General features: G+C 37.4%; 1 protein-coding gene and 2 long non-coding RNA genes across 4 annotated transcripts; 2 read left to right on the top strand and 1 right to left on the bottom strand.

Annotated features, from left to right (window-relative positions):
• The first annotated feature begins 39,851 nt into the window (after positions 1 to 39,851).
• LOC114273236 (uncharacterized) lies at positions 39,852 to 45,785 on the top strand. 2 transcript variants are annotated; one of them, XR_014335340.1, is made up of 3 exons: positions 39,852 to 43,744; positions 43,886 to 43,957; positions 44,199 to 45,785. It is a non-coding gene; the product is annotated as an uncharacterized LOC114273236 (long non-coding RNA). The 2 variants fall into 2 exon arrangements; XR_003632982.2 differs by having other exon boundaries at positions 43,886 to 45,325; positions 45,590 to 45,785.
• A 2,617-nt stretch (positions 45,786 to 48,402) lies between these two features.
• On the top strand, positions 48,403 to 49,510 carry LOC114273273 (uncharacterized). Its single transcript, XR_003632988.2, has 2 exons — positions 48,403 to 49,186; positions 49,282 to 49,510. It is a non-coding gene; the product is annotated as an uncharacterized LOC114273273 (long non-coding RNA).
• Positions 49,511 to 51,539: 2,029 nt separating this feature from the next.
• Positions 51,540 to 64,017, bottom strand: LOC114273237 (uncharacterized). The gene is made up of 18 exons (XM_082877968.1): positions 63,968 to 64,017; positions 62,529 to 62,636; positions 61,715 to 62,250; positions 61,498 to 61,569; positions 61,276 to 61,347; positions 61,103 to 61,174; positions 60,938 to 61,009; positions 60,729 to 60,798; positions 60,303 to 60,627; positions 57,883 to 58,138; positions 57,517 to 57,656; positions 57,085 to 57,327; positions 55,908 to 55,995; positions 55,745 to 55,805; positions 53,425 to 53,574; positions 53,173 to 53,308; positions 52,678 to 52,743; positions 51,540 to 51,936 (listed from the first exon to the last, which is right to left on the bottom strand). Exons 4-7 carry the CDS (start codon positions 61,563 to 61,565, stop codon positions 60,958 to 60,960), a joined length of 264 nt encoding a protein of 87 aa, XP_082734094.1. The 5' UTR covers positions 61,566 to 61,569; positions 61,715 to 62,250; positions 62,529 to 62,636; positions 63,968 to 64,017; the 3' UTR covers positions 51,540 to 51,936; positions 52,678 to 52,743; positions 53,173 to 53,308; positions 53,425 to 53,574; positions 55,745 to 55,805; positions 55,908 to 55,995; positions 57,085 to 57,327; positions 57,517 to 57,656; positions 57,883 to 58,138; positions 60,303 to 60,627; positions 60,729 to 60,798; positions 60,938 to 60,957.
• Positions 64,018 to 72,089: the final 8,072 nt, after the last annotated feature.

Below are 72,089 nucleotides of genomic sequence, written 5' to 3'. Positions count from 1 at the left end.
ACTGGAACACAAGACAAGAGTGTCTTGAAAAGTGCGAAGCCCAAAGAGCTAGACAATAGCTAATCATCGAAGTGTGTTTTTGGATGCAGTGCAAGACCATAATGGAGAACAAACAAATTGAAGCGGTGATTTCATTCAAAGTTGTAATCAACGAAATTCTTGAGAAATTGTTGAGAGAGAAAGATTGAGCAAAACCAAAGATGTAAAGTGAAAAGTCGGAAGGAGAGAAAGTATTTTTGTTAAAACACGAAAAGGCGACAAAGCCACAATGAATGTGCCTTGGACGACGTGCCTGTCAGGCGGCGCGCACAGAAGCGATGCGACCTGATGGCGTGTGTCAGGTACGGATCAATGAGAAAAGGACGCATGGATAAAACAGTTGAGAAAACTATGAGTGATAACTCATACGCAGGTAAAACTCTTGGAGTTCTTGATTTAATGAAGTAAGGACCTTGGCTAGGGGAACGGTCCTGGTTACGGAACTTGGAGAACTTGGTTCTTGGTTCTTGGTCATTAAAAAAGTAAACTGCAGAGTCTTGGTCATGTGAAGCCGACGTGTGATGATCTCGGTCATGAAGGATAGAGTAAGTCCTAGCCGATGTGCTATGTGGACAAACGGTATAGGTTCCATCACCTCGGGATGCCGAGATAATAGAACCTAAGGGGTAGTTGTGGGGGCATATTTTGTGAATAACAGCACGTGGCCAAGGTGACACCGAAGTGTCAGCCGAGATGCCACGTGTCTTGGTCATGGCGCCGAGGTTATCTGTGGGGATACCGAAATCCAAGATAAACGGAATAGGGACAAGAGTCCTAGAATGAGGGAGGACCTCAGTCTGGGTAAAGATAGAGCTCTTAGGGAGTTTATCTCTATCTATTTGGAAGTCCCAGATAAGCATTGAGCCAGAGTCCATTGAAGCTGGGCTTCTACAAGGATCAGGTTAGTGCCGGCTATAAAAGTAAAACGCCCTCGTGGGTCTAAAGTATGCTTTTTGTATTCAGACTTGTGAGTTAAGTCCTATTTGCTATCTTTGAGAGATAATTGAGTATTGACTTGATCATCTGAGTGCCCCCGGGTGGACAAACCACCACCAGAGTCTTATCTTTCTATGACTGGTTGTTCGGGTGTAATCTATTCTGCCTGTGCTCTCCTGCTGAGTTCCCGTTTGGCAGTGTGGTCGGAAATCAGCACCCACAGGATCTCTAGTATTTTTCTAATTTTTTGTTTTGCTTGCATAAGAATTTGAAAGGTTTTTTAAATGATGATGATGTGGAGATCGCTAAGTTAAGAGCATCTTCAATTTTTCACTATTGTTAAGAAAATTACTAGATATTTTTAAAATACCACATGTAAATACTCATTCATCAATCACTATGTTTCTTTATATTTCTCAATCACCTAACACAAAATTATAATATCCTATCTTTTCCACCAATCATAATGTCATAGACACCATGTGGCTGTGTTCCCCGAGTATCCATTAATCACCTCTAATGTTATTTTAAATTTAAATAATGGCCTTACTAACAAGTGTCCCTAAGGCACAATTAAAAAACAAAATATTAGCAAAACACAATGCATTTTTCAATAGCTTCAATACATTTTTATTGACCTCGATACACTTTTCAATATTTTTACATGTTTTGAAGACACTTTTTACATATTTTCCCACATTAAACAATGCCTATGGGGCACTTGTTAGTATTTGCCTTTAAGTAAAATGTTTGATTTTATATGAGTTATTTTAATTATTTTATTAAATTTTTATCAATTTTTTTAAATAAAAAATCATCTCTTATTTCAAAATTTTCTTTTTATCAAATTTAATGGGAAAAAAATCATATTTAATTTGATGAATGATTTTTTTATTAAATTTTAATTTGATGAAAAAATGATTTTTTTTTTATAATTTGATGAATATTTGACTTAAATTTTTTAACACTTTTTTTTTTATCAAAATTAAAAGTTATGACAGATTGGAAACGCTCTATTGAAAATGAGGGAAGTAGGTAGAGTAGGTGATGAATTGAAAAAGAAAGAGTTGAAAAAAAAAATTAAACTGAAATTATTATTATTATTATTATTTTTATTATTATTATTATTATTATTATTATTTATTTTGTCAATTTGAAATTTCAGACCTTTAACCAGAGATCTGCCACCCCAATAAAAAACAATCCCAAATAGCCATGTCCCGTATGTTTTTCCCAATAATCAAAGACTCGTGAATAGAATATGGAGAAGAGTATTGCTAGTAGTACTTCATAAATTATTTTGAATCTTTTAATTTTTAATTTTTTTTATTATAATAATAACCTCAAATAAAATTATTAAAAAGGATATTATTAATTTTGGAAAACTCTATCTCACAATTAAACCTACACACCCATTACATCATGAATTAGGGTTTATGAGAGCACCCACCTCCATCACCACTCATCCATCTTTCCCAAATTCTACCTTCAAAACCTACCCAACCTCAAAACCTTGAATACCCTTTGGCAGTAATATTCTAGCGGTAATAATGATAGCCATTTGACTACCTACATTTCTCTGGCAATGACAGCGAGTGGAAGTTTTTCTGGTAACCACAACTCCATAAGACGAGAGAAGTACAACAATAAAAGCTTAGACTAGGTTCATAACGTTGATGTTGTTATGAGCTCAGTGAAGATTGGCCTTGTAAGGATAACTTTCTTGAAAAAAAATGACAAACTAATAAAATTTGTTTGTATAGTTTGTCATTTTTTTGAGACTCAACTCTCAAACATATGACTAAAATTCAGGAACACAGGCCCGAACGTTGTTTATTTGTTTAGGAAGGCATTCTCGAACAAATAAGTAATGTTCAGGAATGCAAGTCCGAACATGGAAATTTCTTAACACATTGAATGGTCAAAATTGTTAACACTTACAGAAGTTTTCATTTTTTCAAGTTTGGGAATACAGGCCCGAACATTACTTATTTGTTTAGGAAGGCTTTCTCGAACAAATAAGTAATTTTCAAGAATGCAGGTCCGAATATGGAAATTTCTTAACATATTGAACGGTCAAAATTGTTAATGCTTGCAAAAGTTTTCATTTTTTCAAGTTTGGAAATACAGGCCCAAACATGGAAATTTCTTAGCACATTGAATGGTAAAAAATTTTAACACTTGCAGAAGTTATCGAAAGTGGCCCAAATCCATTATTGTTAGAAATTTCCTAAAAGTTTCAAAACTTTATTTGTATTTTATTTGATATTATTTTTATTTGTATTTATTTATTTATTTATATATTTCTTTTAACATCTTATTTGTTTGAATTATAAATAAGTATTTGGTTTCAAAACAAAGGGCGTGCCTGTTCCAAACAGACACCAAAGAGCCTATTTAAATAGGACTCTTACTCAGGAAAGAGATACACCGTACTATGTTTCTCTCTCTCTCTCTCTCTCTCTCTCTCTCTCTCTCTCTCTCTCCTTCTTCCCTTTACAGTATTTTTATATTTCATATTTGTAAAGACCCCAAAATGCGTATAAGAAATCATTTGTCTTTAACTATGAGATGAGGTGTTTTAATTTAATTATATCTTTTGGAATTGAAGCATTATCTATTGAGTTACGGATTTAAAATTGAAATTACCGACCTATATGGGTTCAGAAATCAAAATTGAGTACTTGGATATGTTAATGGGAACTTTTGGAACTATTTGGAAAAATTAATTGGAAATCTAATTTGTCTGATTCGTTAATGCACGTTTGGGTGGTTAACTTTATACTGCAAATTGAAGGCATTAGAGGCTTCAGAAACCAGAACAGGGGACATATTTATGATCCACATAATTTTTAGAGTTATCTGGGAAGTTTAGTTGAAATTTGATTTCGTACGAATCGTAAGGCCACGTTTGGCTCTCTCTATTGTGTTATGTTGGTGTGTATGTGTATACTTATATAATGGGTGCCTTATGAGTGGATGGACTCATCTCTTAGAATCATAAATATCTAGAGGAAAGGGGGAGCCACGTGAGAGAGGGAGAGATAGAGAACTCAAGGAGAAGAAGGAAGGAAGAGTTTGAGAATGAAGAGGAAAGATGGGGAAATTGATGGAATTACTTCAAGAGATTGGCTCTAGGTATGTGAAATCAACTTAACCCCTTAAGATTGATCTATTACTAGTTTAAATTCATGATCTCAAATGAAGAGATACCACCCAATTGAGTTGGGGTTGATAGATATGAGTTTAGATGAACTCTTTTCATGAATTGAACCTTGATTCCTTAAAAGTTGGTTAATTGAAGAATTAAATTCCTTATATTGGTTTATCTTGAGGTTGATTGTGGAAGTGAGCTTGAATCCCAAAGCATGGTTATTTTATGCTTTTGGTTCTCTAATTCTTACTCTTGTTTTGTGCTTGGGAATTGGGTAGTATTTTGAAATTATGATGCTTAATGGAAGCTAAAAATGTAAAATTTATCATGTTATAGAGGGTTTTAAGCTTTGAATTACATGAAATTGAAGTTTGGTTTTTGTGAGGGTAATTTGTATGGAAAATTGGGCCGAGCTGGGTAAATGGGCCGTTTTGGACTGCAATACGAAGGGTTGAGTAAAAGGGCCATGTAAGTCACTCCGGTTGTATGGATATTTGGAAGTTAGTCCGGTCCTAAAGCCGTGAATCTAGTCCGGTCCGACAGAAGATCGAAGTTAGATCGGTCTAACATTACTGCGAAGTTAGACCGGTCTTGGAGTTACACCGGTCATGACTTGTTAGTTCGGTCTAACCACGCCATGTGTTGTGCATGAGAAGCCGACGTAAGAGCAGTAAAAAGAAGAGCTAGTTCGTCTTATTCTGCAGTTGTGCATAGTCATGTTTACTTCGGTCGTATTGGAGTTCGGCCGTGATAAAACCATCTCACTTGGTTTAAGCAGTGAGGGGGGTGTTGAAGGATAAGCATTATCTTTCAGGAATATGAATCCTAGGGGGACTCTGCGTGAAGGAGTAGAAGTCCTACTAGGATTGTGCCACACGAAACCTATAAAAGCTCACAAACATCACCTTTGGAGAGGTAACACACAACTTTGCTTTCTGAATACGCAGAGCTTTTGTCTATTTGTCAAGCTTGCTGACTTAGGCATCGAAGAGGTTTCCGGCACACACCCGCCGGCTAGCTCACATTTGTATTTTCAGGTGATAAAGCGACGACGTACAGAGGAGCGTAGACTTGATCAACAGGATTAGACGAGAAAGTTTATTTCTTTCCCGTACAATTGGCGCCATCTGTGGGAATTGAGACAAGAACAAAACCTCTTGATTAAGCTTCTCCTCTTTAGAAACAATGGCGCACAATGAAGATTTACCGCAGTCCGCCATCGAGGGGCAAACACCAGATGGGGGTGCAAGGCGTGAAGGACTACCTTCTATCCCTCCCATGGCAGATTTGGAGCCCCAACGACATAATCCCAGGAGGGATACAAGGGAAAGGAGGCGGACTAACAGCCCCTGTCACTCTTGTTCGCAAAGTCCTGACAGGCAAAGGCGGAGGATTGATCCTCAAGCTTTGGAAGACCGTGTGAAGGAGCAAGATGAATTAATAAGGAAGATGGCGGCGGACATGGAGGCCTTGATGCACCAGATAAAGAGAAAAGAAGTGGCGACAGGAGAAGGGCGCAAAAACAGGACGCCCCCTCGCCACTCAGAAAATCGTAGTAGGAATACCACACCCTCACAAGGAGAGAGCAGAAGCCTTAGGACAGGCGATACTCAATCCAGGTCTTCCAGAACTCGTCACTCCAGGTCTGAGAGGACGAGATCTGAAAGATCATACACTGAAGGAAGCACGTATTGGCCCTCACATTCGCACCAAACCAGATCTAGACAGACGAAGTTACCCAGGTCATCCGACTTACGAACCGTGCTCGAAGAAAAGGCACGATGCAAGGAGGATGCCAGGGCACGGGATCCACACAGAGTTTCTGCCTTACAGCGGTTGGCTCCTCGGACGCATGGAAGCGTCGAGGTTGGAATGCCAATACCGCGCCCTGCCTACGAACCAACGGACAAAGCATTAGCAAGGCTGCAAACTTCGCCGTTTGTTCCGGCGATTGAAAACGCGCCCCTACCATCAGGCTTCCTTCAACCCAAATTCACTACATATGAAGGGAAGACAGACCCTTACTCACACTTGAGCCACTTTCGCTAGGTCATGGCTGTATACAGGCGAAACGAGGCCTTAATGTGCATACTCTTCCCATCTAGCCTTGGCGACCTAGGCTTGACTTGGTTCGAAAAACTTCCAGAGGGAAGCATAGCCTCTTGGGCGCAATTGGCAAAGGCGTTCGTAACAAGGTTCCGAACAAACACTAAAACCCCGGTAGATCGACCAGCTACTCTCCATCAACATGGGCGATAAAGAGACCCTAAGATTCTACAATAGTCACTACTGGGAGACATTCAATCAGATTGGGGACTGCCCCACCAATCTCACCATTGCGCAGTATAAAAGAGGCCTTCCAGTCGGGAACAGACTAAGGGACTCGATCACCATGACGCCACCCCTCACCATGGAAGCCTTGATGGAAAGAGTGCATCAGCACATCAGGATAGAAGAGGATGGCGCACGTGCCAAAGCAAAACCTGGGGCGACCACAGTACCAGAAAGGAAGACCTCAGCGAAAGTTAATACGGTAGATCGACCGAACAGAAACGAACGTGGCAGACGAGATAACGGAGAAGACCCGGATAAAAGATGGTTGAGAATTCGCACTGCCATAACCACGGTGTTCAAGAAACCGATATATCGGATTCTAAGCGAAATAAGAGATGAGCCTTTCGTCAAGTGGCCAGCCAAGCTGGGAGAAGCACAGAAAGACTACGACGAAAGATCGCGATGCACCTTCCATAAAGAAAAAGGGCACCGCACTGAGAATTGCACATCATTGAGACAGCACCTGGAGGAGTTGGTGGCGGCAGGTCACTTGGATAAATACATTGAAGGAGGGACGCAGCCAGCCCCCCAGGACCATAATAACCCCAATGGGATGCCAATTGACGCCCCGCCTCAAGGCATTATCAATGTGATACATGGAGTTTTTGAACCTGAGCATGTATGCGAGCTCAGGGGATCAATCAAAAAGGCTGAACACTTTAGAGAGGTGCTAAGTGCCCAACCTGCCATCAAGAAGGGAAAAACAGAGGCAACAAACGTCATGTCTTTTTCGGATAAAGACTTGGAACGAATATACTGCCCTTACAATGATGCCCTGGTCGTCACTCTCCGAGTCAAGGATTTTGACGTCAAGCTGATTCTGATTGACCAGGGTAGTTCATGTGAAATCATGTACTACGAAACATTTAAACAATTGAAGTTGCAAGACAAAGACTTGGCGCCTACCGTATCTCCCCTAATTGGATTCAACTCCATGCCAGAATGGCCCGTCGGTAAAATAATTCTTCCAGTTAGAGCAGGAAGCGTGACGAAACAAGTGGAGTTTTGCGTATTGAAGGTCCCCTCCACTTACAACATCATCTTGGGCAAAACATAGCTGCATGCCATGCGATCAGTGGCGTCATCCTACCACCAAGTAATGCGGTTCCCCAACGATACCAGGGTAATTGAAGAAGTCTATGGAGATCAGATCATGTCCAAGCAATGCTTCGTCACGGTGAACGACAGTCGCGCTGCCAAAGGATACGTTCATTCGATGGAAGAACCTGAGAGCAATGAGCTATTCGCAGATGTCGGCAAAGCGGCTGATCAGAAAGCAGTGGAGGACTTGGTAGAGGTAAGAATAGATGAAAAGAACTCGGATAAGTTCTTTTTGCTCGGTTCGTCGTTGTCCAGCACTGAGAGACTAGAGATCTTAGAATTCTTGACCTCTAACATCGAAGTGTTTGCCTGGACGCCCTACGACATGCCAGGCATTGATCCAAACTTCATAAGTCACCAACTTAATGTCCACCCATCTGCCAGACCAATCATCCAACGCACACGCAGATCGGCACTCCACCATGCCGAGATAGTGGTGGAAGAAGTAGGTAACCTGCTGGAGGCAGGAGCAATTAGAAAAGTACACTACCCAAGATGGATCTCCAACACAGTCATAGTGCCAAAAAAGAATGGCAAATGGCATGTCTGCGTCGACTATAAAACAGTCAACAAAGCGTGCCCAAAAGACAGCTTTCCTCTACCACGGATAGATCAACCGGTAGATCTAACGGCGGGACACAACCGACTTAGCTTTCTGGATGCATACAGAGGCTACCACCAAATTGTCATGCATGAACCAGACCAGGAGGTCACATCCTTTACAACTCCAAGAGGACTATATTGTTATAAGGTCATGCCCTTTGGCCTAAAGAACGCAGGGGCAACATTCCAACAGATGGTCACCAAGATGTTTGAACCATTGTTAGGCAGAACAATGGAGGCTTACACCGACGACATGGTGGTCAAGAGCAAGGATGAGAATGACCATCTCAAAGACTTAGGAGAAATGTTTGAAATCTTGAAAAAGCACAAGTTGCGCCTCAACGCATCCAATTGTGCATTTAGAGTAGGATCTGGTAAATTCCTGGGCTTCCTTGTGACCAACCGGGGAGTAGAAGCAGACCCCTCCCAGATCAAAGCAATCCAGGATTTGGAGAGACCAAACTCAGTGAAAGAAGTGCAGCATCTCACCGGCATGGCAGCTGCGCTCAATCGGTTCATAAGCCGGTCATCAGACAGACTACGACCATTCTTCCATGCACTAAAAGCCAAGTTCGAATGGGACGAAGAATGCGACCAAGCTCTAGAAAGCCTGAAAGAATACATGTCTTCTCCACCATTGCTGGTCACCCCAGTACCTGGAGAAGAACTCTTCCTGTACCTGGCAGTCTCTCAGCACGCAATTAGCGCAGTGTTGGTCCGTGCGGAAGGAATTCAACATATGCTCATCTATTATGTCAGCAAGACATTGCTAGGAGCCGAAACAAGGTATTTGCCACTGGAAAAGTTAGCATTGGCCTTGATGATGGCCTCCAGGAAATTGGCACACTACTTTCACGCCCACACCATAGTCATCCTCACAATTTTCCCACTAAAAGCTTTGTTCGAGAGGGCGAACTTTTCTGGGCGAATTTTGAAGTGGGCAGTAGAGTTGGGACAATTCGACATCAAGTTCCAACCCAGGACCGCAGTAAAGGCCCAATCTTTGGCAGACTTCGTCGCAGAGTTTACTCCTGGAAGTCATCATATCTGCCCAGTCGACCTAACTGACACAACTGAACTAGGGATGGAAGTTGACGCCGGAATAGCGCAACCCCTAGCAGAAGGTACTCAGTCAGACTCCAAGGCAGACCAGACTAAAGACAGCAAGGAAGAAGCAAACCAAACTACACCAAACCAAGACTCACCAACAAATAAAGACTTGGTACAATCAGACAACGAGGGGCAAACAGCAAGCATGGACCTTGAAGAAAACACCAGCAACGTTTTTTACCCCACGACATCATCTGACCCCTCCACTTGCTGGAAGTTGTTCGTTGGAGAGATGTGGAAGCTCTTTGTGGATGGAGCATCCAACCGGCATGGTGCAGGACTTGGCATAGTCCTCATCTCACCAGACGGCTTGGTTGTGGAGCAAGCAATCAACCTTGGCTTCCCAGCATCAAACAACGAAGCGGAGTACGAAGCACTCCTTGTAGGACTCAAAACAGCATCCTACATGAAGGCCACCGAACTAATGGTCTACAGCAACTCACAACTGGTGGTAAACCAAATTTCTGGCGACTATGAAGCAAAGGATGATAGGATGGCCAAGTACCAAGAATTGGTCAAAACAGAGATCAAGAAATTTGAAGTAGTAAGGATAGAACAGATTGGCAGGGAGCAAAACAGTAGAGCAGATGAACTAGCAGGCTTCGCCTCAATGGCAGATACCTCCATCCCTCATCCACTACTGATCGACTACCTACCTAGACCAAGGATTGAAGACCCCGAAACAGAAGAGGTATGTTGTGCAGAACTAGGCCCCTCTTGGATGGATCCCATCATCCTGTTCTTAAAAGACGGCATCTTACCAGAAGAGAAAAAAGAAGCCAACAGAATAAGAGCGAAGTCGCAGCGATTCTGGCTTTCCCCATCTTTGGCATTATACAAAAAGTCATTCTCAGGACCTTACCTAAAGTGTGTTCATCCCAGCAAAGTGGAAGCATTCTTGTTCGAAATACACGAAGGGGTGTGCGGAAGCCATCAAGGTGTAAAATCGCTAGCTTACAGGGCCATTTCACAAGGATACTGGTGGCCATACATGCAGGCAGACTCGGAGAAATATGTGAAGAAGCGCGAGAAATGCCAAAAATTCACACACCAAATACATCAACCGGCTAGAGAACTCCTACCATTGACTAGCCCATGGCCCTTTGCAAAGTGGGGCTTGGACATCGTAGGACCACTTCCAACAGCACCCAGAAACAGGAAGTTCTTTTTCGCAGCAACAGACTACTTCACAAAGTGGGTGGAAGCAGAGGCATTGGCATCAATCAAGGAAAAAGATGTGAAGAAGTTCGTCTGGCAAAACATCATCACTCGGTTTGGCATACCAAAAGCCCTAATCTCAGACAATGGCACTCAGTTCGACGACAGAATATTCAGAGGCTTTTGTGAAGAATACAAGATAGAGTTCTATAATTCTACACTAGCACATCCCCAAGCAAATGGACAGGCAGAAGCTTCAAACAAGGTAGTCTTGGATGGGCTGAAGAAAAGGTTGGAGAAAGGTAAAGGCAAATGGGCGGAAGAGCTTCCTCATGTTTTATGGGCTTACCGCACCACACCTCGGCTGTCAACAGGAGAAACACCATTCTCCTTAGCCTACGACATGGAAGCAGTAATTCCACTAGAAGTTGGCCTCCCCATAATTCGAAGCGAAAATTTTGATCCAGATTTAAACGGCGAAGCCATAACATTAGAACTCGACCTTGCGGAAGAAACAAGAGAAAGAGCACTGGTTCACATTGCCTCATACCAACAAGAGTTATCCAGGAAATACAACAAAACAATGCATCCAAGGCAATTCAAGATCGGAGATTGGGTACTGCGCAAAGTGATGGGAAATACCTTGATACCGGGAGATGGCAAGTTAGGGCCAAACTGGGCAGGTCCTTACAAAGCGGTTGGGTTAGCAGGCAAAGGGGCATACCACCTAGAAGACAAGGACGGCAAAACAATCCCTAGGCCATGGAACACTGCCAATCTCAAGTTATTTTACTTTTAGCTTTTTTCTTTTCAAACATGTGTAATTTTTTCTATCCTCAATAAAAACAATCGATCCTTTTCAGCATAAGTTGTTCTCTGTAAAAGTTAGCTTTAGTGAAGTCAGGTACATTGCAAACATTCTATTCTAAGTTGGCTGGAAAAACTAACTTAGAGGTTGGCTGGATTAAACCAACGCCCCTCCTAAGCCCAGGATAAGAATCCAGGCTGCAGGACGTTTGGTCAGAATAACCAAACACTCTATTCTAAGTTGACTGGAAAAACCAACTTAGAGGTTGGCTGGATTAAACCAACACCCTTCCTAAGCCCAGGATAAGGATCCAGACTGCAGGACGTTTGGTCGGAATAACCAAACATTCTATTCTAAGTTGGCTGGAAAAAGTAACTTAGAGGTTGGCTGGATTAAACCAACACCCCTCCCAAGCCCAGGATAAGGATCTAGGCTGCAGGACGTTTGGTCGGAACAACCAAACATTTTATTCTAAGTTGGCTGGAAAAACTAACTTAGAGGTTTGCTGGATTGAACCAACACCCCTCCTAAGCCTAGGATAAGGATCCAGGCTGCAGGACGTTTTGGTCAGAATAACCAAACATTTTATTCTAAGTTGGCTGGAAAAACTAACTTAGAGGTTGGCTAGATTAAACCAACCCTTAGTACTCTTTAGCCGAAGTAAGTACATCGGCTAAAGAAAGGTTGGCTGGATTAAACCAACTCTTAGTACTCTTTAGCCGAAGAAAGGACATCGGCTAAAGAGTGGTTAGCTGGATTAGACCAACTCTTAGTACTCTTTAGCCAAAGTAAGGACATTGGCTAAAGAGTGGTTGGCTGGATCAAACCAACCCTTAGTACTCTTTAGCCGAAGTAAGGACATCAGCTAAAGAATGGTTGGCTGGATTAAACCAACTCCTAGTACTCTTTAGCCGAAGAAAGGACATCGGCTAAAGAATGGTTGGCTGGATTAAACCAACCCTTAGTACTCTTTAGCCAAAGAAAGGACATCGGCTAAAGAGTGGTTGGCTGGATTAAACCAACTCTTAGTACTCTTTAGCCGAAGTAATTATATCGGCAAAAGAGTGGTTGGCTAGTAAGGACAGACAGCTCGGTTAAATTAAAGTTAGAAAGAAAGCACAAACTGAAAAGTAAACCGAGGTAACGATTGGAGCAATAGAAGCTATAGCAAAGTCAGTACAGGTACAAGCATACAGAGTAAACCGAAATAGCAATTGGAGTAATAGAAGACATTACAAGTGCAAGCATACAAATCAAAACCGGAATAAGAGTTGAGCACAAAAGAGGATTTTCATTAAAGAGGTACACAAGAGAGACCGCAGCCCGGTTACAAGTCCAAGAAAAAGAAAAATACAAAATTAGTCAAAAAGATCGAGATCGGCTTCAATATCAACACCGACTCCGGTTTCAGAGGGGCGAACAGTCTCAGTTGGAAGCATGGTCTCTGTTGGAAGCACATTTTCGGTCGTCAAGTCTTCGACTACTGGCTCCAACCGAGCTAATTGATCGTTGACAGCCGCGTTGACAACCGGAGTCTCAGTTTGCTCATCTTCTTCTTCATCGTCAGACGCTTCAAGAAATTGTTTCTGGAGGTCGGCAGCATACTCCGCCAGTGAAGCTGGAATGAAATACTACAGAGCATTGTAGACATCGGTGTCAGGCCCACAACCGAGCTGCTCCACAGCACCCCTCCAGCCGCATTTGAAGAACAAGTCCTTCGCAGCTTCACACTGTTGGATGTACGCAGCCTCGCCATCCTTCAAACCCTTCACCTCGGCATCCTCAGCCTTCTTCTTCAGAACTATTATTTCGGCGTCTTTAGCGCCTTCAAGCTATGCCATCTCCCACAAATATTTGTCCTTCACTTCGGTAACAGCTCGCCGTTTATCACTGTCAGCCGAGGCAACTAGTCCGGTTAGACAAGTTACCTCGGCCTCCAGCTCGGCCATCCTTTGTTGAGAACATGTTAGTTCGGCAGTCTTGGCTTCGGCTTCAGCCATTGCCTGTCTCGTTGTTTTCCGGAGCTCCAGCACTTTCCTATGTGCAATGTTGTTCTTCTGAATGGCCTGCAAAATAATAACTCTCTTTAGCCGGACTAACAGTTGGGAAAAAGTTAGACAAAGAAAACAGAGAGCCACCTACCAGGATCATTGATTTTGCTGATGACCGGATGGCCTTCAGCTCGGTGTTTAGTTGCTTGTTGTGGTGCTCCATATCTTTTGGAAGGCAAACACTCTTGGCTAGATTGGAAGCCATCAAGTGATCCTTCTTAGCAACAACCGAGTCAGTTTCCTGGATATCTCGGTTTTGAAAGGTGAGAATTGGAGCCCATTTGGAGGAGTCAGCTCGGTCAGATTGCTCCGGTTGAAGGCTGGGTTGAGGGCTCGGTGGAAGGATGGACTCATCTTCGTCGACTAGGCGTTGCTCGGCTTGGCTAGTCCGGGCACGCTTGTGCGCACGAGATGTTGAGGGCTGTTGAGAGGGAAGAGCCACAACGGTCTGTTGCGTTTGGCTTGGTGATGGTACCTCGGCCCTGTTTGTCTCGGTTAAGAGGGCCCTGACTCTACTCTTTTTGGCCATCTCTTCTTCAGCGGTTAGTGGGATTAGTCTAATTTCTGGCAAGGTTGGATCCGATTCTGGTGCGTCTTCAATAAGGAAATCGGTCACTCTGGCTTTTCGGCGACCGCTGTATCTATAGGTCGGCTCAAAATTTAACAGCTTAGCCCAACTCCTTTCTTCAACCTGTAGTGCGGCACGGAGTGTGTTCAGGTTGGGGTAACTGTACAAGGATGCAAGATGAGCTGAGTCTGCGAAAAGAATACAACTGTTAGATCGGTTATGAAGCCAGAAACCGAAGTAAAACAAAAGCATGCATATAGCCAAAGTAAGTTATACCGGGGATTCCTTTTTTCCAGTTTATACGTCGGCCAGGAATCTGGGCTTGATGATCCTCAAAGTTCCCAGACACCCAGAAAAAATCGTCATCGTTTAAATCTTTGTCCGGTGTATATTTTATTATCTTCTCTTGGCGACGGCGTATTCTTAAATAGTAGACCCACCCATCTTCTTTTGATCCCAAGGAATATTGATGGAATATTTCGGCTAGACCGAGATTAAGACCGGCTTGGCGGTTCAATTCGGCTATTCCCATTATTATACGGTATGAATTGGCGGAAAGTTGGGTTGGGCATAGTCATGTTTGTCTAAGGAATTCACAAATTAATGGCTGGACTAGGAATCTTAGTCCGGTTTCTATTATTGAAAGGAGGGTAAAAGGTACGAAGCCCTCGTTCCCCCATGGTGTGACATCTTTTTTGGCTAAGACAAGTTGTACGTCGTCAGGGATGTTGTAGTCCTTACGGAATTCGGCCAGGCCTCCAGGGGTTTCTACCAAAAACCTATACTTCCCCATTTATTTTTAAATTATAAATTAGTTTGGTCTGAAAACGGTGCTCAGTAGCTCGGTTGAGCGCGCAGAGGAGTGCCTGGGCAACCTAAGTCTGCAAAGTGGAAAACAAAGGTGTTAAGCACAGATCACTGACTGTGCTACAAAATCAAAGTAAAGATAAAGAAGTCCTACTTCGACTGTATGGGATACTACAGGCTCTATCTCAGTTTCTGCAGGGTAGTTGGTAGCTCGGTTTGAGCAGGGTTTTTATTAGCTCGGCCTTTGCAAGCGTCTCGATATCTCGATTGTGAAAATGGTTCTGTTAGACTGGTTGATCGTCTAGGGGCAGCTTTTTGAGTTCAGTCAGAAAAACTAAGAAAGCTGGTTTAGCCCCCAATGGCCTAGATCGGTTGGAATTCAGGTATCTTATGCTAAGTGCAAACTTAGTTCGGTTGGTTACCTCGGCTGAGGTGATACAAGAAGTGGTTTCTTATTAAAACTACTGGTGTAAACATGAAGTGTTAATCCGGTTGTGAACTTACTAGATTTTCACCTAGCATAAACAGTGTCCTAGTTCTGTTACATCATGATTATGGATCAAACTAAGTGTTCTACACACAGCTTCATGAGGTTCATGGGGTTCTCTTAAAGTTTTTCCCAGAAAATGCAAGGTGGAGCAAGAAAATACGTTTTGCAAAAACATAAACAGTATGCCAAGAATGAAAGAAAGCAAATACTAAGACCACAAAAGCAAAACAGGTTTGAAAAACTCACCAGGTGAAGAGAAGGAAATAGAAGTAAGAAATGGCAGCAAGCACGAGCTTCACAGTTGCAGAAGATGGAGAACAATGGAGGCACAGAGAGAGAAATTGCAAAGTATGTCAAAATGAAGGGGCTCGACTTAGGTAAAGGGAAAAAAAGGCGGGACTGTTCAAATTTCACAAAGTACAAAGACGGCATGACAGCCGTCCTCAGCCAATCAGAGCATGCCACATGCCATTAGAATGGGAAGCGTTTCAGTCTGTGATTGAAGAGACGTTACTACCGGACAGCCAGAGTTCGGTGTGAAAGTAGCTCGATTGGAAAGGCTGAAGGCTTTTAAGTCGGTTGGAAAGGCTAAAAATCTTTAGCTCGGTTGTAAAGGCTGAGAGTTTATAGCTCGGCTGGTTGGCAGATAATCCCAATCATGCTAGGCAGGTGGAATTAAGGGGGCAATTGTGAGGGTAATTTGTATGGAAAATTGGGCCGAGCTGGGTAAATGGACCGTTTTGGACTGCAATACGAAGGGCTGAGTAAAAGGGCCATGTAAGTCACTCCGGTCGTATGGATATTTGGAAGTTAGTCCGGTCCTAAAGCCGTGAATCTAGTCCGGTCCGACAGAAGATCGAAGTTAGATCGGTCTAACGTTACTGCTAAGTTAGACCGGTCTTGGAGTTACACCGGTCATGACTTGTTAGTTCGGTCTAACCACGCCATGTGTTGTGCATGAGAAGCCGACGTAAGACCAGTAAAAGGAAGAGCTAGTTCGGCTTATTCTGCGGTTGTGCATAGTCATGTTTACTTTGGTCGTATTGGAGTTCGGCCGTGATAAAACCATCTCACTTGGTTTAAGCAGTGAGGGGGGTGTTGAAGGATAAGCATTATCTTTCAGGAATATGAATCCTAGGGGGACTCTGCATGAAGGAGTAGAAATCCTACTAGGATTGTGCCACACGAAACCTACAAAAGCTCACAAACATCACCTTTGGAGAGGTAACACACAACTTTGCTTTCTGAATACGCAGAGCTTCTGTCTATTTGTCAAGCTTACTGACTTAGGCATCGGAGAGGTTTCCGGCACACACCCGCTGGCTAGCTCACGTTTGTATTTTCAGGTGATAAAGCGACGACGTACAGAGGAGCGCAGACTTGATCAACAGGATTATACGAAAAAGTTTATTTCTTTCCCGTACAGTTTTGATATGAGAGGTTCCAGATCAAAGAGCTATTTTCGGACTAATTTCTTTGCCCAGACCGCACGAGCGGCCACGGGTACCGCACGAGCGAACATGAAGAAGAAAAAAGGGGTTTTCATTCTGCTTTTAGGCGCTCGAGCGGCCGGGTTCTTACGCTCGAGCGGAATTGGGCCGCATGAGTGGCCAAAGTGGGCGCACGAGCGGCCACCCCTGTTTCATCTTATACCTTGTAACTTTGAACAAGCATATCTTTTGCATGCAGACTCCGTTTTGAGTGATTCTTGAGCCTGAAATCAAACCCCGGAAGTCTAGTTTCCAATGGTGGTAGTCTCACTCCCAAATTCTAAGTACAGAAATAGTTATGCCCAAATTAGTGACAACTGTTCACTTTTTATTTACTGGGTTTGTACCGTTTCTTCATTTCAACCTTTCTCCTATCGATTCCTCCTATCTTTTGAGGCATGGGTTATAACCTATGGAGGACTAACGAGTCTGAAACCACCATAGCTATGGAGTAAGGAATGAAAAAGATTGGTTTTATTCTCCTAATCTGTTATGTGCATTGTGTTGTAGGTCAAGACGAGGACATCGCTCCACCGCTATCAGGGACCTACCACTGTGAGTAGTAGTACAAAAATGTACATTTTATTTACCATTGATAATTATTGTCACTAACGCTCTGTTCTTCGTAAGTGTTACATGAATATTTATGACGATTGGAAATCAATGTGAACTTACATGAACGTTGAAAGATTTGCGTACATTAGTATGACTTTGGAATCATTTTGCTCTGTCAATAACAAATGTTAACCCTCTATTATTTATCAGCATAGTACGTAACTTCTTAATGAATAAATGGAATTTATGTTCATCTTTGAACAATGGTATCTGTGTGTATCCAAGATTATTTTATTGTGTTACATATGGACCCGAGGTCATTAAGAACCTACGACATGAATGCAAAGGTTTAACATCATTTTGTGACATGATATAACAAGTATGCTCTATATGGATTCGTCAGTACTATTGGATGTACCATGTATAATCAAGCATGAATTCTGATTCCGTTTATGCTATGCCATGACATGATATGGGTGATTCGGTCTTAAGACCTATGAATTTTCGGTATGGAGCAAAGTGTTGTACGGAACCAAGTGCTGCAATGCGAGTCACCTCTAGAATCCGTACGAGCCAACTCTTGAGTCCATACATAAGTTATGAGGCCTATAGCCATTCTGTGAAAGTTATGAGGCCTATGGCCGTTTTGTGAAAGTTACGAGGCCTATGGCCGTTCTGTGAAAGTTTTGAGGCCTATGGCCATTCTGTGAAAGTTATGAGGCCTGTGGCCGTTTTGTGAAAGTTATGAGGCCTGTGGCCGTTTTGTGAAAGTTATGAGGCCTTTGGCCGTTCTGTGACATTGTGAGGCCTATGGCCGTTCTGTGACATCTATGAGACCTAAGGCCATTCTGTATGATCTGTTAGTATGAAACAAAGTGTTGTACGGAACTAAGTGCTGCAATGCGAGTCACCTCTAGAATCCGTACGAGCCACCTCTTGAGTTCATACAGGCATGAAAAGGGCTTTATGTCGTTTTGTATAAGGGCTTCATGCCACTCCGTTCAAGGGCTTAAAGCCATTATGTTAAAGACTGGGCCTAAGGCTGTTCTGAAATTAATACAGAATTAAATTAACCATATGCCCTCTTTGTTTATACATGCATTGAATGTATTATAAATCAAGTTGAACATTGAATTGTTTATGTACTATTATTCACTGAGCTTCGCTCACTTTGTGTTATGTCTGTCCTGTAGGTAATCACTTTGGAAGTCCGTTCTAACCCTTGTTGCTCGCCCTTCAGTTGTCAACCTCGGTGAGTCCAAGCACCTAGACCAAGCCCATGCATTTCTGTGAAGTTTTGTTAAGATCTTGGCTTGCACTTTAGTTGTCTACCTAAAGTTAAAATGTATGTATATAATCCCTTTCTTTACCACTATTTAGTTATACCCTCAGTAAAGGGGCTGAGTACATGTATGTGCGTACATATGGTTAATGATTCTCATGTATGTGATCCTGGCATGTAGTATTAGCTCAATGGATATGATTCTATATTAGTTTAAGTTATTTTATTATACTAAATGCTTCCGTTCAGGCCCCATATGATATATATATCCGATTTAGTGTTCGTTTCCGAATGGGTCATGCCCAAACTTTTAGGGGCGGGTTTGAGGCGTGACAAGTGGTATCAGAGCACGAGTTGCTATCTCACACACGAATCCATTGGGCTTAGGATGTCTAGAAAAGAGTTAGGTATTATGCATGACATCCTTATTGCATATGAAAGATGGATGGCAACGTTAAGTGTGTCTGTTAACGCTAATGATCATGATCCATGTCTATCGTACATTTTTTGTGCATATAGTAATTGATTGTGATGCAGAACATGGTAAGCATAAGGATGGAAGATCCGGAGAGTTCTACCCCCGCATGGTTAGAAAGAATGAAAAGGAAAATTGTGGGATTAAATTAATAGAGTTGCGCAGCGGAAGCGTAGTGAGGGTTTGAACTCATCGGTAAGATAATTTATATGCCAATGTGTGACATTTGTTGCTATTTTGGGTTGGTAATTACCCATGAGAAATGATGATAACGTGATTGTGCTTCCTAGCATCTGTTTAGACGGAGTGATTAAACTCTAAGTATGGAATCTTTCTAAGACCAAAGAAAGTGATATATGTGATCCTCTAACCCTTATGATATAGTTATGTCTTCCTTGCCAAAAGAATGTTTAGATCTGTGATTTTGAGAGGTTACTGTATTTGAATATTTTGATAAGATGTGGTTTGCGGGATAATTGAAATTATGTTGAGTATGATTGGCTGTAAGAAGAAGTTATGCATATAGTGATTCCCCTTAAAATTGTGAAAGGAGTTAATTGATTGTGAATTTGCTCCTTACTGGAGGCTAAATAGATAAGCTATGCTGAGGAATTGGTTATTGATCTTGAAACAACATGTAAATAATGTAATCTCGTGAACTGAGGAAATTATTGACGATTTCTGATGGGAAACCGAAAGGATTATTGATGATGTCGAATGAGTTCTGTTTATGTGTAAACGGGATTTGTTTATGGAAATCTGTAATCTGTTTTGTTTATGAGTAGTCTGTCATCTGTAATCAGGACATTTTATAAGGAATGGTTAAATGACATGAAGGACCTTATCCAAGTTATGTGTCTGCCCACATGATACTTGTAAAAAAAACAAAAAAACAAAAAAACAAAAAAACAAAAAAACAAAAAAAAAACAAAAAGATGGGTGGTCATTGACTACTTTAAGATCAATTAAATAAATGGGGATCTGATAACTTCCACAAGAACAACAACCCTGCCTGTGGGTATTAACGACTTAAGATTGAGAAGTTATTTCTGTGATATATTTCTGTGTAAATATGCAAATGTTAGATATTGCAAATTGTCAAATTAAGGGTGAAATATTTATATGCGAATTAATTCAAGTCTTGTTCCTTTAATGTGATTTGCAAATGAGTGATCATTGGAATGAAACTTATGTGATCTGTGTTATTTAGAGATGTCGTGCCACCAATTACGTTCAGTACTTCTAACATAGGTGAATAATGTGTGATCCTGTGTGAGTTGACTATAGACCTGAGTAAGTAATGTCTTTGTAAAAGATACTTTTGTATAAAGGATTTTGAAAATGACTATGTTATATGATGTTTATGAAATTTATATTTTGGGTTATGAAATTTATATTTTGGGTTATGAAATGTTCTATATGATGTATTTTCTGAAATGATAAAGAATGCTAAGAACTTCTACCATGTGTATAATATGATAAGCTTTGCGAATAATTTCCCCAAAATGACTAAGTATGTTACGAAACTCCGAATGTTCAGGATGTGATAAGTTTCCTGAAAGAGATATTTTGCTATGCATGAATGAGTTTTCCATTTGATAATTCAGTGTGGCATACTTGATGAATGCTCTATGTTGAACTTGAAGTCATTATGTCTTATCTATTATAAGTTGGATCAAAGATTGTTCTGTCAAAGTTTAAATAAGTTTAATGCTATTGGGAATTATTCCATCATCTAATAATCTTTGAAAGGTCTGATAAGTTTCTGGGTAATGTCTCCGAACAACATATTTTGTGTAATTATGAAAGGTTTGATGAACTTTATGTATTACATATTTTTGGAAATGTTTTGTCCATGATAAGAACATTTTACTAAACATGGAACAAGAATATAATAGCTTTATAGTAAATGTATTATGTGTTTGATGTCATGATGTTGACTTTAAGATCTTCCAAGTAAACATGGATTTTAAATGATTATACCTTACTGTAATTCGGGAATTGTGATCATTAAGGTTGGATACGTATTTGATTTTACCGATAATTTACTCTGAACATGTAATTCCTTGATATGGGATTTGAGTTGTCATTTGGAGTCTGTTAGAAATCTGATTTGAACTGATAAGTCTAATTCTGATAGTAAGCAAGGAGCCACAAAGTCATTGATCTAGAACTTATTTGTTATTCTGGGTTTAATTGTTGTAAGATGCATGTGCCTTTGAAACATGATTATGTAGTAAACGTTTCCTTAACCTTTGAGGGAGTAAGAGTTGGGGTTGTTTGTGAACCTAAAGAGTTTGAACTATGTATGATAGCTCATGAGTCTCATGTAATCGAATACTTGAGTGAATCCATTTCTGAATGTCCTTAAGTTGTTATAGTATTTGGAAGGTATGACCTTTGGATCAACAAATTGAAATGTACCAGGATTGTGAATGATGAGACGATGCTTTGATGTTATTAAGTATTATTCTCAATTGGGTTACCAATTAGTCAGTAAAGATGAATTACGTGTAGTTTGGGGAGCAAACTCCATTGAAATTGACTATATAGGATTGTGAATGGCTAAATAATTGAGAAATATTACATGTCTAGGACAGAACTAGACTTGTGACAAAGTGAATCAAGTTTGGAGGACCAAACTTCTTAAGGTGGGGAGAATGTAAAGACCCCAAAATGCGTATAAGAAATCATTTGTCTTTAACTATGAGATGAGGTGTTTTAATTTAATTATATCTTTTGGAATTGAAGCATTATCTATTGAGTTACGGATTTAAAATTGAAATTACCGACCTATATGGGTTCAAAAATCAAAATTGAGTACTTGGATACGTTAATGGGAATTTTTGGAACTATTTGGAAACATTAATTGGAAATCTAATTTGTCTGATTCGTTAATGCACGTTTGGGTGGTTAACTTTATACTGCAAATTGAAGGCATTAGAGGCTTCAGAAACCAGAACAGGGGACATATTTATGATCCGCATAATTTTTAGAGTTCTTTGAGAAGTTTAATTGAAATTTGATTTCGTACGAATCGTAAGGCCACGTTTGGCTCTCTCTATTGTGTTATGTTGGTGTGTATGTGTATACTTATATAATGGGTGCCTTATGAGTGGATGGACTCATCTCTTAGAATCATAAATATCTAGAGGAAAGGGGGAGCCACGTAAGAGAGGGAGAGATAGAGAACTCAAGGAGAAGAAGGAAGGAAGAGCTTGAGAATGAAGAGGAAAGATGGGGAAATTGATGGAATTACTTCAAGAGATTGGCTCTAGGTATGTGAAATCAACTTAACCCCTTAAGATTGATCTATTACTAGTTTAAATTCATGATCTCAAATGAAGAGAAACCACCCAATTGAGTTGGGGTTGATAGATATAAGTTTAGATGAACTCTTTTCATGAATTGAACCTTGATTCCTTAAGAGTTGGTTAATTGAAGAATTAAATTCTTTATATTGGTTTATCTTGAGGTTTATTGTGGAAGTGAGCTTGAATCCCAAATCATGGTTATTTTATGCTTTTGGTGCTCTAATTCTTACTCTTGTTTTGTGCTTGGGAATTGGGTAGTATTTTGAAACTATGATGCTTAATGGAAGCTAAAAATGTAAAATTTATCATGTAATAGAGGGTTTTAAGCTTTGAATTACATGAAATTGAAGTTTGGTTTTGATATGAGAGGTTCCAAATCAAAGAGCTATTTTCGGACTGATTTCTTTGCCCAGACCGCACGAGCGGCCATGGGCACCGCACGAGCAGACATGAAGAAGAAAAAAGGGGTTTTCATTCTGCTTTTGGGTGCTCGAGCGGCCGGGTTCTTCTGCTCGAGCGGAATTGGACCGCACGAGCGGCCAAAGTGGGCGCACGAGCGGCCACCCCTGTTTCAGCTTATACCTTGTAACTTTGAACAAGCATATCTTTTGCATCCGGACTCCGTTTTGAGTGATTCTTGAGCCTAAAATCAAGCCCCGGAAGTCTAGTTTCCAATGGTGTAGTCTCACTCCCAAATTCTAAGTACAGAAATAGTTATGCCCAAATTAGTGATGACTGTTCACTTTCTATTTACTGGGTTTGTACCGTTTCTTCGTTTCAACCTTTCTCCTATCGATTCCTCCTATCTTTTGAGGCATGGGTTATAACCTATGGAGGACTAACGAGTCTGGAACCACCATAGCTATGGAGTAAGGAATGAAGGTTTTATTCTCGTAATCTGTTATGTGCATTGTGTTGTAGGTCAAGACGAGGACATCGCTCCACCGCTATCAGGGACCTACCACTGTGAGTAGCAGTACAAAAATGTACATTTTATTTACCATTGATAATTATTGTCACTAACGCTCTGTTCTTCGTAAGTGTTACATGAATATTTATGACGATTGGAAATCAATGTGAACTTACATGAACGTTGAAAGATTTGCGTACATTGGTATGACTTTGGAATCATTTTTCTTTGTCAATAACAAATGTTAACCCTCTGTTATTTATCAGCATACTACGTTACTTCTTAATGAATAAATGGAATTTATGTTCATCTTTGAACAATGGTATCTGTGTGTATCCAAGATTATTCTATTGTGTTACATATGGACCCGAGGTCATTAAGAACCTACGACATGAATGCAAAGGTTTAACATCATTTTGTGACATGATATAACAAGTATGCTCTATATGGATTCGTCAGTACTATTGGATGTACCATGTATAATCAAGTATGAATTCTGATTCTGTTTATGCTATGCCATGACATGATATGGGTGATTCGGTCTTAAGACCTATGAATTTCCGGTATGGAGCAAAGTGCTGTACGAAACTAAGTGCTGCAATGCGAGTCACCTCTAGAATCCGTACGAGCCACCTCTTGAGTCCATACATAAGTTATGAGGCCTATGGCTGTTCTGTGAAAGTTATGAGACCTATGGCCGTTCTGTGAAAGTTATGAGGCCTATGGCCGTTTTGTGAAAGTTATGAGGCCTTTGGCCGTTCTGTGACATTGTGAGGCCTATGGCCGTTCTGTGACATCTGTGAGGCCTAAGGCCATTTTGTATGATCGGTTAGTATGAAACAAAGTGTTGTACGGAACTAAGTGCTGCAATGCGAGTCACCTCTAGAATCCGTACGAGTCACCTCTTGAGTTCATACAGGCATGAAAAGGGCTTTATGCCGTTCTGTATAAGGGCTTCATGCCACTCCGTTCAAGGGCTTAAAGCCATTATGTTAAAGACTGGGCCTAAGGCTGTTCTGAAATTAATACAGAATTAAATTAACCATATGTCCTCTTTGTTTATGCATGCATTGAATGTATTATAAATCAAGTTGAACATTGAATTGTTTATGTACTATTATTCCCTGAGCTTAGCTCACTTTGTGTTATGTCTGTCCTGTAGGTAATCACTTTGGAAGTCCGTTCTAACCCTTGTTGCTCGCCCTTCAGTTGTCAACCTCATTGAGTCGAGGCACCCAGACCAAGCCCATGCATTCAGACCAAGCCCATGCATTTCTGTGAAGTTTTGTTAAGATCTTGGCTTGTACTTTAGTTGTCTACCTAAAGTTAAAATGTATGTATATAATCCCTTTTTTTGCCACTGTTTAGTTATACGCTCAGTAAAGGGGCTGAGTACGTGTATGTGCGTACATATGATTAATGATTCTGATGTATGTGATCCTGGCATGTAGTATTAGCTCAATAGATATGATTCTGTATTAGTTTAAGTTATTTTATTATACTAAATGCTTCCGTTCAGGCCCCATATGATATGTATATCCGATTTAGTGTTCGTTTCCGAATGGGTCATGCCCAAACTTTTAGGGGCGAGTTTGAGGCGTGACAATATTTCTGGGCAATTGATATATTCTTGGCAAATTCTTCTGGTGCAACTGTGCATTGTATCAGATCCTATAAATTTTTGGGTTGTATCTTAGAGTCGTTTGTGATCGTTAAAACCTGCACGAAGGGAGCGCATAACGACTTTAGGACAGCGTCTTTGACGTGCCTCTCACAATCACACAGGCTATTTTCTAAACCCTTATCTTCATCTTTTGCTTATTTTGTTATATATATGTATATATAGTTTTGTTGAATTGTAAAACCTAGTTTTTCAGAATCTGTTTTGCTTTCAATTTTTTTCTATAAAATTGATTTAAGATAATTATTATTGAATTCCCACAACAATCTAAAGTCATTAAGTCTGTAACATATTTAATCTTTTAATTATTTGTGTTTCATAATTGCACTTGTTGGTCTTGAACAAATCTGTTAAAAAAAACGGAAGTTTTGTTTCCCGTCAATTTGGTAAAATTTGTTTTTTTTTTTTTTTTCAAAATCAAATCGGTAAACGTGCCTCTCTTGTTGATTACAATACAATAATATATACACCTGTTTGTATTGTGGAGTGAGTCCTGTTTGATTACTTTGATCTTATTCATTTTTATTTATTTATTTTTCTTTGTTTGTTTTTCTTTCCGGAAATAGTGTAACTTTGTTTTCAAACATTGACTGTAACGCCCTCAAAATAATACAATAAAGACAACTCATATGCGGAATAAATATGAGAAACAACATACTTTCATACATTAGAGTTCACTGTTTAACAATCAGTTAAATGTCATGCAGGCTTACATCTTTCCAAGTCATTGCTTGGTTACACAAATTGAGTCTCGCTCATTACATCTTAAGCCCTTGGCTTTACAAATAACAAACATACACACATAAGGCATACACAAGAAGCCCTTGCTTCCCGAAAGTCCACCCATGCTATTGCCTTGGAGGAAACATCTCACCTGCACCTGAAAATGATATTCTCATATAGGGTGAGCCAACAGCCCAGTAGAGATAATCTAACACAATATATAAGGTTTAGCAAAGGTATAAATACCACGTATATAAACAATACCGATACGGAAGTATCCACAAGGCTTGCATATCCATATGCCACTAAGACCAATCTTAATCCATTTTTCCCCAATCATTTCCAGTCCATATATGCTACTCAATTCTTGAGTTAAATTCATTATCTTTCAACAACCAAAAAGAGACTACAACTCAATGGTTTTCCATTTATGCAAAACAAACATAAACACTTCAAACTTGCCATTTTACGGATATTTCGTCCGAAGAAGCGGCACCCATTTATATATAAAATTTCGGGTCTTTCACCCAGGACACTTCGGCCAACTTGCTTTAAATGGAGTCCATCCCCTTTCTCCTCCCAAACAAATATACATATGCATTGTATTTATAAGCATAATCATATATGGAGTACATTCCCTTTCTTTTCCCAATAAACACACATATACAATTTATTTATAAACATAATCACATATGGAGTACATTCCCTTTCTTCTCCCAATAAACATACATATACAATGTATTTATAAATATGGTCATATTCAATGACACAACAATAGATTAGCATTAAATCGCCTAATCCTCATACAATTTCTACAACAATTATGACTATCCTTCACCGATAGCCCAATGCATTTATTTCTAAAGAGATATTCAGTATCAAAATAAATAGTTTATGCAAAACTTCCATAGGTGAGATAATACATATCCAATATCACCATTTATAACCATAACCATCCAATTTAACATATTCAATGTTAATACCAATTATTTATACAAAATAATCATTTTATCAAATTAGGGCAAAAATCCCCATTTTTCCAATATTGACCCAAACACCCAAAATCAACTATTTTGGTACACCAAGACCTTATATTCAAACCCCATACTCATTTATCTCTTGTACATAAAAAATCCCTCTTTTCATTTCACACCCAAATCTTAGATTTGTCCAAACCACAACCAAATCTCATCATCTATACACAATAGCAAATAACTAAGCTAAAAACCATATTAGAGTGTAGAAAATCCCTACCTCAAGCTTAGAAGAAGAAAAGAGTTGAAACCCCCAAAATCAACGACGATGAAACTCGATCTCCACCGTACACAATGAAGCCCTTGAGAAGTTACACAACTTTCATGAAGGAACTATGGCCAAAATCTCAATGGATTTGGAGAAATCAAAGAGAGATGTTGATTTCTAGAGAGAAAGGCTCTAGATCTGCAGATTTCGAGACTTTTAGAGAGAGAGAGAGACAACAGAAAAGTGATCTACAATGTCACTTTCGCGACCTGTTATAACACGGTCCGCTCGAGCGTGAAACATTTTGTGAAGCCCGCTCGAGCGCAAGAATGCCCGCTCGAGCGGAAGAGCCAAATTCTGGGCAACAAAGACTTGGAAAAACAAGCAACCACCATGTTCTAAACACACAACCACAACCCAATAACCAACATTAAGGGGAAGACAAAGGAAGCAAGACATGAACCACCATCCAAACAATACAAACTCGAGTCCAGAACACCACAAGAGACGGGTCAAAACCAGGGTCACTATATTGACTTATATATATATATATATATATTAATCCAGGGAAGTTGTAGAACTTGTTGTTTATGTGTAGTTTATTTTTTATTTTTTATTTTTTATTTTTTATTTTTATATTAATTATTCTTAGAAAAGTTGTTGAGTAAAATCAAAATTTTCAGATGATAAATTATGTTGTTTAGATTCATGATATTTAATTAGCATTGTTCATGTTATAATTTATTGTGTGTAGATTTTATCTGTATAAATAATTTGTCACATTTTATCTATTCCTAAATTTTTGGCAATTAATTTTCAATTTCAAATTTAATAACATTTTTTATTGTTTCATTATTGTCTCTTACAGATTTTATAATTGTCTACTCTCTTGTACGTTAACTAATTTATTTTTATGGCTAATTTAGAAGAAACTGTTAGTGTGAAGCCTGAAAAATTTAATGGTAACAATTTTGAAAGATGGCAAAAACAAACAAGATATTGGTTGACCGTGTTGGGTCTTATGTCTTCCATAGAAGATCAGGATTTTGTTGGATCTTGGTTGTCATCCGAACAAATCGAATTTCATTGTTATAACAGAATCCTTAGTGTGTTATCTGACCATTTATATGATGTATATCAGTCAACCACCTCGACTGCAAAAGAACTATGGAAAACCTTAAAGGCCAAATATAGAACTGTAGATGTTGGTATTGATAAGTTCATTGTCTCTAATTTTAATGGGTATAAAATGAAAGATGACATACTTGTAGAAGACCAAATTCATGAGTTTCAAGAACTACTTAGAAAAGTAGAGAAGAAAGGGACAACTTTTAGTGAGGAGTTTAAAGTTATAGCGATCCCGGTATTCCCTGTTGTTGTTTAACTGTAATCCGGACTTGGTTCCGTAGATTTGTTGTTGTCTTATCCTCTTTTCTATCCCTTTCTCTTTATCTTAGAGTTTTGGGTTGTGTTGGACTTGTTGGGAATAAGTTGGTGATGTTTTAGAACTTAGAATCTTTGCCCAGTTTTTGGCCTCTCCGCTCGAGCGGGGGTTTCGGCGCTCGAGCGGGGAAATCATCCATCCAGTATTTCGTCTGCAGTGGTATACGCTCGAGCGGGGGAGTTTGACGCTCGAGCGGGCATCATGTCTGTATAAGTTCTGGGAGAGTGCATCCGCCGCTCGAGCGGGGATTTGTGAGTGACGCTCGAGCGGGGAGTTCGACGCTCGAGCGGGGCGACTTTTATATAAAGCCGAGATCCGACCTTTTTGTTCACTTTTTGATTTCCTTTCTCTCTCTTACTTTTTCAAAACCGCCATTGGAGAGCACCTCACTCTAAAACCTAACTTCTCTCTTAGGATTGATCTAGCTAGAGTGTTTTCCTCACCTTGGGCCTTTGTAAGAAGTGTGTTGATCGTCGAGGGCTTCGTTGTGATCCAAGAAATTTGGGATTTAGAGCACTTTGATTTCGGGTCATCTTCTCTATTTGAGTTCTCCATTTGAGGTAGGGATTCTCCTTGTTCTTTTTCAATACTCCGTCTATAGATAGACATGTGGTAATTTTTATATTGCATGAAAATTGTACCATGTTGGATTTGTTTGAAAATCATGAAATAAACCTAGGGTTGGTTGTGTGGAGAATGGTTTTGGCTTCATTGATTGTTGTCTTGGCTAATTAGAATATAAATTAGCATGTTGTAGTTAATAAAAGAAAAGCCCTAAATTATATTTTGGTTGGGTAAATTATAATGGGGGTTTGTTGACCATTGTGTGTAAATCTCTTTTGTCAAAATGAGTGTGGTAAGGGTGTTAATGCCTAAGGGATTAGCCATCGCTTTAGAGTTGATTTTATGGAAACAAGATTAGTGGAGTTGGTTTTGTGATAACAAAAAGGAAATGGAATCGTTTTTGTGAAAATGAGAGAAGTGTTTTCGAAATAAGTTTAAGAATTGGATTGTTGTATCTTGAGTGTTGAACACACATGTAGAAGTTGTATCTTTAACTACCATGTTAATGTTGTTGTTGGGTTTGTGATTCATGATATTTGAATCTATTAATAGATGTACTAACTATATGCATCTAGAGGTTTTGTCCTTGGTCATCGGTGGAGGATGACACGGTTGTGTGGAATTGTCAGGTATGCATTTTACCATTGATTAATTGAACATCGTATGTGATGAAGTGCTAGATACATTATATATATGTATATTTGCTCAAAAGGAGATAGTCATGTGTTCATATGCTTTAACACATTGTTGGTGTCTTGATGGTTTATGTATATGCATTATACATGTTGGTTATGCCTTGATGTGCTGTGATTGTTGATGTTATGCCTCGCGCTTAGAATCAAAGGTATCATACCCTTCCAGCTAGCGCCTGGAGAACTGACCGCGCTTAGAATCAAAGGTACCGTTACCTTCCAGCTAGCGCCTGGAGAACTGTCTGCACTAATAATCGAAGGTACCATACCCCTCCAGCTAGCGCCTGGTAAACTGGCTTGTTGTTATGTTGTTGAGTGGGGTGTATTGTTGGCTTACTACGCACATAGCTAGTAGAGCGAAATGGGATTGTTGTTGTTTCGTTGTAACTGAAAATATCATGGATTTGATTGGTTACAGTTCGGAGGACCAAGTTACTCCATTGGTTGATTGTATACATGTTGGTGGGTTATAAATTTATATTTTTACAAAGATATGCATGTATAGTTATGATAGTAATGGAAACGAACCAAAATGTCTTTTTGTCTTTTGGAAAGTGTGGAGGAGAACGTAGGTTTTAAAGATAAACATGTTTGAAGAGGTGCATCTGAGTATGTATAGGAAATGGAAGAGAGTATCGGGCTTAGTGAGATTACTTCCTAAGTATTTGTTAAGGTTATGAAAGATTGGGAACGAGGTTTAATGAAAGGAAAAAGGAAAGATAAACCATTTATAGTGTTGATTGAAACGGTTGTTTTCAAGAAAAGTTCATACATATATATTTTGTATAAACTGTCACTTTACTATTCTAGTATGAGAATGAGTGTTCATGATCATAGCTAGCTGTAAGTTGTTATTGTTGATGATCATGTTGAGTTCCCTACTGGACTATATGTTCATCCTACGTTGTTGAATCTTTTTCAGGTATTAAGCAGATTGAGCTGCAAGATTTTGGATCTACTTATTTACTGGCCACGGGGCCTCAGTTATGTTGGCGGAATGCCATTGTTGTAAAAGGGTTACACCCTTCTTCTTGTACCTTAAGTGATGTAAGCCCAAGGGCAATTTATTAAGTATGTTCATGTAATCTTTACTTTGCATACGAATGAGAGTATTGTTAATCATTTCTACGGATTGAATGTATGAGTTTATTTCCGCATGTTATCCTTGAAATTGAATTAAGTTAATGAATTTGGTAATGACTTCGAGTAATAAAAAGTGGGGCGTGACAAAAGTGTCTTGCCTTATCGATAAATTACCTCCATCTTGGAATGACTTTGCTAAGCGTCTTAGTCACAAACAAGGAGATCTGTCATTAACTCAATTAATCAATACACATAGGGTGGAAGAGAAGCATAGATCAAATCTATAAACTGGAAAAGAGAAAACGCCTAAGGTAAATGTGGTGGAGAATAGGAATAAGAATAATTCCAACAATAGGAATAACTTTCGACCTAGAGGTAAAATTTTCAAGAACAACCTTAAGTTTAAATCTAGAGGTCAAAATGGCAAACACCATAATAACAACTACCAAGCCAATGCTAATAATTTTATGGGACAAGGGAGTGGTAAGAGGTTGTGCTATGTATATGGAAGAACCAATCATTATGCTAAGGATTGTTTTTTTAATAAGACTGATGAGTATAAACCAAGGTTCAACAATAAGCAAAGAAATCAAGGTCATAATGCTCAAGTGAATATGATTTTGGAGAAGAAGAAATTACCGGACCATCTTTTAGGTATAATCTTGAAATTAATTCTACTTTTGAATATCAAGATTGGTGGTTAGATTCTGCGGCTAATATACATGTGTGTTTTGATTGTGGTTATTTTAAAACTTTCCAGAAATCAAGTGGAGGAAGTATAACTTTGGGAAATTGATCAATTGCACCGATACTTGACATTGGAGATATAGATTTAAAGATGACTTCTGGAAAACTCTTAACTTTGAGAGATGTGCGATATGTTCCTGAAGTTAGAAGAAATCTTATTAGTGGATCGTGTTTAGTACAGTTATGTTACAAAATTGTAATGGAATAGAATAAAATTGTAAGCAGTAAAAATGCTATTTTTATTGGTAAAGGTTTTGTATGTGATGGTTTATTTAAATTGAATGTATCTTTTGAAGTTAATTATATCTCTCATAATATTTTGAATATTGAAGTTTGTGATTTGTGGCATAGAAGACTTGGAAATGTGAATTTAAGGAAAACTAGGAAAATGATGGATTTAGAATTAGTACCTAAATCATCTATTGATGTTAAACGCAAATGTGAAATATGTGTGCAAGCAAAACAACCTAAGAAACCTCATAAATCAGTACAAAGAAATTCACAACTCTTAGACCTTATACATAATGACGTTTGTGATTCTAATAGGCCACTAACTAGAGCAAGAAATAAGTATTTTGTAACCTTTATAGATGATTGTTCTAAGTTTTGTTACTTATATTTAATTAAAACCAAAGATGAAGTATTTAGTAAATTTAAAATTTATAAAGCTAAAGTAGAAAATCAATTAGAAAGAAAGATTAAGAAACTTAGATCTAATAGAGGAGGTGAATATAATGTAGGTACCCTTAGTACCTTTTGTGAAGAACATGGAATTATTCATGAAGTAACCCTACCTTATTCTCCACAATCTAATGGGATAGCTGAAAGGAAAAATAGAACTTTAATGGATATGATAAATGCAATGCTTATTAGTTCTGGTTTACCGGAGAGCTTGTGAGGGGAAGCGATACTCACTGCTTGTGTTATATTAAATAGAGTAATTGTGAATGATAATGATAAAACACCTTATGAAATCTAGAAAAAAACGAGTACCTAATCTTAAAATGTTAAGAGTGTGGGGGTGTTTAGCAAAAGTAGCAATTCCAGAACCTAAACGTAAGTGTAGACGCGCCCGCGTGGGGCCCCGCTACAGTTCGGACTCGATTTGTGTCACGGTTCTCAATCTAAACCAAAGAGTCCAAATCCGACAAATCGTTTTGGGAAACAGATTTTTGAAAAGAAGTGCCAAACATGGACTGCTTTGCCAGATACAGAGTCACCACCTAAATATTTTTTATGGGGGAATTTAGGAAACCCTGACTCGGTGCCAAAGGTCACGTGTCCGTCATCACCAAAGTTGCCTCGGCTCGGGAACTTGGGTACGATTGGGGAATGTCAGCTATGAGCACCCCCTCTCGCCCGATCCGAAGATCGGCCTCTACTAACCATGATATCCGTTTTTGAAAACGTTATGTGCTCTTATTCCATTTATTAGACTAGATTGCCTAATTTGGAAATAAGCATTGCATATCCGTTTGTCTTGAGAAACACTTTGGAATTTGCTACTCGCAAGTAGGCTAAAATACGGATTTCAATGAGTTTTTCCAACCCAGACAATCCAACCTTCACCCACAGGCATCCAAACAGTTTATCACATAAGCATCTAGCCACATGGTAATCATGCTATCATGGCAACACTCACACACATGCGGTATGCTAAAACATAAATGCTTACCTAGTACTCCAAGCCAAAACAGAAACCAGTTAGTAATCACATGCATGATCCTAGTTCATGTTAAGATGGCTAATGCACCACATGCAAAATGTAACTAAGATAGGCTCGGCTAATCTACATTGACATGTGAAATGCTACAACTAACACGTATTCAATTTGGAATTGAAATACAAATGCCGTTAGCATGATGTACCGAGCCGATGCGTGCGAGACAAATGCATGGATGCACGTATGCGCAGCATAAGGTATGCTAATTTAAACATGACCTATTACTAACCATCAAAGCAGGTAAGTAAAAGGGAGAAAGAAGTGGGGGTTGGAAGACATGCACACACTCACCCACACTTATTACAAGTTTACCCTCGCTCGGAGGGACCGAAAGAATAATACAGTTCAAATAATGAATTAACTATCCTAGCTAATTAATTATTACAAATTACCTAATTAGTTAACAAATTAACTAAGCATAAGAAAAGCAATAACAGGGGCCTCGGGAAGAGGGTCCGATGCGCGCGTGCTCGGTCCTGCTCGGAAGTGCACTGCCATGCGCAAGCTGCCTCTGTTTTCCCTGCTATACTCCTCTAAAGGCTGCCAAAATCTCAGAATTGCTTCCCTGGACACTGGGAGACACCACCGGCTGAGTAGAATGGCCACCGGTAGTGGTATGTGATCACCGGCTGTAAATTCATCCATTGGTCATCAATGGGTTGCCGGTCGGCACTCAATGCAGTCGATCGGCAGAAAGTGCCTGCAGAACCTGTTTGATAGCAGCAGAGGACAGGACTTTGCATGGCAATGCAATTCAAGCCATATATGCACCAACCATGTCCCTTATCATGTTAATGACTCAAAGGGATACGCTCCTTGGTTCTCGGACCATCAATCGCGCATTTCCATGCGTGATGGCCCGAAGGACCAAGTGTGCACATTTTGATGTCAAATGCAATGCAAACCAACAAACCAAAAGGGGAGACTTAACCTCTATCATGGATAGTCAAGAGGCCAAGCATGCATGCCAATGCAATGCAACCTAAGCATGTTAACTAGGTATGCAATACGGCAATGCAAATGAGCATGCAAGAAATGCAAGGCATAGAGGAATGCAACTAACAAGTGTGCAAGGCTAATGTAGGCATCCAAGCATGTAAGCCAACATGTGACTTCATTCAATCATGTGATTTCAAACATGCAACAACTCACCAATATGCTACAACATACAAGGGGAGCATGCAACAAACAAATGGATGAACTTAAACTAAATTAGGCAACTCTAACTAGGCCTAAAATAGTGGCCAAAAGTGCTATGAAATGAAGACTAAACACACATAAACACATGCACATGTTAAAAGGCTAACACTCAAGCACAAAAGGGTGACTCTCAAGCACACTTGAAAGAGGCATAACATGGACTAATGGCATGCAAGGTAAGCATTAAAAATCATGTTACAAAAGGTGCTAAGCCAATTAAACAAGATAAACAATGCATGCAAACAAAGCCAAAAACCCAAGGCAAGCCGAGAGGCTTAAACCAAGTCTAAATCAACCAAGCCTCACAAGGCTAAAAGGACTTAAAACAAGTCTAAGGCAGGCCCAGACAACACCCAAGGGACACCTAGATGACATCTAAGTGGCTCAAATTCAAAGGGTATGCACAATGGCCAAAACATGGAGCATGCAAGACAAGCTTTCAAAGCTTCAAAGAGGCACCCAAGGCAAGCATACAAGCATGTTAACGGGACTGAAATAGCATGGCAAATGGTCCCAACCCACTAAATCAAGGCAAGGATGCATGCTGTACATTCACACACTTAAGGCCAACAAACCAAAAATGCAAAGGGGCTATACTAAGCATGCCATGGCCGACCCAAACAACCTAGGATAGACCTCAAACATGATAAAACAAGCACAAAAGCTTCACAAAGCTAGACCTAAAACATGCTTGAACAATGGTTTACAACCTAAGGCATGTTAAGGCCTAAACATGGCATTACAAGGTAGGTATGCTAAACATGCATGGTGTACCAAAACCAACAAAAAACAGAGGCATATTATGACATAATAAGCACAAAAAAAAGCCAAGACATGGTCAACAAGAAGCTTAGCTAGGTGCTCCCTCAAGAGGCCAAAAATGGTCCATTTCAAGGACAACAAGGAGAGGGGGTGGCCCTCTCCTTCTTGGGACCTCAAGGCACCATCCTCACCTCTGAAATCCCTCAAGATTTCAGTGGTGAGGAGGCCCAAACACCAAGGTCTCGGAGCTTACACAAAATAGCACAAAATGGGGCCTCTCAAGGCCTAAGAGGGGTCAAACACCTCCAAACCACAAAACACTCTAAACAAACTATTTAGAGGGCCTAAAAACAGAACTTTTTTATATTATACACTAAGCTCAAAAATAGTTCTAAGATAGGCAAAAATAGTATGCAAAAATGGAGAATAAAGGAGTAAGACTGTTACCCTTGAAGACCCTCTTCACAAATGAAGCTCCAGCAGTTCCTTAAGCTCCAAACCAGCTCCAAAACTTTGAAAAGAATCCCTTAGAACCTCAATAGCCAAGAGAAAGTGTAATGGTAGGTGTTTGTGTGCAATACTAAGAACAAATACCTAGAACACTCAAGAGAGGAAAAGAGAGATAGAATAGCTACAACTATACTAACCCTAGAACCAGAGCTCTCCTCTGTATTTTTTGTCTCTAAAATGTCTAACCTAGAGCCAAGAGGGGAGGGCTCCTCTTATAGAGGAGCCAATCTTGTAAAGCTTACAAGGTAAGCTAACAAGAAGTCCATCCCTCCATACACGTGTATGGAGGGGAACAAAATGCCATACAGCTGTATTAAAATATCTGCAAAAGCAGATGAACAGTAGTCGGCTACTCAAAATTGCCATTTTGTCAAAATGGAGTGCCGACCGGCAACAAAGAATGCCGACCGGCAATATACATTGCCAATGGCATCAAAACACCAGCCGGTGGCCTCTGGCCATGGCCGGTGATGTGTGGGGATGCCTCACAAGGCATTCCCTGCCCCTCCAGGGCAAAACACAAGTGTTTGGTGCAAAACCAGACACTAAACAGTCGAGTTCGGAGATCCTAAGGCAAGGCGCGTAGCCGAGACCTCCGGGAACTCCAAACGAACACAAACAAGGGTAAGCACCAAGTGTTCCAATGGTGACGTCCAAGTCTTGAGGACGGTCAAAAATGGGGTGTCTACAGTAAGAAAATAGGACCTAAAACTGTGGATACCATTTTCTTAGGATATACTCAAAATAGTAGTGCTAATAGATTTCTAGTAATAAATTCTGAAATTAGTGAAATTACTAATAATACAATAATTGAATCTCGTGAAGCTACATTTTTCGAAGATATTTTTCCATATAAAACTAGGATCTCAAATCAAGTTGTAAATAGAACTTCTACTGCTAGTATTAATGTTATTCCTTTGAGAGGTGATTCTGAACATCTAAATATAGAACCTAGAAGAAGTAAGAGAACTAGAATAGAGAAAACCTTTGGAGATGATTTTTATACTTTTTTAACTGAAGGAGAACCAAATACTTTTATAGAAGCTATGTCATCTTTAGATGCGCCATTTTGGAAGGAAGCCATTAATAGTGAGTTTGAATCTATACTTCAAAATAATACTTGGGAGTTGACTAATCTACCTCCTGGGAGTAAAGCTATCGGTTACAAATGGATATTTAGGAAGAAGTTAAAACCTGATGGGAGTATAGATAAATATAAGGCAAGGTTAGTAGCCAAGGGATTTACACAAAAGAAAGGAATAGATTATTTCGATACCTATTCACCTGTTTCTAGGATCACAACCATTAGAATCTTAATTTCTCTAGCATCCATTTATAATTTAGAAATTCATCAAATGGATGTTAAAATTGCTTTTTTGAATGGAGATTTAGATGAAGAAATTTATATGGACCAACCTGAAGGTTTTGTGGTTAAAGGACAAGAACATAAAGTTTGTAAGTTGGTTAAATCCTTGTATGGATTTAAGCAAGCTCCTAAACAGTGGCATGAAAAGTTTGATAAGATAATTCTAGAATTTGGTTTTAAGATCAATGAACATGATAGATGTGTATACTATAAAAAAGATAATGGAGAATGTATTATTTTGTGTTTATGTGTTGATGATATCTTATTATTTGGAACAAATTTAGAGATAATTAAAAATGTGAAATCTTATTTATCTTCAAAATTTGATATGAAAGATTTAGGAGAAGCTTATATAATTTTGGGTATGAATTAGAGAAAACAACCAAAGGTATTACATTGAATCAATCTAGAATCCTAGAGAAAATGTTAAAAAAGTTTGATTATTATAATCTCAAACTTGTTTCAACTCCTTTTGATCCTAGCATGAATTTGAAGAAAAATAATGGTGTACTTGTATCTCAACTTAAATATTCTCAAATTATTGGATCACTTCTCTATATTGCTAATAAGACTAGACCTGATATTGCCTATGTTGTTGGGAGATTAAGTAGACATACTCATAACCCTAGCAAAGATCATTGGATTGTTGTGGAAAGAATTTTTAAATATTTAAGAGGAACTCTAGATTATTCACTTTGCTTTAGTGGTTTTCCGAATGTGGTAGAAGGTTATAGCGATGCTAATTGGATAACAGATAACTTAGATGTTAAGTCTATCACTGGGTATATATTTATGTTAGGTGGAGCAGCAATATCATGAGGTTCTAAAAAACAAACCGTTATCTCTAGAAGTACAACAGAATCAGAACTTATAGCCTTAGACACTACGTGTATAGAAGCTGAGTGGATTAAAAATTTACTCCTTGATATTTCAATTGTGAAAAATCCTATACCTACTATATAGAGCTGTAATAGAACTTGTGAGACAAGCACATACTAATAAAAAGATGAATAGGCATATGCAAGTGAGGTATAAATCTATAAAAAGTTTGGTGAATAAAAATGTTGTATCTTTGAATTTTGTGAAATCTGAAAAGAATATTGCTGATCAGTTAACAAAAGGTTTATCTAAGAGTGTAGTCTTAGATTTGTCGAGGGAGATGGGTCTAAGCCCATAAGGAGTCAACTAAGGAAGTAACCCAACTTCTGTGATTGGAGATCCCATGAAGGAAGTTCAATGGGTAGGAACAATCCTTATAGTGTGACTCGTATTCCAGCACTTTAAAGAATGAGACTTTATTAAACTTATTAATTATATTCTCCTGCTCATTCCTAAGAAATCAGTGCTGATGTAAATGTGATGGTTAAGGAAGAGTATTTACTCTAAATAAATCCGAGGCGGGCAAACTCTCGCAAGATAGACATCCGTCACTTCTATCTTTGAAGGATTCACCTAAGTGAGAGCGTCATGAATCCGCGACCGTGGAAATAGGGCTATTTCCTAAAACTCTCATGAGAATCAAGATTGAGCACATGGCTGCTAATAGTGCTAACCCGCGCCACAGTTATGTATCATACCATATGTGTGACATGTTGAATTCTGGTAAAAGGGATTTAGTTCAAGACCTAGTTCACTAAGATTCTTTCAGAATGAAACTGTTAACACTAAGTGAGGTTCAAGTTTGAAAAATACCTACACCCATTGTATGGTTTTAAAGTTGCCCATATTATTATTTTTGTATTTATATGACGTTTTACAAAGTTTTGAATCTTGTGGGGGATTGTTGGAAATTTCCTAAAGTTTCAAAACTTTATTTGTATTTATTTGTATTTTATTTGATATTATTTTTATTTGTATTTATTTATTTATTTATTTATTTATTTATTTATTTATTTATTTATTTATTTATTTCTTTTAACATCTTATTTGTTTGAATTTTAAATAAGTATTTGGTTTCAAAACAAAGGGTGTGTCTGTTCCAAACAGACACCGAATAGCCTATTTAAATAGGACTCTTACTCAGAAAAGAGATACAACGTACTCTGTTTCTCTCTATCTCTCTCCTTCTTCTCTTTACAGTATTTTTATATTTCATATTTCTAGGCAATTGACACATTCTTGGCAAATTCTTCTGGTGCAACTGTGCATTGTATCAGATCCTGTAAAGTTTTTGGGTTGTATCTTGGAGTCGTTTGTGATCATTAAAACCTGCACGAAGGGAGCGCATAACGACTTTAGGACAGCGTCTTTGACGTGCCTCTCACAATCACACAGGCTATTTTCTGAACCCTTATCTTCATCTTTTACTTATTCTGTTATATATATATATATATATAGTTTTGTTGAATTGTAAAACCTAATTTTTCAGAATCTGTTTTGCTTTCAATTTTTTTTCTATAAAATTGATTTAAGATAATTATGATTCAATTCCCACAATATTTATCAGATTCAAAAGTTATTCCTTCATCGCGTAACTTTAATAATATTGTTACGTAATTCTCTACTGAACTCACAATTTTATAATATCTACCAACAAAACTAACAAAACCAATTATTATAATTTTTTCCTGCAAGAGAAAAAATTATTACGAGAAAATTAAGAAATTATGTATATATATATATATATATAGAGAGAGAGAGAGAGAGAGAGCATACCAACTGTGACAATGGTGGATGAGGCAACAGAGGCAGTAATCACATTGGTTCTTCTTCTTCTTGGTGAGTTTTGTTAGGATTTTTTGGAATAGGGGTTTTTTTGGGGTATGGAGGTGTGCATTCAATGAGTAAAATGTTTTCACAAGGATAATTTTGATATTATTTGAAGAGGAAAATAAATTTTAAAGATTTCAAAATTTATAAGTAGGGGCTAAAACAATAAAAGTCCAAAATAATTCATGGTGCTAATAACACCGCTCTATAGAGAAATAGCACCCACATGTTCTCATCTCAATTATTTGAGAAATGGTAGCTTAAAGCTTCCCAACACCTTCCAATTTCAACACAAAAGTCTGTTTTGTATTCTCTAGTGATTGTTTCCAATCCAATCCAAGTTTTCTTTTCAGAATTGTAAGGAAAAGGAAGATCAAAGATGTCTGTCTCTGTTCTCATCTCTGCTGCTCAGGTGATCCTGAATCCCTTGATTCCACTAGCAACTGAATAGATCAAACAGGCGTGGGGTTTCAAGAAAGATCTCGAAACCCTCCGTAGAAGGTTAATAATCATTCAAGCTTTGTTAAGCGATGCTGAGGACTGGAGACTAACATCAGCAATTATGTGTGAGTGGCTGAAGAATCTCAAGCTCGTAACCTGTGATGATGAGAATGTGTTGGATGACTTTGCGTACGAAACTCTTCGAAGAAAGTTGGAGGTGCAAAACCGAATGAGAAATAGGGTACGCAATTTCTTTTCGCTCTCAAATCCATTGGCATTTCATCTCAAGATGGCTCATAAGGTCAAGGATATCAATTCAATGTTAGACTTGATTTGCAAAAAAACAAATGACATCATTCTTAAACCAGCGGATAAGATCTTAAATGCTGCTAATACTAGTGTTGAACCTAGAGAAGTCAATTTCAGGGTGACATACCCCTTTGTAGACAATTCACAAGTTGTTGGAAGGGATAGTGATGTATCAACTATGATATACATGTTAATTGGCTCCTATGAGAGTGGAGATGATTAATCTGTCATTGCCATTGTAAGAATAAGTGGGATGGGCAAGACAACCCTTGCTCAGCTAGTTTACAACAATGAGAAGGTGGTGAAGCATTTTGGTGATCAAAGGATGTGGATTTGTGTTTCTAATGATTTCATAGTTCCAAAGCTATTAAATCAGATGGTACAATCTCTTACTGGGGACAAGTCTGACATAGATAATATTGAAGGAATAGTGAGAAAGCTTGCAGCAAAACTAAATGGAAAAAAGTATTTGCTTGTACTAGACGATGTTTGGAATGAAAATCCAGACAAATGGGAGTGCATGAGAAATTCTTTGGTAGGGATAGGTGGATCCAAGGGAAGTAAAATTATATCTACAACCAGGAGTATGCACGTGGTATCTACCATGAGGACATCTCCATCTCTCACTCATCATTTGAACCAGCTATCAGAAAATGAAAGTTGGACCATGTTTTGGAAAAGAGCATTTGCAAATGGAGGACCAACAGAGACCTCAAACTTGGTGGCTATTGGTAGAAAAATGGTGGAAAAGTGTAAGGGTGTACCATTGGCAATAAAGTCACTAGGAGGTTTAATGTACTCTAGGCAATACAATTACGAATAGGTGTCGATCGAAAACAGTGAAATATGGAGCTCAACTGAAATCAAAAGTGGAATTCAACCGATATTAAGGTTAAGTTTTGATCACTTACCATCACCGTATTTGAAACACTGTTTTGCATATTGTTTTATTTATCCAAAAGATTTCAACATTCAAAAAGATAAGTCGATTCAGCTTTGGATGGCTCAAGGATATCTCCAGCCTTCTTCAGGAAGCAATTTGGAAATGAAAGATGTTGGTAATAATTATTTTAATATTTTGTTGCATAATTCTTTATTTCAAGACATTAACTTGGATGTGCACAATAATATTATCAGTTGCAAAATGCATGATCTTGTGCATGATTTGGCACTAGATGTCTCAAAGGGTAACTGTTTGGCTTTGGCTTCGACTGCTAGTGAGGCGAATTACCATCCTGAGGTTCAACATCTATCATTTACTTTAATGGGAAATGTAAGTTTTGAAATTTCGAAAGAAAATGTTGGGAAACTGAGGACACTATTTTCAGAAGTAAGTCTCCCTAAAAACATTTATGAATTCGAATGTACACGTGCCCTGAATTTGGAAAATGTGAGAGAGTTTCCAGATTCCATATGTAAGTTCATACAATTGCAAACACTGAGAGTTCCTTTTATCTTAAAAAAGCTTCCAGAAAAGTTCTATGAGTTGGTTAGATTGAGACATTTTTGTTTTCATGAGACAATAATGAACAGGGAATTGATGCCTATGACGATAGGGAAGTTGACTTCTTTGCAGACATTACCATTCTTTGTTGTGGGTGAGGATAAGGGCCATAAAATTGAAGAGCTGGGTAGCTTAAGGAAACTAAGAGGTGAATTAATGATTTACAATCTCAAACAAGTGAAAGGCAAGAAAGATGCAGAAAAGGCAAATATATCAAGAAAGCTGAACATTCATGAGTTGGGATTTCATTAGGTTAAGATCGACAGTCCTTCAACTGCAGAAGACACTACTAGCATTAACCACAAGGATGTGTTGGAAGGACTTAAACCTCACGGGAACCTTAGGGGTTTAAAACTCCAGAATTTTGAAGGAAAAAGTTTTGCATCATGGATGATGAGTAGTAGAGATGCGCAGTTGCTTCAAAATTTGGTTAAGATAGAATTATCCAAGTGCACGAGATGTGAACAAGTCCCACCACTTGGACACCTTCCGCATCTTGAGGTTATCAGAATGTCTGGATTAAGTAATTTGAAATGTATTGGTCCTGAATTCTATGGTTGTCACAGTGTTGTCAATCATCATCAATGTAATGATGGCATCATCACTGGTAGCTATAGTGGGGCAATAACAACAGCAACCGAAAAAGCTATGGCTATTGTATTTCCAGCACTAAGAGAACTTCATCTAAAAGATATGCCGAACATAGAAGAATGGTGTGTGCTTGGGGTATCATCATTGTCATCAGACACCACGATGTTCTTTCCTCTGCTTGAGTTTGTACACATTAGTGGTTGCACTGAGTTGACTATAATTCCAGGTGACTTGTTATCCTTACAGGAATTGATTTGCAACGACAAATTGGATACGCGCCACCCTTACTTGAGAATAGAGGTATCTAGGGGTTCGAGAATAGAGGTATCTAGGGGTTGGAAATGGAAGATTGGTGTTTTACTGGTAGATTTGCTGGAAAAAAGCTGCAAAACCCTAAGAAAGCTGACAATAAGTTCTTTGGAAGAGTTATTTTATTTGGCAAATAACTTACAAAACCTTATGTCTCTTGAAGTCTTAATGATATAAGCCCCAAATCAAAAGTCTATAATTAAAGAAACTGAAGAAGAAGAAGAAGAAGAAGCGTCCAATTGCAGCGGCTTCAGATTTCATGGTGTAAAAATTTGACATGTTTACCAAAGGGGTTGTTACAACAAACCCTTAATGTTAAAGATACTCTGTTGTCCGAATTTAATAATTACTGATCCAGATGAATTATGCAGTCTCCCATCCCTTCAAAAATTGACGATTGAAGGATGTCCAAGATTGGCGGGTTATTGGGAGGAGAGGCTAATTTGCATGACCAGCCTGCAAACATTGACGATAGGTAAATTCTCAGAAGAGCTCGAATATTTCCCCTAGCCTTCCACCACCGTAAGTGCTGCATCTGCTACTGTTACTGTAGAGGAGGAGGTTGATGATGATGATACCAAATATCACCTAAACCCCAAACACTACCCCTTCATCTTCTTGGTGTCTTTGACACTATTTGGCTGGGAAAGGCCCAAGTATCTGCCTGATCAACTTCAGCACCTCACTACCTTTAGAGACTTTTCACTTCAACATTTTTGTGGACTGGAAGCTCTGCCGGAGTGGCTGGCTAACCTTTCATCTCTTCATTCTTTGGAGCTTTTTGATTGCAAGAATCTGATGTATCTTCCCACCATGGAAGCAATGTAACACCTCACCAATTTACAATCTTTGAAAATATATAGTTGTCCCCTTTTAAAGGAAAGATACGCAAGGGAAGGCGGCCAAGAATGGCACAAGATTGCCCATATTCCATCCATCAACATCGAGTAGATTTAAAGGTAACTTATGTATTTCTTTAATTGTTATCCATATTCATAATTTCTTCTCTTCTCTTCTCATCTCACCCCCATCCCATCCCCCACCTTCCCAATGTTGTTGGCTCATTTCCCTTTATCTTACTACCCCTTTTTGGGTTTTAGGTCACGAGACATTTCTTGAATGATGAATCTTCTTCTTCAGGATGAAGCATGAAATTGTCTACTGCCAATTATGTAATTTCTCTCTCTCTCTCTCTCTCTCTCTCCCCCTCCCTCTCTCTCGCTCTCTAAAGTCCATCAGTTTTAATCTAGCTTTTTTATATGTATTATTATACATTTTTATCTGGTCTCCAGTTTGCGCTTTGCCAAATCATGAGTATGTAATAGTTTATAAATTTTTTTTCTTTGAAACTTATATATATATATATATATATTTCTAGGTTTATCAATCTCTTTACAAATTACTATGTTATAGGGTCTCTTCTACAAGGAGGAGTTCCAGTTTTTCTTCAAGTGTAAATGCTAGATTTATTGCCTGCCAGCAGTACAGTCAATAAGTGCAGTCCATTAATAATCAATGTAGGGAGAAGAGGTAATCGTTGGTGCACATGATTTTGAAGAATCAGAGCAATGTTATGCAAACTTTGTGGGTTGTTCCTTGACTGTTATTAGTCATTTGAGTTACTTTTGTAATTTTCAAGCTTAATAGTTCCACTTGTCAGTTGCAGATTCTCGTCAAGTGAAAAACTAAATAATTTCAATGATCAACTGGTCTTCAAAATGCTTTCCTGCTGAGCTTTGAGTCAAACTTTGATTTTCTATAACTAACAACAAAACAACTAGTAAGGCATGCGATGCATTGCCTCCATCTTCATGATGCAAATGTTGGTTTTATGTTGTTATTAACAAAGACATATGAATTGAATGAGCTAATTTTCAGAAAATGGGATGTGAAAAATGACTTCCTATTTATATTTTAGTCAACTTTGTTATTAGAACATGGGAATTATGATGTTATCTGCAATCAATTCAAAAGGCCAATTTTTAGTGTTAATCAAAATTTAATTTATGGATTTTGTATACATCCTAAAAAAACATATATAGGTTTGTTAGAATATTCTTGAATTTTGAGAACTTTGTATCTATCCTAAAAAATCATCCATGGGATTTGATGAAATGACATGTTTCCATTTTGAACCAACACTTCTGTGATGTTCCAATTTCAAATAATCTCATTTTAGCTTATGAAGGTAAATGATCTAAAATTCACAATGAGATGGTACCCCAACTGTGGGTTCCTAGGAGCATTGCTTTTAACTGAGCTATGTACAATTGAGCCACAAAAAGTTACATATAGGTTTAGATAACATGTCCTTAAACATGGGTTTTCCATGCTATTTTGTATATCACTAATTCTAAAAGCCAGAGTGCTTGATGCAACCTACAGTATGCAAAAGTCACTTGAGTTGAGTTGACATTTCCAATTATAACACTTTGGTCAGTCATATTGATTTGTTGCATGTGAAGTAGAGGTAGTTTGAGCAGGAGCCAAATAATCTAAGATGAAGTTGCAACAACAGTCCACTTGGATGATTGAATCATGTGTGTAGTTCTTGTATGGAGTTCAGATCGTATGATTCAATTTTAATTTATCTGTTAATGCCTGCCTTTTTCTACGAATTGGCTATATATGTTAGTTTCTTCAATATGTGATCTGTTACCTAGAGCATCTAACAAATTACATATAGCATTTTGTTGCCTTTTCTTCTTTTTTTCTCTTCTCCAAATCAAGTTCGGTTCATGTACAACTTAAATAACCCTATCAAGTCATCTCTAACTCATCTGGAAACGTGTATTCATGTACAGATTATTTTGCATGTGAAGTCAAAGAATAATTCTGTCTAGTTTAGGGTCACAAAGATCAAGTGCAGCCAAAAATTTGCAGGTGGTATTCTCCTCTCTCTCTCTCTCTCTCTCTGTTAGACACACACATACACGCTTGCTCCCACACACATTTGATCTTTTTATCTCCTTTTGACAAAAAGCAGGCTGATAACCTAGTGTTCATGTGATACCCCTGTTCTGTATTATGCTAAATTGGTCCTTAATTTGTTTATGGTTATGTGTTTAGCATGATTTTGTGTGCCATTATGTGATAATATGTGATTTTGAATTCTTATCTATTCACCGTAGGAACATCTGTTTGAATAATCTGTTTTGGAAATTAAATTGAGGGCCTTATCGACCACAGAACCCGAAATTGATTACGCCACTGTGATTGGCATAATTTTTAGAGCCTACGGTGAAATTTAATTGAAAATTTATCCTGGTCAATTTAGACTGATTAAATTGATAAATTAAGTGCCCAATTGTTTTATAATAAAATAATGTTGAGTGGGTGCTTATTAAGGGTCAACTACACCCTGATTTCTCTCCTTAAGCTTCATTTGGCTGATGAAAAACTCTTAGACTTGAGAGAGGATCGGCTAAGAGAGAGAGAGTGAAGGAAATTGAGATTTTGGTCCTAAAGCTTGGTGATCTTGGAGGCTAGCTCGAGAATTTACCTTAAATTGTGAGAATTAAGCTTCTAGGTAAGCCATTGACTCTTGAATTCATGAATTGAACGTGAAATCTTGTGAGTTCAAGTATCTTTTTGCGATTAAGGGTATGATTTAAATTAGTCTTGATGAGATATGACCATGCATGCATAAAAATTCTGTTGAATTGCCATAAGTTGCATAATCTGGCATGTACCATGTCAATTAAGCAAAAATTGAAGTTGATCATGCATGCAAGCTTGGTTTTGTTGAGTTTTGGCACCATTTGCATCTTTGAAATGGAAATGAAGTCAAGATGGCCTTGCATGTTCGAATAATTAAAGATATGAGCTTGAATGCAAGAATTTGTTATATGGGTGATGAGTTTGTCATGTTTTGGGACATGCATGTAGGTAAATCAAGAAATTGAACTTCATAATGCTATAATCTTGCAAAGGAACCATGTTAGTATGATTATATTTGAGATTTGAGCCTTTGCATGCAAGAATGGTAGCTGGGAAATTGAATTGGAGCTCAAGAACTTAATCTGGAAAACCTAGATTTTTTATGTCCGCTCGAGCGAGGGAAGGGCCGCTCGAGCGGGAAAATCGTGCTCCCAGCACTTTTTGCAGAGTTGGATTTCCGCTCGAGCGGGACATCTCACGCTCGAGCGGGGAGCTTTTATAGACAGGCCTTCCGCTCGAGCTCTCTATCCCACGCTCGAGCGTATTTTTCATGCAACCAGTACTTTTGCAGGCCTTAAGGGTCTGCTCGAGCGGATAAGTTGACGCTCGAGCGGGGACCCTGTTCTCTGAAATTTTGTATGCTCGTTCTGTGTTTTGTTTTCCATTCTCTTTCACTTGTAAGCACTCTTAGGCATATGGTAAGCATTGTAAATGAGCTAATGAAATGTGAATTAAGCCTAAAGAGAGATATGTGAATTAAAGAACGGATTGAACTGTTAGTGACCCTTTTGTGCTCATGAAATGTGTAGGGTCAAGTTTCAAGGCAAATCCACAAGCCGATCACTGTGAGTAATATCAATATTTAAAAGCTTGTGAATGTCTACTTGTTATTCCCTTATAAGCCTTATGAATTTGCTAATTGGGATCGTGGACAAAAGCCTGATACGAATGAATAATTGGACCAGAGGTCGTTTTGATAGAGATAATGGGCCAAAGGCCGTTTTGATATAAATGAATGGGCCAAAGGCCGTTTTGACATAAATGAGTGGGCCGAAGGCCATTTTGACAAGAATGAGTGGGCCGAAGGCCGTTTTGACAAGAATGAATGGGCCGAAGGCCGTTTTGACATGAATGAGTGGGCCGAAGGCCGTTTTGACACAGATGAATGGGCCAAAGGCCGTTTTGATATAAATGAATGGGCCGAAGGCCGTTTTGACAAGAATAAATGGGCCGAAGGCTGTTTTGACAAGGATGAATGGGCCGAAGGCCGTTTTGACATAAATAAATGGGCCGAAGGCCGTTTTGATGTAGATGGAAATCAGAATGGGCCAAAGGCCAATATGTTTAGAACTACAGTCACTTGATCTAACCTTTGTATAAATGTACATATGTTAAGTAGGAATATGAATTGGGCCCAAGGCCGTTTGGAGTATATTGTTCTGCATATTGTTTATATGACTTCTGTATTTGATATTATTCACTGGGCTATCGCTCACGCTCATTCATGTGTTTGTAGGTGAGCCAAGGGAAGGCCAAACCCAGCCCCAGTGAAGTCTGCTAGGGAAAAATACAAGTTTTGAGGAAGTCAGCCTTGCGTCTCACTCTTGAGACCTATCCTTGCCTTTTTGCTATGTAATTATATTTTGTCTTACCGGCAAGGACTTTATGTATATCTATAAATAGTCTGTCATGGGTTGACTTAATTAGATGATCCTGTTTGTAAGGAATTTTATGGTACTGTACTTTTGACATGGGTTATTAACGTATATGAGTTTGGTTTGTTTTGAAGTGCATATAAGCACGGCTCTATGGACAAAGTTATTGATTATTGCTTCCGTTTGGCCCCTCTACTCTGTTGACTTATGTCTATTCTGGTTTGAGGCCGTAGGTAATCTTAGGATTACTGGCCGGTTACGTCCTTAACCCATGGGGGCGGGTTCGGGTCGTGACAGTTCATAACTGCATCTCATCCAAATTACAAGAAATCAGGTAAAGAGAAATATTAAAAGCTGAAAATTCCATTACAATATAGACAAGAGATTTAGTGTTTGTTTCTAAGGTAAAGTTTCCTCTCCCCCCCCCCCTCCCTTCCCCCACACAAATTCAGTCTGTTTCGGAATCTAATAATTGTGTTACCAAATATTCTTATCTTCATTTTAATTGCGAGCCAACAAAACATTTGAAAATTGATGCCTTCAATTTTGAAATCTGTGGAGCTTAGTCTTGGGTGTTTAGTTTAAAGTGCTTGGTCTAGCCTACTTCACACAAGAAGCATCGAAGTTTGTACACATTTGAGAAATCAGTTTGTCTCTTTAGCAAGTGTCTCAGAGTTTGCCTTACACTTAAGCAAGCCATAGCCATTGCCCTTTTAACATCTGATATCTTATATTAAAAATCAGAGATTATTGAATACTTTGTTATATTGTTTTTGTTGTATTTTTTTTCCTCCACTTTTTTTAGTACAAGAAAACTAAATTAGGCTGAATCATATTTCTTTTGTAGGTCCGCAATAAGTTGACTATCAATTTCCATTCTACAAAGCATTTCTAATCAGTTTCACTAACCATCTAGGAGGACAAAGCAGGCAAGACAAACTCTGAAAGCCAGATACGATATTGCAGATTGCATTTTCTTTTCATTTGATCTGGTAGATAAGCTTGCTAGAAACCCGTCCTAGGTAGGGAATCCTTGCACAACCTCGCTTGCTGGCTGTACATAATCTTTGAATTTGGACAATGACAGTAAGTATATATTGTAGTGAATATGCTCTGACAATTTTTCTTTTTTAATATATCGGAGCTAAAGGCATATTTTTCTGATCAAATTAATGTTCCAGGCTCTAGCTATGGCCATCAACAGAAGCAAACTCATCACTCAAAGACTAGTTTCTCTTTAATCTATTGCTGGATTTTACTTGTTCTACATTTCTAATATTTATATTACGTGTGCAAGTCATCCTCAGGTGTAGGGCTCTTGATTGTATTGTGAATTCCATTCTGGGTTCTTTGGCAACTTGTAATTTATTAAACAGAAGTCTATAGAAAAGGACTAGTGCATTTGCTTTCTATCATCAAATTTAGGTTAATTTGATCTTTTGGTTCTGTATGCTTTGTTGGTTGCTAAACCACAGCACAACTTGAGAGAGATTAATATAAATATTCATTTGATCATGTGTGTTTTCAGTCTTGTACCTTGTTGCATGGTTAATGAAAAACAGACACACTACACTTCAATCATATAATGGTTGTTAAAACCAATAGGCTTTGTTTGGAGGATTACTGAGAAATGTAAATGTATGAGCTTTGTTGGTAACTAGCAAATGTAATTATTTCCCCAAAACTGATCAAGAAGAACCCCGTTCAAATCACCTAAATAAAGACTACTGAGACTTGCATGCTGGTAATGGTATGATATGCTAATCTTCGACAACGTTTTCAATCCTCTGAATAAATAGTACTGCAAGCTCATTCCTTTAAGTCTATAGTCCATGTTCCGTGCACAGAGATTAGAATCAAGTGCTTTGTTATTCAATCTGGATTTGATGGTTTCTTCTTATATTCTTTATTTTTCCTCTATTTTTGTGTAAGATTTCATATGTTAGAGGTCCTGTTTGTTTTATCAAAAAATTTTACCACTTGTATGAAGTGGCCCTCACCTCAGGATTGTAAAATTTTTAGTAATATGTGCAGGACCTCCTGATTGTAGCAATGTTAGGCAATCTTTTTAATTTTATTTTTAAAAAAAAAAAATTGATTTTGACATCCATATTATCAAATTACATAACCAAATTGAAATCATAGTGGTTAAGTGCTAATGCATCATCTTAAGAGAGGGGTGGTCCTTCACTAGTTACTACATAATTACAAATGTATATGCATAAATCTTTTAATAGATAGAATAGTGCAAAGGGTGGCCTCTCCTACATTATAATCGATAAGATTTTCCTTGGTCATTTTGATTTTGAATGTGAAAAAAAATAATTAGCAAATGTCTTAATGTAACAAATATTATTATATTGAAAGGAAAATCTTATGATGTTCAATTCAATTTTACAATCTCATCTGTGAGTCCTCCCAACAATATATCACATAATATTTCGATTTTAACAACCTTACCACGAAAAAATTATGTGGTGGTCTTGGAGTAAGTTCCCATCTTGATGTTTATTGGTTGAAGTTGTGAAATTTCATTAAGATTTTGGGAGATAAATTGATAAATGTCAAATGACAAATAGTGTGGAGTAATATTCCTAGACCACCAAGTAATTTCTTGCGTTAATTATACAAAAACTTCTTCAACTATTCATAAATATCACTTTGATCCCCTCATTTATAAATCTATATATATTGACCCATTTAATTATAAAAATCATACAAATAGATCTGTTTTGAAGATGGTCTGAGATGATGAAAGTAATATATTTTTATAATTGAAGGAATCAAAATGCATAAATTTATAAATGAAGGGTCAAAATGATATTTAATTGGAGAGTTTTGTGTAATTTAAGTATTAACATCTCTTCATAGCTCTGTGGTATCAGAAAAATGTTTGAGAAAACCACTCTAATAAAATATTTGACAAGTGTCAAATTTTAATTTGTCAAACATTCCATTACCACAGGGCGGGACATTTGCTGCCCAAAACTCAGATCATGCCAAGCTTGAAGCTTTTTCCATTACCTTCCCGTTGTCCCTCCTACTCTAAGCGCTCTCTCTCTCTATTTCCAGATTCTTTCACTGCTGGAAATTAGGTTTTTAGTGGCGTTTAAAAAACACCGCTATAGCTATCAAAAACGCCGCTAATTGTTTTTGTGACGTTTAATACCAAACGTCGAAGATGCGGCCGTCGCTATAACTTTATGACGCTTTAAAAGCGTCGCTAAAAAAATGCCGCTAAATATGCTGCATAACGGTACAATGACGTCACGCAATATTTAGCGATGTTTTGAAAACGTCGTGGTAGATCTTTTTTATTTTAAAAATATAACCATTGACATCATCTATAGTGACGTTTGAAAACGCCGTCATAGCTTCCATTTTTTTTTTTTTTAAATTGTGCTAATTCTGTGAAATTTAACTAAAACAAATTACCTATAATAAAGATGAAAAATATTCAATATATTAACTAAATTTAGGTAAACATAATACTAGATCAATTCATGCTTCTCAATATACAAAAATATTTCAATTCCAAGATGAAATAAAGTTAAACTAATGCCTAGTGATGAGTTGAAAGTTATTACAAAACAAATCAACACAAACAAATGGGGCGGAAAAAGATCAATCATGTACCCTTTACAGCTCGGCACAAAACAGATTGGCACAAAAAAAATCAAGATATTTAAATTGCATGGATGAATGTCTAGCATAAAAAGAAGGGGGGGAGGAAATCAACCGTATGCTATACAACACAATTGCAAGACCAATCATGTACTCTTTACAGCACTGGGAAGCAAGTTGAAGGCTTCATCCTCTTCTTCCAACTTCTTTTCCTGTTGACAAAAAAAAAATCCCAGGATTTAGTAAGAACTAATGGTGATAAAACAGTATCCAAATTCACATGTTTTGAGTTGCTATGCTGCCTTGACAAATTCACACTGCAGCTATGATGTGGTCAAATAGCTATACCTCTGGATGATTTGTTATGACATCAATTGGTCCAACAGTTTAAAGTATAGAAATACTGAAGCCCAAATTCCAGCAAAATTATAGTTTGCTTTTGAATTTGAGCCCTATCAAATTCTCGTCATATCAATACAGCCAGTGCCTAGCCTTAACACTGAACAGATTTTAGGTAGGCATGCCAAACCAGCCATTTAACTAACTTATCTCAAAAGAAGAAAAATAGACATTCAAAGACTTTAATATATATATATATATATATATATATCTAGAACTTATTACTTGTGTTAATTTTCAGTTCAATGAGTTAAAGAGGCAACCTGAATCAAAACCTATTATGTTCAAAAGTGAGTAGAAGATTACTTGAATGCAGCCCATCCAAAAAAAAGGTCAAACTACATGCTTACTTTAGGCAGTTCTGCAGGTATAAAATAGTATTGCCAGCTAAACATAAATTCAATCCCACAATAGATACTGCTACTGCCATTCACATAAATCTAGTACATCACAAAAGTGACCAAAATGGCAATTCGGCTTCATTGTTCAAGGCCTACACAAAATGCATTTACACCCAAAAGGTTGAAATAATGAACTAGCATAAATGACCTTACCTTTTCCTCAGCTGAGCGCTGCAAGATCTCCAGCATTGCATCTACACTGATAGTTGCTTGTCTTGACTGAAAAAGCAGAAAGAAGACTTGTTTTAGTATGCTTAAAATATAAATTCAAGTTCACATCTGAGTAAAATGAATAAAACAACAAACTTTCATACACTCGGCTAATGATCCCATATGTCAGGCAAATTGACATTTTAACCCAAAATAAGTTTACCAACCTATGAAGTTAATAAGGCCATGAATTCAGTAGTTGAATCATTAAGTTATTCTCAATACATCTAGAATTCCAGCCTCGGCCCTGCCTGACTCTATTGGGTATGAGTTGGGGTTAATCGAGGTTGGGGATTAATAAAACTAATCTGGTCAAGGTCGGAAATAGGGCATCCCTTCCCTGAACCCCCAGATTTTTTATATATTGATTATCAACATACCCCCTTAATATATGTTTATTATGTTCACTGCGTATTAGTTATTTGACTAAGCAAGTACCCTCATGGACTTCACTTCATCCAAGGGCAACAAGGATGTCCATCTCTCTTTTTGAATCTAAGGTTCTATTCTCCAAGGATTTCATTGCATCTCCCATCTCTTCAGTTTCTCTTTTTTGTTTTTCCTTATCTGCTTCCTGATAGAGAGCAATGTACAAATTATATAAGAAGCCAAAATCAATTCACGATTGCAACAAAATAAGGAGATCTAAAGATGAAATAGAAAGTTGTATATGGCATGCTAACTTAATACCTCATCCTTTGCACGCCAAGGTTCGAAATTCCGTGATGCACCCAACTCAACAACATAGTCTGAATTTTGCGGGTCGGTCTTTGTTGTTAACTCAGCAGAGTAATTAGTGCATTTGAAATAAAACCTGAATATTTGGATCCCCAAGTATGTCTGCAAATAGTTTTAACATTTCAGTCAGTTCACTGAACAATAGTAATACATATATCATAATCAAAGTCTGAAAAGGATGTATTTTACCGATCATAGAAACAAGGATAAATAGTGTGAAGATAACAATGTTATAACCATAACAAGGGTATCCATCTTTCAAACAGCATAATGTTGAAATTTCATCCAATGTCACCTCATGCTTTTACATAGAATATGTTCAGTCAGGACATCATTTCATCAGGTTAATCCCTATGTGAAAGTAGAAAAGATAAGGTAGATGGTAAAAATCTGGCATCTAGAACAGTAGTAGATTTGTAGTGACAGTACTGGGGGTACATTGAATCCACATAAAAATATGGTTGCTCTACTTAGAAAGTATCTCTAGATTTATGATCAATAGTTGCCTTCTTACACAACTTGTGTTAATCCTCTAACCTCAATTGGAGACATCTACCATATGTCACTAGTTAGAAAATAATAGGTGACCCACAGAAACAGGGGAAGAATAATAACTTCTAATAAAGACAAAACAGAGGGAGATCCTGAATTTTTGTGCAAAAAAACTTATAAATATTATCCCTGTGATAAATTTCCTAAATTTATCACAGGGATGAACTATGACAATGTTTAACTCAAGGAAATTGAAAAGGAAAAAAAATACTAGATTATTGATTTCATTAGCAAAAGAGAGGCTTGAGTAATTGAGCGAGTCATCACTACACATGTCCCAAACTTACTGTAAATGTATGTTGTTGTTTGGCAGCACCATAGCTTTCCTTAACAACTCTCCCAGCAATAGTTCTCTTTCCAAACCTGCTTGGATATAAACCTGTTCGGAATTAGCTCCTTCATTTATCGAGCAAATATGATTTACAAACTACGGTGGAAATCAAGAGATTCATATACAGAAGGAAAACAAGAGCTGAAACCAGTTAGTTACTTCTTGTATACTTTCTGTGTAAACAAAACAACATCTCCTTTGCAGACATCACCTAAAAAGAGAATCAAAGAAGCTTTAAATTTTCAAAACCACCTTGAAGTGAACAAAAATAGTGCACTCAAAAGAAATGTATGTAAGTAAACCTTTACCGGTACAATTGATGGCAAAGGATGATCTAGGATAGAGTGTTTCAGCATTTCCATCTTTTATCCTGAGGGTTAAAAATCATACAATAAGGATACTCTTATGCAAAAATAGTATAAAGCTACAAAAGATATTAATACCCTTGTAGAAGCCAAAATAAATCATCAAGGCATGAATGATTTCAAACTTTCTTAAGCTAGAATAATTTAATAATAAAACAAAAAAGTGATCTAAAACTCAAGATGTGCACTTGTAGAAAATGACAATATTATTTGAGAAACAAGACATTTAATAAACGATTAGATACTAGGCATGACACAACAAAGAGAGTAGGGGTAATATGTATACATCCACTCACTTATAGATCAATGTATTGTGCTAGTCTAAAACAATACAGTCTACACCATTCAAGTTTTTTCAGTGTCACTTATAGATCCACTCACTTCTCTCAAATTATTTCCCAGCAAAATACACATTAAGCTCTCCTTGCTATTTTTTTGCTTCTTCAGAATCTTTGCTAATTGAATCCGAGTGTGAAATGATATACATAAAACTATGACAAACTCTAGTTCTATCAAGCCTTATGAACAAAGTTTCCTTATATATGCCTAAAACACAAAATTATGAAACACCAAACATAAGCAAAATTAAAGCAATTATAGCAAATATTCTCTGCTTCCCTCTGCTTTATTTGATCACTTTTCTCTGGCTTGTTTTAAAGGTCCAATTATAGTGTTGTAGTGACAGATGTCTAAGCAGTAAATCAAAGAACACTTAAAATTTGATTTCCTAGATTTGTGAAATTCTCCACTGGATTGTATCACAAGTTTAATATGCTTAAACATCAAAATGAATGCTACCAAACTCGATAGCAAGGTGTAAGAATTTAAAGTTAAGTATAAATGGTATAATTTCTCCCGCGGTGAATGGGTTGATTTTAAAAAAGGAGAAGGTCAGGGAGATTTAATCTTCTAGGAAGGACAAGAAATTAACAGACTTCAATGTGCAATTAATTATGATGGTCATGTGCACATATGAAAAAAAGGAATTGTCCGTGACCACAAAACAAAAAAGGGAAGAATGTACGATTATCCAAAAGTACTCTGACCAAAAATGCTTGGCATGCCTCCAAAACCACTTGTACCAGCTACATTAAGGCACCAAAGAAAAAGGGGGGCAGGAGGAAATCAGCCATAAAAATATTGAAGATTTACAGAAAATGTAGTTAAAGACTAAATACACCAAGTACCTGCTTGTGTTTGACCAAAGTTGCCAAACCCAAAAGAACCTGTTATCTGAGCAGGTTGAACAGAGTGGAAAGGTGTTGAAAGTGAGGGCTGAAGAAGAGAAGAAATTAAATCCATATCGACAAAAGAACATAAAGGTCTCAAAAACTAAAACACAAAGAAATCAGATTCTTAAGAACAAACAACAATGAGATGCCTATAAATTATAATGTAACAATATCAGACATGTTCAGGCAAGTGTCACTCTACAGCTTCATGTAAGAAGTTTCCTTTGCATGGAGATTAATAATTTTCATCTATGAAGTACACGGTACAATTTCTAAGAAATTTTTAAATGAAAATCAATGAAGATGGAAAGCCATTTTTCCCACATGGTGCATATTGGCATATATGGAGTGCAAAAATATGCGCTAAAACATTTTATAGATACTGTACTTAGACACTACATTAGTTGGAAATACCAACATGTCCACATATCAAAACTTATCAATTTTCTGAATCCAGTACATCATACATCATGCCCATGCAAGCAACCTAGGTTCCAACTATTACCCCTAAAATATCAACTACTTAAACATTGCCACACAGAGAAACTTAATTATGAGTTTTAAGAGTGACTTACAGTTGTTTGACCAAATCCTATAGGATTGCTTGTAGATAGCAGTCATGGAGTGTTTGAGAACAAGTTGCCAAACAAATATGAGTGCAATTTTTACAGCTTGCAGTTGAGAGATCAAGTCTCAAAACTTCATTCTCAAATTTACCATCAGAAAACCATAAGGAGATCTTTTTCTATTATCTAGAGGGGTTAATTATATGGAAAATCTAAAATCAGTTATCTGGATGCCGCTGTAAAATATTCTCACAAGCATATGGATTTTAAATAAGTCATGGACAAGGCAGAGAATAAGTCATGGACAAGGCAGAGAATATGGATTTTTACATTTAATCTTTCCCTTTTCCAATTTGCATTTATGTTAAAATGTTCACATAGATGGTTCAGGGAATATGAAGTAAATATAGAAAAACATAGAACCAAAGGCTGGATATTCACTTTAGAGACTTGAGTTGAAATCAATCAGAAAATCTGTCCATTGTTTTTTTTTTTCTGTTTTTCTTAGCAAGAAACTAGATCTTATCATAAAAAATGGACATCATAAAAAAACAAAGAAGACATACCCCTAAGACAGAATTACGTGAAATTGGTCTTCAAAATGTCATAGATTACCCAAAAGGAACTAGCTAGAAAACTCACAGCCCAGACTCATATGACTAAGATTTTCAGCAGAATATTCAATCAACAAGTTGTTCTTTCTCTAAGTCCCCAAAGTTGACTTTATTCCAGGAAAATCAATTCACTGTGATGGAAGCATACCTTCTCACATCAAGAGCAACAAACAGAATAAGCCGTTCTGAAAGAAGCTGTGCAATGATCCGAAAGAAACACAGCATAACTACTCTTAGACAAAACATGATAAACATACATCCATACATAAACTGCTATCTTTTTTTTCCTTTTTTTCCTTTTTTTGGGGGGAGGGGGGTAAGAGTCCATAAATAAACTACATTAATAATAGATCCACCATAACAAATGATTTGAGGGGCACTTACCAATCAGTCCTATTAAAAGAAAGGGACTCGTTCGACAAAATTTTCTGCATGATCAAAAGATCCTCTCTAAAACTGCATCATCCAAAAGGGATGGTCAAATGGTCTTAAATTTTGAGCAAGAAACGAGGTCACAATAGCACCTGAGAATATACATTTTAAGTATCATGTAATGTAATGACCTTGTTTGTTATTCACATTAAATTAATACAAATATAAATTGATGAATGGAAGTTTAACGGCAATTCAGCAGTTTGTCATATGTAGCAAAAGACTATCAGCTATTTTCAAAATGACGTATGCATCTTTGAAATGTAAATCGATCAAGAAAATGAAGGAAATTGAAATAATTACAAAGCAAATACTCACAATTTCTCCGTGTAGGTCAAATTTCCTAGAATAGGAGGGATAGGTCCACTCAAGATGTTGCAGCTTCAATCTCTGGATCAAAATCAAGATAACGACACAGTTATAAGACAAACCAAACATTGAACGCTGGGTCTGTTGAGTTAGTAGTAAAACACCATAAAGGTCCCCTCAAATAAATTCAATTTTGTGAAAAATACCAGATTGAGGAAACAACAAAATTAAAGCACTTACAACACAGCAAGTGCCTGCATCAAGCCTGTAACGCCCTCAAAATAATAACATTAAACCCATCAAATAAGACATTCATTGACAAATGAAATAACCACATTCTTCTAGTCATCAGAGTTTCATTACAAAAGTATTACATGTTAATAACAAAAGCAAAAATGCCCTACGGGCTTACAGCTTTCCAAGTTAACACTTGGTTACAACAAAAGAGTGCTAACTCATCTACACATTAAGCCCTCGGCTTGAATATACATGTAATACATCAAAAAGGAACTAAAACCACAACAATCTGCTCGCCTCTAGCCTCTCAAGCTATGACCTTGGAGGTGGCATGCTACCTGTACCTGAAAATGATATTCCCATATAGGGTGAGCCACAGCCCAGTAGAAATACACTAAACCAACCATGAACAATGACTAAAAGATTAGCAATTGATAGATGGCCAACACTGATACATCCACATAAATCACATTTTATGTCATCCAACTTATGAGTCCAAGTTACTTTTCATTTTCCCTTTTTCAACAGATGAGCATATTAGCTCTATCATCATCTTAACAGATATGTATAAAAACTATATCCCACATTCACAGATAAGCATATAAGCTATATCCACATTCCCAACAGATATGTATAACAACAATATCCCACATTCACAGATAAGCATATAAGCTGTATCCACACTTCACAAAGATAAGTATATTAGCTCTATCTTCACTTCTCTAGATAAGCATATGAGCTGTATCTACGGAGTTCATCCCCTATCTTCTCCCAATACTATCCGGTTTAGAGGTACATCCCCCATCTTCCCCTAAACCGTGGAGTACATCCCCCATCTCCTTCTCTACACATAACGTATACAAACACATTGGTTCTATATACAATCACTCAATACATACAGTTAATGTATTCTATCAACCGTCAAATTCCATGACACATTCCATTGATTAGTTTCCGTTTGCCTAATCATCATGCATTGTCTACAACAATCACGACTATTCTCCACCGATAGCCCAAAGCAGTTATTTCTAAACAGAAAATAAATGCACAAATGGATATTCAATCAACATTTCAATTCGGTGTGTGATAAACAATTCAACTACACCCTTTAACCCCATGCACTCCCAATCTCAACAATTCCATTTCATTTCCTCATTTCTCACAATTAATTACCCCAATTAATCAATCAATGTAATTAGGTCATTTTCCATAATTAACATTATAACCCTTAGGTCCCATTTTCATCAATGATTCAACATTTATTCCATTCCTCTATACCAAACATGCATCTAGGTTTATTATAAATAAAACCCCAACTTTTGTAAAATAACACAAAAGCCCCAAACTTTCACAAAATTACCAAACCAACCCCAACATCTCAAAATACCAAAATTTAAAGACAAAATCCATAGAGAGGAGTAGGATATCCCTACCTCAAATTCGGAGCCCCAAGGGAGAAGATGACAAAACCCAACGTGCTCCAAATCCTGAAATTTTCAGATTAAAATGTAGCCCTCGACGATCAACAACTTTTTGTAAAGGCCAAAGATGAGCAAATCACTCCTACTAGATCAAAACCTAGAGAGAATGTAGAGTTCTAGAGTGAGAGGCTCAACAATGGTGTTTTTGGAAAAGTAGGAGAGAGAAGAGAAAGTGAAAAAGTGATTTGAAAAGTCAAAACTCGGAACTTAAACCCAGTCGCCCCGCTCGAGCGTCAAATACCCCGCTCGAGCGTCACTCACAGACTCCCGCTCGAGCGTCAACAATCCCGCTCGAGCGGCGGATACACACTCCCAGAACTTTTACAGAACCAGGTCTCTGCTCGAGCTTCCAACTCCCCGCTCGAGCGGCACTCACACAACCCCGCTCGAGCGGCCAACTCCATGCTCGAGCGTCCAACCCTGCACAGGAAATACTGGATGGGTGCAATTCCCGCTCGAGCGCCAGAACCCCCGCTCGAGCGGACAGGTCAAAATCTGGGCAGCTAGTTTTGGTTTCTAAACTCAACCAACCTGTAACAAACCTGCCCAACACATCCTACAACTCAAATACGAAGTAAAAAAGGATGTAAACAAGATAATAATCAACTACCAACATCTACGGACACATGTCCGGATCACTGTACAACGAGGGTAAATCCGGGATCGCTATAAAGCCAATCACCGATTGGATTTGTCCTGAGAGTTGATTACCTTGCAAAGATCTAGCATGCAAAATAAAATTCAGAGCAATTTTTTAAGTAAATAAGTCATAAGAAATTAAATCACTGGACTTCTATACACATACAATGTAGCGCCTTGCAAGAACATGATATTAAAAGTAATCTCTCTAGTCAACTGATTGTAAGACAAGTCCTTACCAATCAAAAGAGATTAAACATTCTTGGACTAGACATAGTAGCGTTTATCCAGAATTTGGCGCAATTGCATTAGATGGTATACATACAAGACCTGGAAGGCGGTGCAGTTGCCTATGTTCTGAGGGATGCTACCAATCAAACTATTATTTCTTACATCACTGCATATTGAAGCAAAATGGTAAAATATATCACAAGATGACCCAAGATACAGAAAACACAAGGAGCAATAAGAAATAGAATGAAATGATCAATAACTTACAAGTACCACAACCCTGTCAGCTGGCACATGTCAGGAGAGAGAGTACTAACCAAATTGTTCCCTCGCAAACCTGTTTTACGTTAAGAATAAAAACATGCATAGGCACAAATTCGTAAGAATTTCGACTCACAATGTGAAAAACATAGGAAATCATAAAAATGCCAATATGGAAAAGATAACTGAGAAAATGGAAGGAGAAGTGTACTCACAGATATTGCAAAACTTCATTCTAGTATATAAGCCTAGGTATTTCCCCACTCAGTGTATTCTGTGCAAGGTCTCTGGAATACATATATTGAAACATATGCATCTCAATCATCATTCTAAAATTAGATAGAAATTAAATGAGAATAGAATGGAGAAAGAGGACTTACAAGAGTTTTAAATTTGGAATTTGGGACAAGGTTGAGGGAATTGGACCAATTAACTGATTGTTTTTCAAAATTCTGGGGAGACCCATTCCAAAGAAGGGAAGAAAAAAATTATACAAGACAGAATTAGCGCAGTAAGGGACTAAACATGAACATGAGGTTGTTTAGAGACTTACAAGTGTTCTAGTTGTTTCAACTTTGAAACTGAAAACGGTATGTCCCCATATAACTCATTGAATGATAGGTCCCTAACAATAACAGATTTCATATCAATTGGTGTATAGTAGATAAAATGGATATCACCAAAGAGTAATATAAAACTCAGTGAGCGGGAGCTTCAAATGCTGCAGACTAGTGGCAAAACTGAATTATTGTCTCCAAAAATATAAAACACTTACAAGCTTTTCAAAGAGGAGCAGTCACCAATTTCATCAGGGATCTGTCCTGAGAGGTGATTTCCTCTCATATCACTGTTCAAAAGACAGTGCAATGATAATCATTTCCAAATAAAAACCCATTAAAGTTGATGTACTGTACAAAAAGAATTTAGTACAAATACAATGACAAATAGAGAAGAAAGAAGGGGGAGATACAATACAAGTGAAGAAATTATACATAGAGAGTAGACTTTTAAGGTCGCCAATCGCAGGTGAGATTTCCCCATCAAGACTTAAACCTGAGAGATTGCTACAACGTTCGAATAACCAACCAAAAAGTCAACATTTTGAACACCATGAAGCCCAAAAAAGAAAACGCCAAGGACATCAATACCGACAAGAATAATAGTATGTGATTTCATAACCATAGTTGAATTGAACCACTATGAAAGAAAGTAAAGTCTTGTAGACTTAAAAAAAAAAAAAAAAAAAAAAAAAAAAAAAAAAGGAAAAAGAAATGTTAGGTAATGAAGTGTTAACAAAGGGAAGGGAAACACATACAGTGCAATGACATTGAAGGCGACATTGTCACATGTTACCCCTCTCCACACACAGTAGTCTTGGATATTGGATTTTGGTCAAAACTTCCTGAGAAAGGTGTTGCAAGCTGATTACCATGCAGCGCAACTTGCTCGCAGCTGAGGCAGAAGCCTCTTGTAATTCTGGATCCATTGCTTCATAACCTTGTATCAATCGAGTATACATAGTTGGAACCTACATATTACAAAAAGCATTGCAACAATAACATTACGACAATCTTATGAATCTGGAATCAACACATTGTGGGCCATAAATGCTTCATAGTTTTTTTAAATAAAATATTACTTTGTCCCAAGTGTTCCCTTATGAGAAAAAACCAAACAGAAAAAACCAAAAAAACAAAGTCCCCAAATTAGGCCATAGGTAGTGAGAAAATTGGCAAATATAAACAACAATCACTGAACAACACAAAACATAGTATTTTAATTCATGCCATAAAATACTCGGCTTACTCCCGTAAACACAATTATAGCATCTTCCGCCTTAGTCCCATCTTTCGGATATGATTCACGCCATCTCTGCCAGATTGCCCTCACACTAAATTTTGGAATGAACTCAACCTTCAATAAATAAAATCAATCCATAAGAATCAAAAGTGCTGCAACAGAACAAAACTTCAAATAAAAGGCAAGACTGTTTTAGCATAAACAAGCAACCTAAGTTTGAAATTGAAAGCCAACTTTGTGAAACAACTATGAACATGAAATAGAATGGATTACCGTGGAACCCGTATAGCGAGGGGCAAGTAAAGCATTGAAAAACCCATGAACATGTACAGAGGGCAAGTTAAGGATCAATCAAACGTGAAATTATTATATAAAAGTTTTTCCGAAACATAGACCAAGAAACTGAATACATGTTACAAATATTTTAAGAACAGTCAAACCTAGCATTGCTGTAAAAAACTATGTGTGCAAATCAAGGGAGCAAGCAATCTTCAATTTAAAAAATTACCACTCAATGCTAGTGCTGCAACACACATTTAACAGATTTACCAAGTGAATAAAAAATTAAGCACCCAAGAGAAAGCAATATTCAATTTAAAAAATTTCCAGTCAATGCTAGTGCTACAACACACATTTAACAGATTTACCAAGTGAATAAAAAATTAAGCACCCAAGAGAATGCAATATTCAATTTAAAAAAATTACCATTCTCAACAAGTACTAGGGCTACAGGAGAAGTTAAAGATTCACCAGGTGAATAAAAAAATTAGACATCCAAAGCATTAGTGGAATCTAAAATCCGAGTAAATACAAAGCATGGTAGTCTCTTCCATGGCTTGGACAGGAGTAAAAAAGCCCCACAAAATATTCTTTAAAGGCGATCCCTATCTTTGGAAATGTTTGTCTATAGTTTCCTATTTATGTCTAAAACCCAGGAAAAAAAGGGGCAAAAAATAGAAATCTAACAGAGAACAAGAAATGGAGAACTTCAACTTGAGCTTGGCATGTAAACAGACATGTAATATACACAAATAAATCCAAATATACATACACACAAGATTTGAAGGTAGAGAAAGTGAAGAGATTGGTGATCTGTACCTCAAGCTAAAGAGAATCTTGAAAAAGGAAAGTAAATGTATGTATGGGTAAGTATATATTCAGAGATCTTTCAACTTTTTCAACATAACAGACCAGAAAACGATGTGTTTAGACACAAATCAACTCCTCCTCCTCCTCCTCCTCCTCTCTCTCTCTCTCTCTCACACACACACACACACACACATGCAGACTTGAAGCAAATACTTAAATCTAGTTCAACGAAGCAGAGAGTAAAGAAAAGAAGAAAGCCACAAATCAACTTGTAGTTTCTTGCTGACAATTTCAATTTCAAAAACCAAATCGAGAGAGACGGGAAGGAAGCGCAAGAGAGAGAGAGATAGAGATACCTCACTGGTGCAGATGGCGGTGGCGGTGGGGCTTCGAAATCGAAATCAGAGAAATCGAACCGGTGCAAACGGTGGTGGAGGTGGAGCTTCGAAATCGAAATCGCTTTGAATCTCAAAGACGAATATGTGAGAATGATAAGGGTTTAGAGATGAATCGAGAGAGAGAACTTCGATTAGGGCTACAGCGAGAGGTGAATCGATACGTTCAGACGGTTTAGAGAGAGAGAGAGAGAGTGAGTGAGTGAGATTTTAGGGCTACAAATATGTATTATATTTTATATTCACCGTTCGCCCATTTTTAAGAGAGAGAGAGAGATAGGACATTCGAAGGCGTTTTCAAACGCCTCTGGTTAATGAAACGGTGCCATTTTGATTTAAAAAAAGCGACGTTTAAAAAACGTCGTTAAATATTGTGTCGCCAAAACTCATTTTTCTCTTAGTGTTTGAGGCTTCAAACGATGTGTTAAATCCATGAGGAATTCAAGGAAAGGCTTTGGTTCTCAAAGGTCTTATCCTTCGACATGCATTACATTCATCTTTTGTTATCATTTTTCTGAATAAATCTTGTTCCCAAATGTCTTTAGCTTGCTTGGAATTTGGAGATGCCAGAGCCCCTGCCAAAATTGCTTTTTGCTCATACCCACCATCCGAATTGGTTGCTTGCCATGCCAACTCTCTCTATCAACCCATAAATAATACGCCGAACGTATTGAAAACTCACTATTCCGCATAAAATGCCAAGCCAACTTGACCGCGAGAAGATTGGGGCAGAGAAGTATACATCGAATTCATAAATTTTTAATTTAATGAAAAAAAATGACTCTCACTTAATTTAATAAATATTTAACAAAAAAATTAAATATGATTTTGAACATTTTTTTATCAAATTTAAAAGGTCACAGATTGGAGATGCTCTATTGAGAATGAGGGAAGATGAGAGTAGGTGATGAATTGAAAAAGGAGTTAAAAGATTCAAACTGAATTTTTTTAATAAATATTATTATTTTTTTAATTTGAAATTTCAATCCGTTTACCACTGATCTATCTGTAAATTACTACCCCAAGCAGCCCTGTCCCATTTATTTTTCCCAATAATCAAAGACTTGTGAATAGAATATAGACAATCATAGGTAGCACCCATCACCCCCCATGTTCTCATCTCTGAATTATTTGAGAAATGATAAAGCTTGAAGCTTCCCAACACCATCCAGTTTCACAACACAAAAATCTGTAATTCTTTCTACACTTATGTTTTGTTGTCCTAATTTCTATCATTTATAGCTGAGGGGAGAGACGGTTATCTTATATCTTGTAATTATTTTATTATAGTGAAAATTGTAGCAATTATGAACGTAATCTTAATTTTGGAATGAACCACATAAATTATTGTTCTTAATGTTTGTGTGATTTATGGCTTTTTTGTATTGTTACTATTTGTATTTACCTATCTTAGTTTGGAGTGTCAATTCCTAACAAGCCGGAACAAACCCATCATTCAAATATCAAAGATTGAGGTTTCTCTTTCGGCTATGGCTGACTTTTTTATGCATCGTACATTTCTAAATATTTATATTAGAGCATGAGTGTCATGTAGGGAAATTATTGGGTAGCTTGGAGTACCACTTGGTTAGGATGTCGTGGTTGCCTTGATTTTCTTTATCTTGTAGGCCCAGATTTCGATCTTCCTTACGGAGACTTTTTTTTAAAATTAATTTAAGGTAAACTTGTTCAAAAAATTACAATTTAAAACTAGAACTTGAAAAATTAAAAAAACAAAGAAGGTAAATTACAAATGCATTTTTTGAAATTTACTTAAAATACAAATTCCACCTTATGGTTTAGAAAATAACAAAATACCCATTGTTAAAAATTTTTATTTAATAGAATTAATTAAAAAAAATGAAATTTCTAATTACTCTCCTATAGAATAATAAAATTACTTGAATTAACAATTAAAATAAATTTTTGACATCATTCAAAGTTATTAATTAACTTGATGATTTATTAATAAAAACACTAATTTGTTATGGAATTATAAATTTCACAGGACGGGATGTAATTTTTAAAATCACAAGGGACAATTTGTATTAAGCAAACCTCAAGGAGTATGTTCATAATTTCTCAAAAAAATACATAATAGGACTTATTAGTCCCATATCAGCCCCAAATAGGACCACTAAAAGTAACTAAGTGGGTGCAGTTTGGGGACTAAGAGTGTGTTCTGCCTAGGTCTCAGTTTCAACTCCCATTAGATACTATCAATTCCTTGAGGTCACGTTCGCAGGGGCGCTTTACATAGACCCTAGAATTAGTCAAGACCAGCATAAACTGTTGAAAAAAAAAGGGTTTTCAGTGACTTTAATGTGAAATTAAAGTAGGTCCCAACCATTGGTTGAGATGGGATTAAATGGTTTTAGATTCTTTATAATAAGGTCTTTACACCACAAAAAGAATGATCAAAAATCATTAAGAATTGAATGAGAAATTGTCTCATAAAGTTGGCCTCATGAATAAGGTATTGAGAATTGTATATAACTATCAATCCCACATTGATTGTAGAAGAAAATTTTGATGGGTATTTAAACCTCAAGATTATGAGAAGGACATGAGTCCTTTGGGGCATCCAAAATTTTCAAAGGAAGAGAGTTATGGATCCTTCAAGGATGGGCTTGGGCCAAGACTATGGTCCAAGTTGGTTATGAAAAAATTGCCACACGTGTTGCCCTCCCTCCGCGACGGGGCCGGGTCGTGGATCTTGGGCTTGAGACTTGAGGCTTGCTAGAATGGGTTAGGTTTGGGCTGGGCCAGCCAGGATTGGTCGTCCACCAACCGAATCTGTAAAGTGGCTGTTGATATATTTATATATACACATATCTGTGTAACTTACACACATTTAAGTCCCCATCAGCTTTGTAGAAGTTATTGGGCAGTTTTGCCTGCATTAGTTGCCAGCTTTCATGGCTGGAAGGTTTCTCCACTCTCCCCCATTGTGTATAAAAGGAGACCCATCTCTCTTGGTCTTGGTATAGAATTTTTTGCCTTTCAGATATACAGTCATTTTGCTTCCTCCTATAATTTTCTTCTTGTGTTGAGAGAATACTGTCATTGTCGGTTCGCCAAAGCTAACAGAAGGTGCTTCTGTGTTAGCCAGTCTAAACCATCGTATCTTGGGAGACAGAAGTCGACGTACCTCCAGCACCTACGGTGAGGCAACTAATCTGTTTTAAGGAGACTGTGGTACCACACAGGTTTCGGTTTGCTTCTTTTTGTTAGTTTTATTTTATTATGAATTTCAGTAAATTCTAGCATGTTCTTGTTCTAAAATTCAAATTGTTTGTTCAATATGAATCTATTTGTTATATTTAATTACACAGTATGTACAACAAAACTAGCCTGAACACCCAATTATCAAAAAAAAAAAGTCATTTATAAATAATTTAATTTACAAGCTTGGTGACCAGCGTAAAAAAATTCTAAAACCTCATTTGTTTTTTGGTTTCTCATGGAGTGTGCAGACCAAGTTAATGCACACCTTGATTAATCTCCACTCAAGGGAACTTCCTGTTGATGGATTTAATTTGTTGTTGTTGTTGTTGTTGTTATTATTATTATTATTTATTCATTTTTTAATAGGTTTAATTCGCTACTTCATCACCTAAACTTTGATATGCACATATATTATGTGGCTGAGGAAAAATTATTGGTTTGTCTATGGTATTACATAGTCATGTCTCTAACCAATCACAAACCCTTATATCTCCTTATATTTTCTAATCACTCAATACAAAATCATGAGTCATATCCCATCCACCAATCAGAACACACATGGGTCATACGTGGCTGTGTCCCAAGATCAACAAATAACTTCTCAAGGCTGAGCCACATGTATTCTAATGATCCAACGGTAGCAAATCGTCACACAACACCACGACTTCAATGTCCAGTCGAGTCAAGGTGAGGCGAAGTCGCTGATGAGTGAGGAAGAACCTAACAGAGGGGTCTCTGGTTTTTTTTAGGTTTGTTGTTTCGGATTTATTTTTTTATTTTTTTACAAAAAAATATATAAAAAATAATAATAAACTTTTTATATAATTTTATATTTATTTTACTGTTTTTTTTTTTTTTTAACTAAAACACATTCATTTCAAAACGGGCCACACTAATTTCATTTTTTTTTTTTTTTCAAGGTGAGATTAGCATTGAAAACATTAGATGAAAAGGAATCAATTAATGGGGTCATGATCGATCTCTCTGAAAGTTAAACCAATTATGGTTTTCTATGCTATATATGTATGAGAAGATCAATTAATTTGGAGGAGAAGTGATGACCGACGTGGGAAAAGATAGAGGATGATTTTTTTTTTTTTTTTTTTGATACAAAGGATGATGTTGGTGGGCAGTGGCGGAGGCACAGAGGGTCTAGGGGGTCACGTGCCCTCTTGAGTTTTGGAATAATTTTTTTTTTTTTTTTTTGTAAACATAAGAAAATATTTTAAATAAAAAATTATAAAATATTATTTAGGGTGATATGACAATGACATTTTTAAAATTATGAGAATAATAATGATTGTTTTTTTTATTGAAAATAAAGATATTACGATAAGTCATATTATTATCTATGAAAATTTCAATACAATGGTAATGCCTATCATTATTGACATGCAAATATACTTAATCTCAATGAAGATATGAAATTTATTGAATTATTAGTTATATTTGACATGTGAGTTCATCCTCTATATGTTTCCTTATTATTAGTTGGTAATATCATATGTTAATGATGACGTGGCATTACTATTATATTGAATTTTTATTAAAATTTTGTATAGAAAATTACTTTATCATTATATAATTTATTTTAAAACTTATATCCATAACTTTTTTTTAGGGGATTTTTTTACGGTCCCTAGTATTAAGATTTTATAGCATAAAGGACATCCAATATTTTCATAATGTCTAAAGTCCCTCAACATCGTTCTAGAGAAATTTCAATTCCAGAGAAATTCTGTACTTCCCAAAAAATTTCTCTGGGTTCAAACTAGAGAAAATTGAAATTTGTCTATGTACCAAAGAAATTCAGAGAAAATTTTGTAGAGAAAATTTGTGTGGCTTTGTGTGGCTCTATCTAGAGAAAATTGTGCAGAGAAAAGTTGTGTGGATTTGTGTGGCTCTATCCAGACTAATTTTCCTTTTTTAGGGAATTTTTTTTAAGGTCCCTAGTATTAAGATTTTATAACATAAAGGACATCCAATATTTTCATAATGTCTAAGGTCCCTCAATATCGATTCAGAGAAGTTTCAATCCCAGAGAAATTCTCTCCAAAGAAATTTTGAACTTCCCAAAGAATTTCTTTAGGTTCAAACCAAAGAAAATTGAAATTTCTCTGAGTACCAAAGAAATCCAGAGAAAATTGTGTAGAGAAAATTTGTGTGGCTTTGTATGGCTCTATTCAGAGAAAATCGTGTAGAGAAAATTTGTATGGCTCCATCTAGTGAAAATTGTGTAGAGAAAATTTGTGTGGCTTTGTGTGGCTCTATCCAGAGAAAATTGTGTAAAGAAAATTTGTCTGGCTCTGTCCAGAGAAAATTTGTGAATGGAGTCTGAGAAAATTTCTCTGAGTTCACAAATTTCTCTGGCTCTATTCACAAAGAATTTCTCTGACTTTGTGTAATATGTAAGCCAATAATGCAATCTTTACTAACAAACCCACAAAATAATACTGAAGCAGTCAACAATCACAAATTTCAAATAAAGTTTTCTCCACTTAAATTTAGTTCTAACAAGAAATTCCTTATGAATAGAACAGTTTGTCTCCACTCCAAATTCCAAGACTTACCAGATATATGTGTGCTACAACTACAATTTCTTTCGCGAAACGTAAACATCGGCCTCTTCATATGCATATTCAGGGTGCAAATGCTCGTGTGGAACCTTCTGGATGTCGAGAATAAGATGTCTGTTCAATCCAGAGAATTTCTCTGGTCTAAACCAAAGAGACCAGAGAAATTCTGTGGATTGAAACTAGAGAAATTCTCTCTATTTGCAGTAGAGTTGTATTTTTATGAACAGACCTTAGTGATCGTACATTGATCTAGAAAAGCCTAACCTTGGATGTGTCTTCACAATCTTGAATCACATCTCATAATCGAGTTTGTGGGAGTGAGATTCCAGTTCGCAATGACTCTTGCCAGCCAACATCAAGTTCATTGAAGCCTAGCCAGTTGTGATCTGAGTTCATAATCAAGCTCATCCAATCTAATAAGAATTTCAAAAATCAACAGGGGTGGTGTTTGGGTCACAAGAAAAAAAAAATACATATTTCTTAGATATCTCGCACCACACAGAAAATAGAATTATGGATATCAATTGAAGACTCAATGAAACAACAAGCACAAAGAATAAAACATTTTTAGATCAGAAAATTCAAATCTTCAGTGAATCTATGAATATACAAAAAACCATATAGTAAAAAATTTAGATAGATACAAATCTAAGCAACCACAAATATATACCTATATATAGATATAGATATAGATATAGATATAGATAGAGCGAAAAGTGTAACAACCCCGACCTGTGATTAACGATTAACCAGGATTAATTATGCCTAATAAGTAATTAAGATGAAATCATGAGTTAATTGCATGTGTTATGTGTTATATGAGTTTCTATCTGTCTATCGTAGGAATATCTATTTTTGTTTCTGTTTCTGTTTCTATTTTGTATTGTGAATTGAAGGCCTTATCAGCATCCGATCACAAAATTGACTTGATATATGTGTTAATTGGAATTTTTAAAACATTATGGTGGGTTTAATTAAAATTTGATTTGAAACGAATTAATGCGAATTAATTAATGGTCATTGCTCTGACTAATTAAAGTCTAATTAGTGCACTCTTAATCAAGGGTATATAGGGCTTATATGGCTAGACACCCACACCTACACACTCTCACTTCTTCATCTTGAGACACCAAAACATAAGAGGGAGAGAGAAGAGGAGTTTGAACTCAAATTAAGAGGATTGCTAGAGAACTTAGAGATTTTGGCTTGGGACTTTAAGCAATTGATCATCTAAAGCATCACTAACAAGCCTAGGTAAGGATTCAACCCTTAGATTGTACAATTATGATGTGTAGGACATGAACTCTAAAGAATTAAGTTGGTTGACACAAGAATTGAGTTAGAATTAAAGAGAATTGAACCATATCATGCATGCATGCTCATTTCATCACAATTTGAGGTTGTTTTCAAAGGATTTCCCTCTTGTATGTCCTTACTTTGATCTTCTTCTAAGAAGTCAACATGTTTTTGAGTTAGACACCTCATTTGATCATGTTTTGAAAGCTTTGAACTTGCACCTTTACATGCATGATATGTCATGATATATTTTCACAATTTCAAGTTTGGGTTTTGACCAATTGACAAAGCTTTTGGGCTTAATTTTGTGACATGATTTTGGAATTTACCATGTTTTATCAGTTTACAAGTGTTTTCTCAAGTTTTGGGGCCAAAAGTTACATTTTGAGACTTTAAAGTTGAGTTTGGAAGCTTAGAGGCAAATCTGGAAATTCCAGAATTCAACTTCTCCGCTCGAGCGACAAATACTGCGCACGAGCGGCCACCTTTGTTTTTCATCTCCGCTCAAGCGACCAAAAGTTGGCCCGAGCATAAAACGCAAGCTCTCAGAAGTTTCATGTTTTTGCAAGCCGCTCGAGCGACAAGGGTTGCGCTCGAGCAAGGACCTGAGTCTTACGCTCGAGTGACCGTCGAGCGTCCGTCGAGCATGAAAATCACACGACCAGTACTTTTGCATAAGTTTACAGACCGCTTGAGTGGCAAAAGTTGTGCTTGAGCGACCACTCATATTTTGCATGTCCACTCGAGCGAAAGAAGTTGCGCTCGATCGGGACCCCTGTTTTCAACAAATTTTGTTAAGTGTTTCCAAGTACATTTTAGCATTCTCATTACATCCTAGGCATTCCTAGGCTAAGATTAAGACATAATAATAAGGATAAAAGCTAGAAACACACACTAAGAACGAAATGAGATAAGTCATGTACGATCCAAACGTATATTTCAATATATGTATCTGTTATGTTTATGTAGGTCACGCGCCGTAA

The sequence above is a fragment of the Camellia sinensis genome, chromosome 7 (assembly GCF_055761805.1).
Source record: "Camellia sinensis isolate YWXY chromosome 7, ASM5576180v1, whole genome shotgun sequence".
Classification (NCBI taxonomy): domain Eukaryota; kingdom Viridiplantae; phylum Streptophyta; class Magnoliopsida; order Ericales; family Theaceae; genus Camellia; species Camellia sinensis.
The sequence above is the reverse complement of the archived record's forward strand: the minus strand, read 5'-3'. Positions and strand labels throughout refer to the sequence as shown.

Coding starts and splice junctions, on each gene's coding strand:
- LOC114273237 (XM_082877968.1), bottom strand. CDS start 61,565: ATGAGAGGAAATCACCTCTCAGGACAGATCCCTGATGAAATTGGTGAC. Junction 61,348..61,497: donor TGCTCCTCTTTGAAAAGCTT/GTAAGTGTTTTA, acceptor TGTTATTGTTAG/GGACCTATCATTCAATGAGT. Junction 61,175..61,275: donor TTGAAACAACTAGAACACTT/GTAAGTCTCTAA, acceptor GGGTCTCCCCAG/AATTTTGAAAAACAATCAGT.